Here is a 72,089-nt window from a genome sequence, read left to right as displayed (position 1 = left end):
ATGTGAAATAAACTTTGGCTATTACTGGCTTCTGCAAAATTACACCGCTGGCCTTTTCTGACCACCCTCTGAGGTGTGGTTGTGATCATATGGGCTTTCACATGGACAAAACCACAGAGCATGAATTTAATATCTGTTGTACAAGATTACACCTCAAATTGTAGGGGTTCACTCCAACGCCAGAAAATGTTATATAATCTGTGAAAACTCTTGGTTCTCTTCACAAACTGTTCATGCTGATAATTGTATCTTACCAAAAATTAAAAAATAATAAAATACTAGAAACAAGGGTAATTAAAGAAGAGCAAGGGAACAGAAATTAGAATATGAAAGTAAAGAAGATAGAGAAAAAGAAATATTTACACTAAAGTAATAATAATAGGTACATAAAGAAAGAAAAAGAAAAGTGAATTAAACAAAAATAGAACAGGAATGTGGAAAAAAATTAAACAAGAGAAAATACAGTGAAAATAGGCAAGAGGTATTCAGACATAGTAAAGCAAAATAGACAAGAAAGGAACAACAAATGAGGTAGAAAAGAGAATATAAAGACAGTGTAAGAAATGAAAAAGATATATTTGTCTTCAGCAGTTTGGTCCAGTGGGTGAGATCAGTCTCTGAGTGCACTGAATGTGGAGCTTCTCCCACCTCGCTTGCAACCCTTTACCAGACGCTGGCCATATTCTGTCCATCCCTCTTTTAGCGTGTTCTGTTGCAGGCCAAAATGAGACACTATCCCCACTTTGCCCTGGCAAAGTTGTCAGGGAGGAGCATCCAGCGCACCAGCAGATGGGGCATTGAATGTCTCCACTCTGAGCTCCTGTTCCTTGTGTCACTTTCCCCATGAAAAATTGCCAAACGGGTAGCTGGAACCTGGCATGGTTGATTCAGACAGTCAGAGGGCTGGTGCTCTCACATTGTAAGGGTCGGGGCAAGAACGTCTTGTCCTTCCCATGGCTACTGAACAGGATAAATTTGCTTGGGATCTAATCACTGTTTCCACATATAGAGAATGGAACTGCTGCTACCCCACACATCTGAATTGAAAATGCAAGCCAGCCTGGGAAATGCTGTCCACCAAATCTATACTGTGGACCACTGCCATCTTTGTGCCACCAACTCAAGTAGCAGGGAATCAAACTATTTTTAAGATATCTTTGTATGTTTTTATTGCTACATGGTCAGCAATAATAGCAGGGCGTGTTCTGAAATTTTATTTTATTATATTAAATTAAGGATTTGAATTGAAAAAAAAAAGGATTTTACTTATTTATTTTTAGGGAGGGGTAAGGAAGGAGAAAAACGTTAATATTGGGTTGCTCCTTGCATACTCCACATCGGGGACCTGGCCTGCAAACCAGGCATGTGTCCTGACTTGGAATCAAACGACCAAGCAGGCTGTCACTCAATCCACTGAGACACACCAGCCAGGGCTGAGCTTTTGCTAGTTCTGTTTTCTTCCAGGATTTTATGGTGGAAGTGTAACTTTAAAATCTTGCATTTATTTGGAGTTTATTCTTGTGAATGATGAAAAAAGGTGGTCTCATTTTTTTTTGGGGGGGGGGTGGCTACATCTATCTTATACTCCAAAAACCATATATTGAGTACATTGCCTTTACTACATTGTATGTTCTTGTCTCTTTTGGTGCATAACAATTGACTATAAAGGTGTGAGTTTGTTACTGGGCCCTATAGTTCTTTTTCCATTTTTAAGAAAAGATTTTATTTATTTATTATTAGAGAGATGGGAAGAGAGAAAGAAAAAAAGGGTGAGAGAAATTGATGTGTGAGAGACCAGTCAGGGACCTGGCCCACAAGCCAGACTTGTGCTGTGGCTGGAATTCAAAGCCATGACCTTTTGATTAGTAGTCCTGCACTCAAGCTATGGAGCCATGCTCACCAAGGCCAGGTTCTACACTCTTCATTGGCCCATATATCTGGATTCATGCCAGTAGCATGGTGTTAGCATGACACCTTCAACTTTATTCTTCTTGTTCAAGATTGCTGGTCTACTCAGAGTGTTTTGTGTTTCCCTCTAAAGTCTTGGAATAGTTGTTCTCAATCTGTGCAGTATTTCACTGGTATTTTAACAGAAATTGTGTTGTATTTATAGATATTTTTAGGTAGTATGGACATTTTCATGATACCTTTTGCAAGTCCATCAAAACAATTTTTCTTCCCACTTGTTTCTGTCTTCTTCTGTTGCTTTCTATAATGCTCTACTTTTTTCTGAGTACTGGTATTTTACTTTGTTGCTGAAATCTATTCCTAGGTACTTAATTATTTTGCTGAAATAGTAAATAATGTTGATTTCTTAAGTTTCATCTCTGACAATTCACTATTGGTATACAAAGTGCAACCAATTTCTGAATACTAAGTATTACATTATGCTACTTTACCGAATTCACTCACCAGTACTGGTTCTTTCTTTGTTGGATTCTTAAGTGTTTTCTATACAATGTACCACATCTTCTGCAAATGATGTTAATTCTACTTCTTAGTTTTTGGTTTGGATGCACTACGGTTGTTCTTGTCTGATGGCCATGTCTAGGATTTTCAATAGTATGTTGAATAAAAGAGGTGAAGGCAGACTTCATTGTCTTATTCCAGATCATATGGGAATCACATTTAATTCCTTCCCACTTCACATGTTGCCTGAGGGTTTGTAATTTATGGACTTAATTATGTTGAGGTATGTTCCTTCCATTTTCATTTTGGTGAGAGTTCTTACCAAAAATACATTTTATCAGATGTTTCCTCTGAATCTATTTGTGTGGTCACGTGACTTCTACCTCTATTACATTTTTGTGATCTAGCAGAATTTTTTATGTGTGAATATTGTGACACTTTTCTATCCCCAAGTTAAATTCCACCTGATCACAGTGTATGATCTTTTTCACATTGTCGGATACATTCTGCTAATATTTGTTTGAGAATTTTGGTATCTATATTCATCAGGAATACTGGCCTATAGTGTACTACCTTTGCTGTGCTTTTATCTTGCTTTGGAATTAAGATAATGTGGCCTTGTAAACTGATCTCTGAAGTTTCCTTTTCTTTTGAATTTTTTGAGTGATTGGAAAAAATAGGTGTTAGTTCTTTAAGTTTGGTAAATTTGCCCGTGAAGGCAGTCCAGGAATTTGGTTTACTAAAAGTTTTGTTGTCCTTGTTGTGGTTGTTTACTGCTTCAACTTCATTAGTTGCAAGTATTCTAATCCAATTTTTTTGGTTCAGAGACCTGTGAAAAGGTTCTCACTATCACTAGCAACCAGAGAGATGCAAATGAGACCACAATGAGATACACTTTGCACTGTTGAGAATGGCCATCATAAACAACTCAACAAACAACAAGTGTTGGAGTGTATGTGGAGAAAAAAAAAAACCCTAGTGCACTGTTCATGGGAAGGCAGACTGGTTCAGCCACCGTGAAAAACAATATGGAATTTTCTCAGATACGTATCTGCCTTTTGAACCAGCATTTCCACTATGTGATTGTATACTAAGATCCAATCTCATCCCTAATCCAGGACAATTAATCCAGAAACACCAACCCAGAAAACCCTATGCACCACAGCGTGCATAGCAGCGCCATTCACAATAGCCAAATGCTAGAAGCAACCTGAAGTGCCCACAAGTAAATGAATAGTTCAAAAAGCTATGGTATATTTACACGATGAAACACTGCACAGCAGAGAGAAGTAAGGAGCTCCTTCTCTTTGTGACAGCATGGATGGAACTGGAGAGCATTATGCTAAATGAAATAATCCAGGTGGTGAGGGACAAACACCATAGGATCTCAATTTTACCTGGAACATAATCAAAAAAAGAGACAAGCATGGAAAATACAACCAGAGATACTGAAATAGAGAAACCGGTGACAGTAACCAGAGGGAGGTGGGAAGGAATAGTGGGGGGAAAGTGTGAAAGGTTTACCTAAACAACTATAAGGACACATGGACAAAACCAAGGGAGTGTGTAATCAGGAGAGGGAGATGGGTATGGCTATATTTCGTGTTAAGTGTGTGTGTGGGGGCCAGGGATGTAGACAACTGTACTTGAAAAACAACAAAAGAGAGTGAAAAAAGATTTTCTGATTCATTTTGATTCAGTCTCTCTTTCTTTTGTTTTTTAGGATTCTGTTAAAGGTGAGATTGTATGGTATTTGTCTTTCCACCCCTGGCTAATTTCACTTAGCATAATAATTTTCAGTTCCATCCAGGCTATCACAAAGGGTAAGAGCTCCTTCTTTCTTTGTGCTGCATAGAATTCCATTGTGTACATATACCATTGTTTTTTGAACCATTCATTTACTGATGGGCCCTACGGTTGCTTCCAGCACTTAGCTCTTGTAAATAATGCTGCCATGAATATTGGGTGCATACGTGCTTTCAGACTGTGTTTTTTCAATGTTCTTCCAATATAATCCAAGCCATGGAATTGCTGGGCCTAAAGGCAGATGTATGTGTAATTATCTGAGAAAATTTCACGCTATTTACAATAGTGTTTATATGGGTCTACAATACCATCAACTGTGCTCTAGGGTTCCCTTTTCTCTACAACCTATCCAAAACTTGTCGTTTGTCTCTTTATTTTTGATGCCCATCCTGAATTGTGTGAAATGATTAAAACAACAACATCTTCATTGTTGTTTTAATTAGCTTTTCTGATAGCTAGGCATACTGAGCATCTTTTCATGTGTCTGCATCCTCTGTAGGTCCTCTTCACAGAAATGTCTGTTCAAGTGCTGTGCCAATTTGACAAATAGGTTGTTTGTCTTCTTAGAGTAGAGTCATGCGTCTTCTTCATATGACTTGCAGATTAAACAGTTGGCTGAGGCATTATCAGTAAGTATGTTTTTTCTCCATATGGGTGGGGATTTTTTACTTTTATACTGTTTTCTTTAGCCACAAAAAAGGTTTTTATTTAGATGAGACCTCATTTGTTTTATTTCTTTTTTGTCCATTTCTTTAGGGGATATATCACTGAAAATATTTCTGCATAACTTATCCTGATATTTTCCATGCTATGTTCTCCTCTAGGGTGTTCATGGTGTCACAAATTATATTTAAATCAACTTATATTTATGTTTTCAAACCAAAAACTATTGAATTAATTTTTCTCTATGGTGTAAGGTGGTGCAGAAATTTCATTTTTTTGCACATAGCTGTCCAGTTCTTCCAACACCATTTTGGAGGAGGAAATTTTTATTCCATTTTATGTTGGTGCCTCATTTGACGAATATTAATTGACAATAAATTTGAGTATATTTCTGGGTCTCTGTTCTCTCTCTCTCTCTCTCTATTTTGGTTTATGTGTTTTGTTTTTTATACCAGTATCAGGATGTTCTGATTACAGTGGTCTTGTAACCCAGTTTGATATCAGGCATCGTGATCCCTCCTACTTTGTTCTTCTTTCTCAATATTGCTGCAGCTCTTTGGGGTCATTTATACTTCCATATGAAAGCATAAACATTTCTGAAATGCTCCTTCTATATCTGTGAAATATGTCATTGGTAATTTAGCAGGGATTGCATTGAGTCTATAAATGGCTTTCGGATGTAAGGACATTTTGCTGATGTTAATTCTTCCAATCCGTGTGCATGGGCCATGGTTCCATTTGTTCGGGTCTTCCTTTATTTCTTACCTCAGTGTTGCATACTTTTTTGAGTACAGGACTTTTACATCTATGCTTAGGTTTATTCCTAGGTACTTTAGTTCCCTTACTGCTGTATGTAATGGGATTTCTTCCCCTGTTTTCCATGCCTGAGATTTCGCATATGTGTACAACAATGCCCTTGATTTCTCAATATTGATTTGGCTCAATATGGCTTCCACTGACTACGTCACACTATTTTCTTATGATTTCTTGCTGGTTCTCTTGTTTGTGGATTCTCACTTCCAGCAGTTATTCTGGTGTTCCAAATCTCAATGAATCTTTTATGTGATCATTAGCAATGTGGAGGCAAATTGGATTAAGACAAAAAGCTTTGTTCTCTTGGATTGAACTTAAACATGTAAAGAAGGGATCTCAGATTCTGTGTGTAAGTATAATGTTAAAGGTGCTCTGTGCCCCAATCACTAATTTTGCTGTTGTTGTTCTACTATTCTTGTGTATTTGCACCTATTTTTATTAGGGTTTCATTTTTTAAATCACATTTTCTTCTTCATTAACACTTGTCTGCATTTCATCAGTATCAGCATGCTGGCTCAAGTTGAAACCACCTCTCTTTCTCATTTCCACCTGGAGGTTGGTTTTGTCCGTGTGTTCCTGGTAGTCATTCCTGAAAGTTCTACTTCCATTTGGGTTCCAAACTCCCCTATGGAAAATGTCAGATTGATATCAGTTTCAGTGTTTCTTCTTATATTTTCCCTATCAAGTTGGTGTGTTGATTGGATTCCATTAAAGGTGAGATGTTATGTTATGTATTACTCACCGTATGCTCTATTCTCTCAATACTTTGCACTTCTCTTCTCAAAGCAAACCCTTTAGCATCTTTGGCAGAGCTGCTTAGAGAAGGTGTTTGCTTTGAGTCTTCTTTTATCTGGCAGATCTTTATTTGGCCTTTCTTTTTACTTAAGAACCCTGCTGCATGCAGGGGTCTCCGTTGCCATCCTTTGGTTTCCATTGCTTGGAATATTTCTTGCCTTTCACATTTGGCTGAAAGCGTTTCCATTGAGAACTCAGTTGCTGTTCTTATCAGGGCTCCCTTGTATGTTAATTTCTGTTTTTCACTTGAAGCCTTGAAGATTATCTCTTTCACTTGGGTATTTGCCACTGTAATTATCATGTTTTCTAAACGGGGATCCTTATGGTTTGCCTTGATCAGTACCCTCTGTGTTTCCAGCCATGTGTGATTTTTCTCTCTCATCAAATTTGGAAATTTTCCATCATTACTGTTGAGTACAGGTTTACTATCTCTTGCTCTTCTCCTCCTGGTATCCCTAGTGTCTATATAGCCTAATGTTTCGTGTTGTTCTGTAATTCCTTAAACCCCTCTTCATTTTTCTGAGCTTCTTTTTCTTATCTTGGTCTTTCTGTGTGTTTTCTTCTATCTCGTCCACCATCTCTTTAGTTCGAGCCACTAATTTATGAAGCTTGCTTTGGAATACGTCTACTGTGTTCTTCATTCAGAAGGTGTACCCTTTATTATGCATTGGCCCTTGTTAATAGTTACTATTTCCTTTTTCATGATGATAAAATTTTTGGTTAGTTCTAAGTAATTTCCCTGTAGGTTTTGGCAGTTCTTAGGAAGCTCAGTGACCTTCCTTCTAACCATTGACTTGAACTTAATGACCGAGGGTCGACTGTTCTGTATTTCATTTTGCACTTACTCTGTGCCTTACACTTTCCCTTTTATTTGGGGATATTTTCTTTAACTTCCCTTTGTTTTTTACACTCCTTTCCTTAGCCTTGGATTCTTATATGCATCAGTTTTGACTTTCTGTGTTCGACGTATGAACCACTGTGGCCAGAGACCTGTGAGATTAAGTTGTGCAGACTCCTTGACCTCCGGAACTTTCTGTTCTTGCATTTTGGATTATGTTGGATCTTTGGACGTCCCTGCATTTTGATTTACATTGGGTCTTTCTTTTGTGTGTCTTTTCATCTACCTGGTAGCCTAATGTTCACTCCATCAATCACATCTTTTATGCAGTTGTGCAGGCTCAACAGGTTGTGTCAAAGCTGTTTCTTCAGTTTGCCTGAGGTTCTCTGAGATGTCTCTAGCTTTTTTCAGTTGTATGATCTGGGTCATGTGTCCCCCATAGGTCATACATCCAGGTTTCTTTTGTGTGCAGGTGAATAAGGCTTCCACTCACTTCTTCACCCTGTTCTTATAATTTCTTTCTGCTCCTTTGATTGGTAGGTTTTCACTTCCGACAATCATCCTGGTGTTCCCAGCTCCCACCTACCCTTCCATGTGATCAGTAGCAAGGGGGATGCAAAATGGATTAAGACAGAGAGCCTGTGTTCTCTTGGATTGAACCTAAGAAATATGCAAAGAAAAGGTAGGAGATTCTTCATGTTGGTATGGTGTTAAATGTACTATCTAACCCAAATTGCCAATTGTTGTTGTAGTTGTGGTCTTATATGTAAACTATTGTTATTTTAGTTTTTTATAATTTTTTTGTTCTTTTACACTTGTCTGCATTTCTCCCGATCATCACACTGGCACAGCTGAAACCACCTCTGTTCCTTTATTCCATCCACTAGTTGATTTTGTGTATGTCTTCCTTGTAGACATTCTTGAAAGCCCTCCTTCCTTTCACTTCCAAATTTTTCTGACATCTGTGAGATTCTTCTTTCTTTCATTATTTTTAGTGATATTTTGCCTACTTTCCTGGTGTGTTGATAGGATTCCAGTTACAGGTGAGATCCTATGGTATGTGTTGTTCACCTCCTGGCCTATTTCACTTAGAATAATGCTGTGTCTTTCCAAGTATGCTCTCTCTGAGGGTAGGAGCTGATATTTTTTCTCTCTGCTGCCTAGTATTTCACTGTGTATGTGTGCCACAATAATTGTACTCATTCATTTCCAGACAAGCTGTTGGGTGGCTTCCAGTACTCTGGTTATTGTAATGGTGCCACTATGAACATTTGGGTGCATGGTTTGTTGAGATTTGGTTATTAGGGTTCTTAGGATATAATCTGGTGTGCAGAATTGTGGAGTCTAGGGGCAGTTCCATTTGTAGTTATCTGAGAAAATTTTATTGTGTTTTTCACCACGTCTATACCAGTCAATGTCCCCACCAATAGTACACTAAGATTCCTTTTTCTCCACCTACTCCAATACTAGTTGGCTGCTTTGTTAATGATGGCTCCTCTCACCTGTGTGAAGTGGTCTCTCACTGTGGTTTTAGTGGGCATCAGTCTCTCTGATAGCTAGTGATATTGAGGATGTCTTCGTAATCTTGTGAGCCCTCTGTATGTTCTCATGAAAAAAGTGTCTGTTCCATACTTGAGCCCCTTTAATCATGGAGTCGCTTGCCTTCCTGCAGTGCAATCCTGTGGATTCTTTACACATCTTAGAGATCAAGCCTCTGTGGGAGGTGTCATTGGCACAGATATTTTCTTCATTAATTGGCACACTTGTATTTTAATACTGCTTTCTTTAGCCAAATATCAGCTTTTTAAATATTCTTTTGTCTTGTCCTTGTATAAGTGAGGTTATTGATGCATGGAATGTTGCAGATTTCTCTGCCGGTGTTTCTCTCCAGCACTTTTATGTTATCACACCTTATATTTCAGGCCTTTCTCCACCTTCACTATAGTGTTTTGCACTGGCGTAAGTTGATGATCGAGTTTCAAGTTTGCGCATTTACCTGTCCTCGTTTCAAAGCAACTCTTACTGAGGAACTGATTTTGACCCCACTTTATGCTTCTACCTTCTTGGTTGAACCCTAATTTCCCATAAAGACTTAATTGTATCCCTGGGCTCTGTGCTCTGTTCCATGTGATTTTTTTTTCTTTTATGTCAGTTCCAGGCTTGCAGTGGCCTCATAATCCAGTTGGTATCAGACATTATGATCCCTCCTCCTTTGTTCTTTTTTCTCAACATTGCTGCAGCACTTTGGGGTCGTTTATGCTACCATATACATTTCTGAAATGTTCGTTCTCTATCTGTGAAATATGTTACCAGTGCTTTAGCAGGGATTGCATTGAATCTATAAATGCCTTTGGAAAATAAGGGCATTTGGTTGATGTGAATTTTTCCAACGCTTGTGGATTGGACAGCTTGCATATGTTTGGTTTTCCTTCATTTCTTTTCTCATTGTTGTGTACTGTTTTGAATAAAGGAGTTCTAAATTTTTGGTTAGGTCTATTCTTAGGTACTTTAGTTCCTTTGACTTTTAATCAAAAGGGATTTCTTCCCCTTTTCACTATCTGAGATTTTATTATATGTGTACAAAAATGCCCTTGATATGTGGATATTAATTTTGTGTCCTGCTGTTTGGTGAAATTTGTTTCTTTGGTCCAGTATGTTTCTCATTTAGTCTATAGAATATTCCATGTACACTCTCACGTCATGTGCAAATAATGACAGCTTTGCATTCTCCTTTCCAAGTGAATGTATTTTATGCCTTTTTAAATGATTGCTGTGGATATGACTTACCATACTAGGTACAATGGAAGTGGTGAAAGATGCCATCCTTGCAATGTTCCTCATCTTAGTGGGAAAGCTGCAAGTTTTTGCTTTTTGGGTTTCATGTTCCCTGTAGGTTTCTCAAATGAGGCCTTTAGTATGTTGAGGAATTCACTCTCTATTGCCAACCTCTGAACAGGTTTCACCAGGAATATGTACTGTGCCTTCACAAATGCTCTTTCTGAATTCATTGCCATGATCTTGTAATTTTTCTCTCTCATATTGTTTATGTGATTTGTTAAGTGTACTGATTAATAAGTATTGTACTGCATATTCCCAGCATGAATCTCTCTTGATCATGGTGTATGACCATTCTAACATATTGCTGGATGCACTTTTCAAATATGTTGTTGTGTAAGAAGTATCTATGTTCACTGATGACACTAGCATTCAGGTTGCTTTCCTTGTTTTGTCTTTATGTATTTTAGGGATTTCGATGATGCAAGCAGCATAAACAGAGTTTAGGAGTTTTCCTCCTTCTTGGATTTTTGAGGATAATCTGTGAACGACATGGGTTAGCTCTTTCTTAAATTCTTTTGTGAAACTGTCTTGTCCAGGGCTTTGGTGTGTTGGGTTATTTCTGATCACTGCTTCACTTCCATCAGCTGTTATTGCTCTGTTCAGGTTTTTGCTGCCTCCTCACTCACTGTTGGAAGGTTACATTTTTCTAGAAATATGTCTGTTTCCCCTAGGTTTCAAATTTCTTGGCATATACTACCTCATAGTAGTTTCTGACATTTTTGTATTTCTGTGATATCAGCTTTAGTCTGTCCTATTTCATTTCTAATCATGTTTATATGTGTTTTCTCTCTCTTTTAATGGGTCTCCTTAAAGGCTTGTCAATGTTGTTCAAGTGGGCAAACTACTAGCTTCTCAATTTGTTGATCCTTCCAATTGTGCTTTTCATCTCTGTGTCATTTTAGTCTGCTATGATCTTCATTATTGCCTCACTTCTATGTGGTCTGAACTGTATTTAGCGTTGTTCCTCAAGTTTTCATAGGTGTAGGGAAGGGCCCTTTATTTCAAATGTTTTTGTCTTGTTTCAGGAGCCCAGTATATGAATGAATTTCCTTCTCTGAAATGCCTCTACTGTGTGACATAAGCTTTGGTGTTTTGTGAGTTCATTTGCATTGTTTTCAGAAACTTTTTGATTTCTTGCTGATTCTCATTGTTAACCCACTCACTACTGTAGGACCTTTGTGAGTTTGAGTGTTTCTGAGTGTTTTTCTTGAAATTTTATACATTCACTTTTATATGCTCAAAGAAAATGCTTCATATAATTTCCATTGCTTTGAATTGTGGGGGGCTTGTTTTGTGTCCTATCATGATTTCTGTCTTTGGAAATCTCTGTGCATTTGAAACCAATCTATATATAGCAGATATGGGAAGAAATTTATGCCATATATCAGTTAAGTCCTTTTGACCCAGAATAGTGTTGAGTGCCACAATATCATTGTTGATATTTTGTTTGGAAGATCTATACATTTCTTTAATATGGAACGCTTCACGAATTTGCATGTCATCCTTGCGCCAGGGCCATGATAATCTTCTCTGTATCATTCCAATTTTAGTATATGTGCTGCCGAAGCAAGCACTAGAAGATCTATACATTTGGACAGTGGAGTATTTAAATCCTCCACTATAACTGTCATGCCATCAATATTGTTCTGTAAGTCTTTCAAAATTTCCAGAACAATGGAAAATTATAAAACAATTTCCTTTTCATATTTGGGTGTTTCCACATTGGTTGTGTGTATATTTACACTATTTATGGATTTATGGTAGAGCGTTCACTTCAATATTGTGAAATGACTTCCTGGGTCTCTTCTTCTGCCCCTTCTTTGGAAGTCTAAGTCATCTGATGGGGTTACTGTTACCCCAGCCTTCCTTTCCTGTCTGTTTTCTTGAAATATTTGACCCAGATCTTCCCTTTAAGTCTGCATAGGCCTTTGATTCTGAGGCAGGTTGGTGGTTGGCAGCAGACATGTGGGTCATGATTTCTTACCCATTCAGTTCTTCTTTGTCTTTTGGTTGCAGCGTTGAATCCATTTACTTTGAAGGTAATCATTGATGGGTGTTTATCCATTGCCAGCCTTTCACAACTGTGTTCCTCTCTCTCTCACTCCCTTTTCTCTTTCTCTTCTGAAAGCAAACCCTTTAGCAACTCTTGCGTACCTGGTTTTATGAGGAGTATGCTTTGAGCTCTCTTTTGTCTGGCAGATCTTTATTTGGCCTTCCTTTTTATTTTAGAACCCTGCTGAATGAAGGAGTCTCATTTGCCATCCTTTGGTTTTCATTACTTGTAATATTTCTTGCCTATCACTTCTGGCTGATATTGTTTCCATTGAGCACTCAGTCGCTGTTCTTATATGGCTCCTTTATATGTTAATTACTGTTTTTCCCTTGCAGCCACAAAGATGCTCTCTTTCTCTGGAGTGTTAGCCACTGTAATTATCATGTATTCTAAATGGGGCTCCTTATAGTTCATCTTGATCGAGACCCTCTGTGTTTCCAGCCATGTGTGATTTTTCTCTCTCATCAAATTATGAAACTTTCCCATCTACCTTCTCCACAAGCTCTTTGGTTCAATCCTCTACTTCATGCAGTTTGCTTTGGATTACTGCTACTGAGTTATTCTTTCAGAAGGTGCACCATTCGTTGTGCATTGGCCCTTGTTAATAGTTGCTATTTCCTTTTTCATGATGATATAATTTTCAGTTAGTTCTATGTAGTTTCCCTGAAGGTTTTGGTAGTTCTCAGAAAGCTTGTTGAGCTTCCTTCTAACCATTGACTTGAACTTAATGACTGAGGGTTGACTGTTCTGTATTTCATTTTGTACTTAGTCTGTGACTGCCACCTGTCCTTTCATTTGTGGATAATTTCTTTAACTTCTTATTGTTTTTTACCTTCAAAGTAAATGGATTCAGTGTTGCAACCAAAAGACAAAGAAGAACTTAATGGGTAAAAAATCTTGACTCACAGGTATGCTGCCGACCAAACACCCATCTCAAAACCAAAAAGTTACAAAAAGTGAAAGGGAAGAGCTAGAAACAAATATTTTAAGCAACCAGGCGGAAAAGAATGGTCACGGTAACAATAATTCTGTCAGATGACCTAGGCTTTGAAAGAAAAGGCAGAAAAAAATAAAGACAGAAATAGAGACCCAGGAGGTCACTTCAAAATACCGAAGTTAGCAATCCACCAAGAAGTCATAGAGAATGTAAATATACACACATCCAATGAGGGTGCAACCAGGTACAAAATGGAAAATTTGGAAGGCTTCCAGAATGATATTGTTCACAACAAAACCATAGTGGGGGATTTGAACACCACACTGTGAAAAAAAAAAACAACAACACAGCTTCCACACAAAATATCAACAATGATATTGAGGTACTGAACGGTGTCCTGGATCAAATGGATGTATCTGATATGTAGAGAACCTTTCATCACAGAGACGCTAAACACACATTTGTTACACATGCACAAAGATTTTCAAAGATAGAACACATGATAGGACACAAAACAACCCTCAACAATTTCAAGAAAAATAAAATCATATCCAGCATATTCTTCGAGCATGGGCTACCTAAGGTACAAAGAAATTTCAAGGAAAACAATTAGAAATACTGAAACTTATGATGCTTTTATAGCAGAGAGTGGGTCAACGATTAGAGTAAGGAAGAAATTTAAAAGTTTTTGGAAACAAATACAAATAACCTCACAAAAAAGCGAAGCTTATGGCACACACCTGAGGCAGTCCTCAGTTGGAAGTTCACTGGGGTAAAAGGCTGCTGACGCAAGATAGAAACACTTGAAACAGATAATCTCATCCTACACCTATGAGAACTGGGGAAACAACAAATAATGACAGCCCGGACAACGTAGAAGTGTGGAAATAAAAGATTAGAGCAGACTGAAAAGGAGACAGAGATGAAAAGCCCAGATCAAAAGGTCAACAACACCAAGAAGTCTTTAAGCAAACCCACTAAACGAAAGAGAGAGAGAGAGAGAGAGAAATCATATAAACACTATCAGAAACGAAACCGGACAGACTAGAGATGATTCCACAGAAGTACAAAACATTGTAAGAAACTACTATGAAGTATATACCGAGAAATGTGAAAATATAGGTGAAATGCACATCTTTCTAGTAAAATGTAATCTTCCAACAGTGACTGAAGAAGCAGTAGAAGCCTGAAGAGAGTAATAAAAGCTGAAGAAATTGAAAAAGTTAGTAGAAAATGCCGACACACCTAAGGCCTGGACGGGGGGGGGGGCGGGGTTCGCAGAAGGATTTTACACAGCATTTAAAGAAGAGCTAACCCGTGCCTTTCACAAATTATCCCAAACATCCAAGAAGAAGGAAGTCTCCCAAACTCTTTTGATGATCCTGCCATCATCTGAATCCCTAAAATACATAAAGACAGAGTGAAGAAAGAAACCTCCAGGTCAATATTGTCAGTGAACATAGACACACACGCTCAGAAATACATCGGGAAACTGCATGACGCAATACATACAAAGCGTTGTACACCACAATGAAGAGAAATTCACTCTGGGGGGTGCAAGGATGCTATAATATTCGCCAATTGGTAAACGAAATACATCACGTAAACAATACAAGAGACAAAAATTACATGATCATGGCAATCGACTGAGAAACAACATTTGATAAGGCACAGCAAATATTCATTGGGAAAATCTCTAAAGACAGTGGCAATAAAGGTTGAATTCCTCAACATATTAAATGTCACATTCAAGAAACCTATAGGCAACATGAAGCTCATAGGGCAAAACTTTCACTAATACCAGGAATATCGCATGGATGCCAGCTTTCACGACCGCTAGAAATATAGTATTGAAGGTCCTAGTCCCAGTAATATGCATCCAATTGGAAAGGAGGAAGCGAAACGGTCATTGACTGCAAATTATGTGAGAGTGTACATGAAAAATTCTATAGACTCCATGAAAAATCTCCTGAACCAGAGATGTGAATTTTGCAAAACAGCAGAACACAAAATCAATATTGAGAAGTGAAGGGCATTGTTGTACACATATAGTGAAATCTCAGATAGTGAAAACAGGGTAAGAAATGCCATTTAATGAAGCTGGAGAGGAACTAAAGTACCTAGAAGTAGACCTAAGCAAGGATGTAGAAGTCCTGTACACAGGAAAATATCCAACACTGAGGAACAAAATGAAGGAAGACCCAAACATGCAAGCATGTCCCATGCATACGCTTTAGAAGAACTCACATCAACAAAAGTCCTTATATCCCAAAGCCATTTATACATTCAATAAACTACCAGCTAAAGTGCAAATGACATACTTCAAAGATACAGAAGAAACATTTCAGAAATGCATATGGTAGCATAAACACCCTCAAAGAGCTGCAGCAACATTGAGAAAATAGAACAAAGTAGGAGGGATTACAATGCGTGATATCAAACTGGATTACGAGGCCACTGCAATCAAAACAGCCTGAAACTGACATATAAGAAAAAAAAAAAAAAACAACCATTGACTCATGGACTAGAACACAGAGCCCAGATATAGAATCAAGTCTTTATGGGCAATTAGGATTTGACCAAGGGGGTAAAAGCACAAAATTGGGGTCAAAATTAATTTCTCAGTAAGAGTTTTTTGATAAATGAGGACAGGTACATGCACAAACATGAAACTCAATCAACAACTTATGCCAGTGCAAAACACTATTTTGAAGGTGGAGAAAGGACTGAAATATAAGTTGTGACAACATAAAAGTCCTGGAGGAAAATATCATTAGGTAAATATGAGACGTTCCATGTATGAATATTCACACTGATAAGGTCCCCTAAAGGAAGGGACAGAAAGAAAAGAATACAGACATGGGATTTCATCAAGTTGAAAAGCTTGTGCATGGCTAAGAAAAAAGACACATTAAAATGCAATGAGAACCAAGTAATGGAGAATATATTTCCGCTAATTTTACATCACACAAGGGCTTGATTTCCAAGATGTATAAATAACTGAAATGATTGCACTGCAGGAAGGCAAACAAGTCAACGAAGAAAGCGGCTAATGCATTCAACAGACATTTCCCAGGAGAACATAGAAAAGTCCACAGACACATGAAAAGATGCTCAACATCACTAGCCATCAGAGAGACTGATTCAAATTAAACTCAGACTGAGAGACCACCTCAGGCAGTTGAGAAGGGCCATCATAAATAAAGCAGTAAACAAGTATTGGAAAGACAGTGGAGAAGAGGAAATCCTAGTGTACTGTTGGTGGAAATGCAGACTTCTGCAGACATGGTGAAAAAGAAGATGAAATTTTCACAGGTAACAACAGAATGGAATTGCCCATTGACCTAGCAATTCTGCTCACCAGATTACATCCTAAAACCCCAAAAACCCCATCCCAACAAGCCATGCACCCCAATGTCCATAGCAGAACCATTACCATAGCTGAGTCCTGGAGGCAACCCAACAGCTTGTCAGAAAATTAGTGGATCCAAACAGCATGTCACACATGCACAAAGTAATACAAGGCAGCATAGACAAAGAACCAGCTCCTGCCCTTGGCGAGAGCATGCTTGGAACAACATAGCATTATCCTAAGTGAAAAAGGCTGGATGGTTGGGTACACATACCATAGCATCTCACCTTTAACTGGAATCCAAACAACATACAAAGAAAGCAGCGAAATATAAACAGAAACACTGAAACTGAGAACAATCTGAATGTCTCCAGAGGGGAGTTGGAAGCCAAAAGGTAGAACAACTTTCAGGAATGACTACAAGGAACACCTGAAGAAAAACAACTTGCAGGTGGAAACAAGAAAGAGACATGGTTTTAGCTTGCAATTTGCTTAGACATGGTTTTACCTTTTCTCAATATTGCAGCAGTGTGATGATGGGGAGAAATGAAGGCAAGTGCAAATGAACAAGAAAACGTGATTTGAGAAAATGAAACTCAAAATAAAAATAGGTGGAAATATAAAACAGCAGGAACAACAACAACAGCAACAACAAGAGGCAATTTTGGTTAAATGGCATGTTTAACACCATACTTACATAAAGGATATCCTATCTCTTCTTTACATGTTTCTTAGGTTCATTCCAAGAGAACACAGGCTCTCTGTCTTAATCTACTTTGCTTCTTCTTTGCTATTGATCGCAAAGAAGAGTTGGTGGGAGCTGAGAACACTAGAATTACATCTGGAAATGAAAGCACACCAATCAAGGAAGCAACAAGAAAGTATAAGAAAACAGGGTGAACTAGTGAGTGGAAGCCATAATCAAATCCACACACACCCCATCTGAAAGTATGATCCACAGTGAACACATCACCCAGAACAACCAACTGAAAAATAGCTACAAACCCCTCAGCTCAAAACCTGGTCACAAAGAAGCAGCTTTGATACAACCTGTTTCACCTCCACAACTGCATACAAGGTACACTGGATGGAATGACTTTTAGTTTGCCAGCTAGAGGAAAGGAAAAACCAAACAAACACCCAAAATAAATCAAAACCCAGAGACATCCAGAGATCCAACATAGTCAAAAACTCAAGAACAGGAAGTTCCGGAAGTCGAGGAGTCTGCACCAACGAATTTCACAGTTCTCTGGCCATAGTCATTCATACATCAAACATAAAGAGTCCCAACAGCTGGATTTCAGAAGCCAAGGCTAACAAGAAGAGTGTAGAAAAGAATGGGAAGTGGGAACCAGCCAGGGTGGAGGTGGAGGTGGAAATACTGTAACTACTTGCACAAACAAATGTAAGGGAAAAAATTGATATAGAAAAAAATACACCTAAAACACACAGAAAATTAATCTGTACTGAAGTCCTACAACAATGAACCATTTATCTTGACCAGTAAAAGGTGAGGAGGCAGTGGCCACTGGAGAGGGGTCACTGCAGAAAAAAAGCAGTGACTGACTGCCGGACTGACCCAGGTGCGCAGGTAGTGGTTGGCAGATCCAAAACGTGGGGTGGAAATGTGCAGACCCAGTGAGGGAGCAAGACAGCTGGCTGACCACAGTCACACAAACAAGCAGAGATAAACCAGTCACAGACACAAAAAAAGGACAATGGGGCAGACCATGCACACCAGAGACCCAGTGACTTGAATTAGAGCCTAAACGCACTGATTGGAAGAACTTTGGGTGGTTTAGATGGCAAAATAGGCTCTCAGCCTCACAGGAGAGTTTCTTGGAGAATCCCAAAGGGTCCTAGAACATACACAAGCCTATCCACCCAGGAAACAGCACCAGAAGGTTACAATTTGCTTGTGGGAAGTGGCAGAGGGAATGTAAATCCAAGAGAGAGCCCAACAAATGCCATTGCTCGCTCTTTGACCCTGCCCCCTCATGCAGCTTCACAACCCAGTGAAGTGGGTTTCCCTGCCCTGGTGAACACCTAAGCCTCTGACTCTCATGCCTGACAGGCATGAACAGACAAAAACATTATGGCTTAAGCAGAAGAACAGCTCAAAGCCCCCAAGCCAATACTTCTATGGGACAAAGAGTTAGCCAACTGTCACATGCACAGTTCAAAACACTGGTTATCAGGATGCTCATAGAACTGGTTGATTTTAGAAACAAACTAGATGAAAAATGAATGCTACACTAAGTGAAATAAAGAAAAATGTACAGGGAACCAAAAATAGTAGAAAGAAAACTGGAACACAAATCAATGGAGTGGACCAGAAGAATGAAAGAAACAACCAAACAGAAAAGAATGAAGAAATAAGAATTCAAAAACTGAGGAGAGCCTTAGGAACCTCCAGGGCATCTTTAAATGCCCCAACATCTGAATTATAGGGGTACCAGAAGGAAAAGAGGAAAAGTAACATGTGAAAAACTGATTTGAACAAATAAATAATGAAGGAGAACTTCCACAATCCAGCAAAGAAAATAGACTTCCAGGAAGTCCAGGAAGCTCAGAGAGCCCCAAAGAAGGTGGGCCCAAGCAGGAACACACCAATATATAATTACATTACCCAAGATTAAAATGAAGGACAGAGTTTTAGAAGCAGCAAGAGATAAGGGGACAGTCACTAACAGAGGAGTTCCCATCAGACTCTTAGCTGCTTTCTCAAAAGAGACCTTTCAGGTAAGAAGGGGCTGGAAAGAAGTATTCAAAGTCATGAAAGGCAAAGACCTACATCCATGATATCCAGCAAAGCTTTTTTTTGGAATGGAAGAGCAGATACAGTGCTTCTCAGATAAGTTAAAGGAGTTCATCATCACCAACCCCTCATTATATGAAATGTTAAAGGTATTTATCTAAGAATAAGAAGATAAAAAATAGGAGCAGTGAAAGGACAGAAAACTCACAGTTATTAACAATCACACCTGAAACGAAAGAAAACTAAGCAGACAGCTAGATCAGAAGCAGAATCATACAAATGGAGATCACATGGCAGGTTAGCAACAGGAAAGTGGGAAGAGGAGATGGTACAGAGAATAAGTAGGATAGATGGTAGGTAGAAAATAGACATGGGGGGCAAGAATAGTATGGGAAATGTAGAAGCTAAAAAACTTCTGACACATGAAGATGAACTAAAAGGGAGTAATGAGGGGGAGAAAGTGTTCAGGATGGAGGGGAATGAAGGGGAGAAAATAGGACAACTGGAACAGCATAATCAATAAAACATATTTTAATAAACAATGGGATGTGAAAGAAACAATCCCTAAATGGAAGGACAGGTGGAAGTCACAAAGACAGAGCAATATGAAATCCAGGACAGTCAACCCTCAGATATGAAGTTCAAGGCAATGGTTACAAGGAAGCTCAATGAGCTTACTAGAACTTCCAAAACCTACAGGGAATCAACAAGGAACTCACTGAAAATTATATCATCATGAAAGAGGAATTAGTAACCATTAATAAGAGCCAAACCCAATGAACAATTCATCTTCTGAATGAAAAACACAGTAGAAGTAATCCAATAAAAACTGTATGAACTAGACAATCAAACTAGTTGGGGAACAAACATGGAGAAAGAGCATGAGAAAAAAAAAACAGGCTCAGATAGACGAAGAAGCATTTAGGGAATTACAGGACAACATAAAACATAATGGTATCTATACACCAGGAGGAGGAGGAGGAGAACACACGGGATGGTAAACCTGTTTTCGAAAGCAATGATGGAATACTTTCATAATTTGAAGAGAGAGAACAGTCACACATGGCTGGAATCACAGGAGGTCCTGATCAAGGCAAACCATAAGGAACCCAGTTCAGGATAAATTATAATTACAATGACCAACACCTATGGGAAACAGAGTTCTTCAAGGCAGCAAGGGAGAAACAGAAAGTAACATCAAGGGAGCACTGATAAGACCGGCACCTGACTTTTCAAAAGAAAAGCTACAAGCCCGTAGAGAGAGGCAAGAAATATTACAAGTAATGAAAAACCAAAGAATAGCAAGTGTAAACCTTCCATCCAGCAGGGCTCTCAAATAAAAAGGAAGGCCAAATAAAGATCTGCCAGATAGAAGAAGGCTCAAAGCATACTACTCCTCAAGACAGCTCTGCCAGACATGCTGAAGGGTTTGCTTTCCCAAGAGAAAGAAAAAGGAGTGAGAGAGAGAGAAATACAGGTACAAAAAGCTGGCGAAGAAGCTGAGAAGAAAATACAGGTACAAAAAGCTGAAGAAGCACCATTAATGATTACCTTCAAAGTAAATTGATTCAATTCTGCAACCAAAAGGCAAATAAGAGCTGGATCAGTAAGAAATCATGACTCACATGTATGCTGCTAAACAGAGACTTGCCTTGGAACCAAAGACCTGAACCGAATGAAATGGAAGAGCTGGAAAAAATATACCTAGCAAATGAACAGGAAAGAAAGGCCGGGGTAAAAATAATTTTGTCAGATGATGCAGACTTCCAAAGAAGGGACAGAAAAAGAGACCCAGGAGGTCACTTCATAATACTGAATGAAGCAATACACCAAGAAGCTATAAACAGTGTAAATGTACACAACCCAACTTTGGAGCATCCAAAGATAAAACAAATTGTAGGGGACCTCTAGAATGATATTGACAGCCACACAGTTATAGTGGGAATTATGAACTCCCCACTGTCAAAAGTGGATAGATCTTTCAAACAAAATATCAATAGTGGTATTGTGGCATTGAATTCTGTAGTGGATCAGATGGACTTAACTGAAATGTACAAAATCTTTCATGCCAGACATGCTAATTACACATTTATTTCACATGTATAGTGAAGATTTTCAAAAAAATTAGAACACATGATAGGGTACAAAACAAGCCTGAGCAATTTAAAACATATAGATTTTTATGTCAAGCAATTGTTTTGAGCCCAGGGAACTGAAGGTAGAAAGATATGTCAAGGAAAACACGGAAAAACACTCAAACTCATAAAGGTTCTATAGCAGTGTTCAACAATGAGAGTCAGGAAGAAATCAAAATATTTCTAGTAAAAAATGCAATTGAACTCACACCAAAAAATGAAGCTTATAACACACAGCCAAGGCAGTCCTGAGAAAGAAGTCTTTTGGGTTTCAGGGCTACTAAGACCAGACAGAAACTTTTAAATAAACAGCCTAGTCCTACACCTACAAGAACTGGAGGAAAAAGAAGAAAGACAGTGAAGACCATGTAGGAGGAAGGAAATAACCGACATCACAGCAGACTGAAATGACAGGGACAAAAAGCACAATTTGAAGGATAAGTAAATCCAGAATCTGTTTTTATGCACACTCAAACCGCATCAACAAGCCTTTAAGAAGACCCATTAAACAAAAGAGAGGACCAATATAAACACGATCTGGAATGAAAGTGGAGACGCTAAGGCTAATGCCAGAGAAATATAAAAAATTGTAAGAAACTACTTTGAAGATTATATGCCAAGAAGTTTCAAAACCTAGGTGAAATGGATATGTTTCCATATAAACGTCATCTTCCAACAGTGAGTGAAGAAGCAGCAGAATGCCTGCACATCAGCATTAGCATTTGATGAAAGTGAGACAGTGATCAGAAATACCCTAACACGCCAAAGACCTGGAACAGATGGTTTCACAGAATTTTACACAGAATTAAAGGAAGACCTAACCTGTGTCCTCCACAGATTATTCTAAAATATTAAAGGAGGGGGAAGACACCCACACTCTTTTAATGTTCCAGCCATCATCCAAATTCCTAAAATACATAAAGACAAAATGAAGAAAGAAACCTTCAGGCCAATACTGTCAGTCAACAGAGATGGCACATGCTAAACAATACATTGGGAAACTGCATCCAGAAATACATTGAAAGGGTCATACACCATGATCAAGAGGGATTCACCCTGGGAATGCAAGGATGGTGCCATATTCTCCAATTGGTAAATGTAGTGCATCACATAAACAATACAGGAGATGAAAATTACATGATCATGACAACCAATTCACAAACAGCATTTGATAAGGCACAGCACAGTATTCATGGAGAAAACTCGTAAGATGGTGGCTATAGAGTACACATTTCTCAGTATAATAAAGGTCACATTCTAGAAACTTATAGGCAACCTGAATCTCAATGAGCAAAAACTTGCAGCTTTCCCACTAAGATCAGGAAAATTGCAAAAATGCCAGCTTTTACCACTGCTAATGAACATAGTATTGGAAGTCCTAGACACAGTAATCACAGAAGAAAAAAGATGTAGAAGGCATCCAATTGGAAAGGAGGAGGCAAAACTGTTATTTTTTGCACATGACATGAGAGTGTACATGGAAAATCCTATAGACTCCATGAAAAATCTCAGGAATCAGAGATGTGAACTTTGCAAAACAGCAGGATTTCCCTGCTGTTATTAACAAAACCAATACTGAGAGGTGAAGGGCATTGTTGTACACATATAATGAAACCTCAGATACAGAATACAGGGTAAGAAAAGAAGCTAAGGTACCTAGGAATAGACCTAAACAAAGATGTAGAAGTCCTGTACACAGAAAAGTATGCAACACTGAGGAAGGAATCGGAGGAAGATCAAAACAAATGGAAGCATGTCCTATGCACACGAATTGGAAGAATCCACATCAACAAAATGTCCTTACATCTCAAAGTCATTCATAGATTCCATGCAATCCCTGTTATAGTACCAATGACATATTTCACAGATAGAGAACAAGCATTTCAGAAATGTATATGGAATCTTAAACAACCTGAACAGCTGCAGAAATATTGAGAAAGAAGAACAAAGTAGGAGGGATCACAATGCCTGATATCAAACTGGATTATGAGGCCACTGCAATCAAGACACCCTGGAACTGGCATAAAAGCAGGCGCATAAACCAAAGAAACAGAAAAATGGCCCAGAAATACATCCAAATCTATTGTCTATTAATATTCTACAAATGAGGCACCAACATAAAATGAGTGAAAATTTCCTCTACAAAAGATGGTGTTGAGAGAACTGGACAGCTACCCACAAAAGAAAAAAAAATGCAATTTGAGCACCTACTTACATTATACACAAAACATTAATTCATGGTGGATAAAAATTGTTAATATAAGTCATGACACCATTATCATCCTAGAGGAGAGAACATAGGTAGAAAATAATCAAGATAAGTTATGCAGCAGTATTTTTAGTGATATGTCTCCTTGTGCAAGGGATGTGAAGGAATGAATAAAGAAAGGAGATCCCACCCAAATAAAAACCTTCTGCATGGCTAAAGAAAACAGTTTGAAAATAAAAAGAAGAACCAACCATACGGAAAAACATATTAGTCAGTGATACCTCAGGCAATGTTTGATCTCCAAATCACATAAAGAACTCACATGGCTCTACTCTAAGAAGACAAAACACGTAATTAAAAATTGGGCCCAGTAATTGAACAGACACTTAGGCAAAAAGAATCTACAAAGGATGCAGAGGCACATGAAAAGATGCTCAGCATCCCTACCTATGAGGGAGATGCAAATTAATACCACAATGAGATATTACTTCCCACCATTCAGAATAGGCATCATAAGCAAGCAACAAACAAGCTTTGAGTGGGTTGTGAAGAGAAGGAAACCCTAGTGAACTGTTAATAGGATTGCAGACACATATAAACACTACGGGAAATAGCATGGAAATTCCTCAGGTAACTACAAATACATCTACTTTTAGACCCAGCAATTCCACGGCTTTGATTATATCCTAAGAACCTTAAAAACACAGTCCCAAAGAACCTATGCACCCCAATATTCAAAGCAGCAAAATTTACAAGAGCCAAGTGCTGGAAGCAACCCAGGTGCCCATCAGTGAATGAATGGTTCAAAAAAAGAGTGATGCATATATGCAATGTAATTCTATGCAGCAGAAAGAAAGAAGGAGCTCCTACACTTTGTGGATAGCATGGATGGAACTGGAAATGATTATGCTAAGTGAAATAAGCCAGGAGGTGAAAAACAAATACCATATGATCTCACCTTTAACACAAACCTAAACAAACAAAAGCAAACAAAGAAGCAAAATATAACCAAAGGCACTGAAACTGGGAACAGGCTGACAATAAAAAGAGGAGAGAGAGGAGGGAATTTCAGGAGAAAGGGGGGAAGCCTTTTCAGGAACAAGTATGAAAAACACATGAACAAATACAAGGGGTGTTGGAAATTGGAGAGAGTTGGGAATGGTCAGTGGGTGAGCTGGGATGCCCAAAAAACTGTAAAGAGCTGAAAACTGCACTTGAACAACATTTAAAATAAAAAAAAAGAAATGTATACTGAAAACTAACCAACACTGCAGAAATAGAAAGGACAATAACAAATGATTTTCAGCAAATACATGCAAGCAAATTGGCTAATATGAACAAAATGAATAATTTCCTAGAAATACACAATCTTCCAAAACTGAATCAAAATGAATCAAATTCTTTCTTTTACTCTTCTTTTGTTGTCATTGGTTTTCAAGTAAAGTTGTCTTGATTTTCCCCCACCACTCCCCACATACCATAGCCATACCCATCTCCCTCTCCTGATTACACACTCTCTTGCTTTTGTCCATGCGTTCTTCTAGTTGTTTGTGTAAACCCTGCACACTTCCCCCTATTATTCCCTCCACCTTCCTCTGGTTACTGTCAGCCAGTTCTGAATTTCAGTATCTCCGGTTATATTTCCCTTGCTTCTCTGTTTTCTTGATTGTGTTCCAGTAAAAGTTGAGATCCTACAGTATTTGTCTTTCACCACCTGTCTTATTTCACTTAGCATAATGCTTTCCAGTTCCATTCATGCTGTCACTAAAGGAAGGAGCCCATTTTTTCTCTCTGCTGTGTAGTGTTGCATTGTCTAAATATACCAGAATTTTTTGATCCATTCATTTGCTTATGGGCACTCAGGTTGCTTCCAGGATTTGGCTATTGTGAATTGTGCCACAGTGAACATTGTGGTGCATAGGTTTTTCTGGATTGTTGTTTCATCAGTGGAAATGCTGTGTCAAAAGCTAGTTCACTGGTACTTGTCTGAGGAAATTCCATAGTGTTTTTTACAGTGGCTGCACAAGTCTGCCTTCCCACATACAGTGCACTAGGACTCGTTTTTTTCCACATACTCTCCAACACTTGTTTGTCTTGTTATTTATGATGACCATTCTCAACAGTGTGAAGCATATCTCATTGTGGTTTCAGCTCTCTGATTTTTGCATCTCTCTGATTGCTAGTGATGCTGAGCACCTTTTCATATGCCTCTGGACCAGAAAATTGAATTAGAATAATTACAACTCATTAAGTTGAAGCAGTTAACAACAACAACAAAAATTTGTTCCAAACAAAATTTCTGAATCAACTTCAGAGGCAAATTTACCAACCTTAAAGAACTAATACCTAACTTTTTACAACCATTAAAAAAAATCCAAAAAGTAAGAAAACTTCAGAGCTCAGTTTACAAGGCCAGCATTATCTTAATTTTAAAACCAGATAAAGATGCAACAAAGGAAGTAAATTGTGTGCCCATATGGCTGATGAATAAACATTCTAAAACCCTCAAACAAATATTAGCAGAAGGCTTAGGACAATACATGAAAAAGATTATGCAACGTGATGAGGTGAAATTTATCCTGGGCATAGAAAAATGCTACAATATTCACATATAACCAATTGTGATAGATCACAAAAATGCAAAAGAGGTAGAAGGCACATGATCACATCAATTGATTCAGAAAAAAAAAACATTGGATAAAATGTATTTTGATAAGAACTCTCACCAAAATGAAAATAGAAGGAACACACCTCAACAAAATGAAACGCATAAATAACTAACCCTCAGGCAACATATGAAGTGGGAAGGAATTAAATGTGATTCCCATATGATCTGGAATAAGACAGTGAAGTCTACCTTCACCTCTCTTACTCAACACAGTATTGAAAACCATAGACATGGCAATCATACGAGAACAAATGAAATGCATCAAAACTGAAACTAAGGAGTAAAATGGACTTTATTTGAAGAAGACATGATACATCGTATAGAAAACACTTAAGACCCCACCAAAAACTATTATGACTGATGCATGAATTCAATAAAGTAGCATAATGTAATATTTAGTATCCAGAAATTGGTTGCACTTTATTAGTTCCACCTCAGTAATGAATTATCAGAGATGGAACCTAGGAAATCAATCCCATTTACAATTTCAACAAAAAAATAAGGTACCTAGAAATAAATTTCAGCAATGAGGTAAAATACCAGTACTCAGAGACTAACAGGACATTATAGAAAGAAACAGAAGAACATACAAAGCAGTGGAAGAAAAAGTTGTGTTGATCGACTGCAAAAAGTATCATGAAAATGTCCATACTACCTAAAATAATCTATTGATACAATAAAATTTCTGTTAAAATACCAGTGAAATATTGCACAGATTGAGAGCAACTATTCCAAAACTTTAGAGGGAAACACAAAACAATTTGATTATTTCAGCAATCTTGAAAAAGAAGAATAAATTTTAAGATATCATGCTAACACAATGGTAATGGCATGGACCCAGACATATGGGTCAATGAAAGAGTGTAGAACCCAGCCCTGGTGGGCATGACTCCATGGCTTGAGTGAAGGCCAACAAGCCAAAAGGTTATGTGTTTGATTTTCAGCCACATTACAAGTCTGGCTGGAAGAGGAAACTAGTCCATGTGTCTCTCACACATCAATGTCTGTCACCCTTTTTTTTTCTTTCTCTCTTCCCATCTCTCAAAGAATAAATAAATATTTTTTTCCTAAAAATGGAAAAAGAACTATAGAGCCCAGTAACAAACTCATGCCTTTATAGTCAATTGTTATTCACCAAAGAGGCAAGAACATACAATGAAGTAAAGACAATGTCCTCAATATATGGTTTCTGGAAAATAAAAGAGATGTAAGCCAAAAAAATGAGACCACCTTTTTCCATCATGCACAAGAATAAACTCCAAATAAATGCAAGATTTTAATGTTACAATTCCACTGTAAAATCTTGGGGGGAAAATAGGTAGCAAAAAGCTCAGCTCTGGCTGGTTTGTCTCAGTGGATTGAATGACAGCCTGCTTGGTGGTTTGATTCCAAGTCAGGACACATGCCTGGGTTACAAACCAGGTACCTCATGCAGGGGTGTGCAAGGGGCAACCCCACATTAACACTTCTCTCCTTCCTTCCTCCTCTCTAAAGATAAATCAATAAAATATTTAATTTAATAAAATAAAATAGAATCTCAGAACATGCCCTCCTGTTGCTGACCATGTAGCAATAAAAACATAAAAACATGCCTTTAAAACATTGAGTCCCTGCTATTTGAGTGGGTGGCACAAAGATTGCAGTGAAGCCATCGTCTGGATTTGGGGGACAGCATTTCCTAGGCAGGCTTGCATCTGGAATTCAGATGGGTGGGGCAGCTGCAGTTCCAATGTCTATATGACGAAACAGAGCCAAGACCTCTAGGGAGTTCCTCCTGTGCAGGAGCAGCCAAGGGAAGGGCAGGGAATTCTTGCCCCAACCCTCATAATGTGAGAGCACCAGCCCCCTGTCTGTTTGAACCAACCATGCCAGGTTCCTTCCAATTTTCCATGGATAAAGATACACAAAGGGACAGAAACTGTCCCTTTGAGAAGAAAGTGAGCAAGGGATAGAACTCCTTATTAAGAAATAATGACAGTGTCTGGCCAAGATGGAGTCACAGGTAGAAACCCTGCACTTCCTCACACAACCAGAAGGAGGATAAGAAGCCATTTAAAATAAAAAACCAACCTGATGCCAGAAATTCAAACTGCATGGAGTTTGAAATTCAAACCAGCAAGGAATTGAAGGAGCTGTGAAACAGAAAAACCGGATATAATTTACAATTTATATTTTAAAATATAATTTATATTATAATTTATAATAATATAAATCCTGAGTCTCCAGGGCCCATCTGTCTGCTTACAAGGGGCGGGGGGGAGGGGAACCAAAATAACTCGCCCAGGAAAACTCTGGATCCCCCAGGACGGTAGACTCCCAAACACCCTAAAACAGCCCAATCCCCTCATCCCAGGCCACCCTCCCCTCTGATATCACAGAAACGCCTAAGCTCCCTATTCTCAGACACCCTGAGTGCCTTTGTCCTGGGGATGCAGTTTCAGTTGACCCAAAGCCCATACTGAGAGGCCCCAAATCTGCTCAGCCTCAGAGGTTGCAAAGCCTGTCCCCATAAGCACTGTACTTGCCCTCAGGCTGAATGGCCCCAGATCTTTTCTTAAAGGACCTCGAGTCCTGGGTGGCTCAGAGATTTCCATCTCCTAGAGACTGCTTCAGCCTCTCACATGTTTTCCTTTAGAGACCCTGTTGAAGTCCAGAAAGCCTTCCCTGCTAAGGGCGCATATTCTATCACCATCACAGAGCCCCGGAAAGGTCAGGGCAGCCTCTGCTGTAGAGAGCCAAGCTTCTCTTGATGTGGCCATGATGGGGTTAGGGTGGGAATAATGCACACCATGGAGGGCTGCTTTGTGTTTCCTGCTAGCCTATGCCCCGCCCATCCCCTAGTCCCTTTAGGCCCCTACATTTCCTTTTCTGGAATGTCTGTCAAAAAGCGAGAAAAGTGTATAGTTCTCCCCGTCATTTCTCCTTCCTCAGTAGCCTCATCCTCAGGGCCTGGGGAACAGGAATACTGATACCATGTCACAGTAGCACACTGAGGAAGAAGCAGGGAGAACGCTGCAGAAGAAGACAGTGAGAGGTTATGTCTGTGAAAATCTTGGGGCCAGTGCTGGGGCAGAGCTGCTTCAGATCTCCACTGTCACTAGGCCCCTAGCTCCCTGCCCCCTCGCCAAGTGCTGATGCCACATGAACCATGTGGAAGGAGGATCGGGCCTCCTATGTTACTGTGAGTTCCCTGGGAGAAGTCCCAGGGTGGTCTCAGGGACCAGGGACTCTACCTGGAGAAACAGAGCTCTTTACAGTGATGCACCAGTGATCAGTAGGCACCTGGCATGACAGGTGGAGACTCTGCCCTTGTTTGGATTTTAAGAGGTGTAGGTTTGAACAGTGTTCCATGTGGCAGGACCTACTTAGTGTAGCTGGGAGAAGGCAGAATGTGCCTCAAGGGATCAGGAAGCTAACCAGGAGGTACAAAGCTGGTAAGCAAGCTAGCTGCCTTGGAATTGCACCAAAACCTGGCAGCAGCATTGGTCCTCTCTGAGCATGTGCAGATGTGTGATGTGGGGGCAGGGTGGCAGGAAATATAAAGGGACTAGAAATGTCAAGATCAGTGTGAGGCCACCTGGAAGAAGACACAGATCAATCTCATGCAAATTGGGCAGTACCAGGAGGGACAGAGCTGGGGAGAGACCTACTTCAGCGTTATGCAGATGTCTGGGCAGGGGATCAGCACTCTCGGTCCTTATGCAGAGTCCACTGGTTGTGTGAGAGAACAAGGTTTGGGGTCACAGAACACTGCACTGCAAACCTAATAGAGAGCACTGAGTGCCCTGTCTTAGGAACCAGGAAGACTACTTGGAGGGACTGCAGTGGTGAAAGAGCTGCCCCAAAGCTGTGCCCACACCCATATGATGGGATAGACTTCTCTGGGCATGGGGTGGAATAATCATGGGAATGATGGGACTCAAGGTTGCGCAGCAATGCTGGCGAAACTGGAGCAGGCCTGGGGTCCTGAGGGAACCTGCACAGAAGTAGAGGGACAGAGAGCTTCCCCTTCACTGAGCAGAGACCACCAGTGGCCTCAGCCTACTCCTTGCACTGAGGAGGAAGACAAGGCCCTCTCCTCATTCTCACTCACACTACTGAATTACTGATGAAATCTGCTATGTTCTCCATGGCAAAGGCATTTGGAAGGACACTGCTGATCATAGAGAATGTATTCTGTGGGAAAAGTGGGGAGCGGTGGGAAACTGGGAAAAAGCCCATAGAAGAACATGAAAAATAGTTACCATTGGCCCTGTAGCCTTTGCAATAGGGAGGATGTGAGGGAAGAGGGTGGAGCAAGGGTGCTAGAACAGTGATGCCTGGTAAACGTGATGGGCTACTAGGCTGGCTCTGGCTTAAGTAGCTCTATCTGCTTCCAGCTCTCTTATGTGTGAACAGAAACCTGGATAAATTTTTCACCTTTGTGTCAGGGCACAGCTGGCATGGTTAACACAGAGCTCACAGCACTGTGTGCACTGGATCTTCGCTAACCCATTGGCATCAATCCCAATGGCTTTGTGGTGGATGATCCTCCCTTAAGCTCTGCATTTTCAGGAGAAAAGCTTTTGTTTGTTATCCAGGTATCCAGGCCCCATCCATTTATGTGTCAATGCTGGCTTTACAGGATTGTTCCAGGGAAGGACATTGAGGCTTCTGATGAAGAATGTATTCTGAGGAAGCAAGGTGAGAGCCAAGAGGGACCAGGCCTGTCCCCCCATGTGGACCTGCATTATTCAGGTCAGGCTGTATATCAGGATATGGCAAGGGAAGTCTCTGCTATTCAACAATCAAACAAAATGCAAATCAGAGTGCTGTTAAATAAGGGGTTATTCATGTAAATTTTGTAAATGTGTACAGTAATTATGCATACTTATACATATATTAATAAGCAGTCAATGCATCAAACATAAAAACTTATAATCCACACACCTTTAGCATATCTGTCACCAGGAGGGAATGTTGTATTTCTGACCGGCAAACACTGCTGTAAGAATTTACTGCCAGATGACAACCTCGGAGTCATGTGGGTAAAATTATTAATCAAGGCAATTAGGGCAGTGAGGTTGTGGGCACAGGTGGTGCTAGTTGATTTTTTTATCACTTGCTTGTATCATGTCATCATGCTCTGTGGTTTTGTGAGTGAGTGCTAGGTAGGGGTGTTCTGCTCTCATGGGTCTGGGCTTGAAACACAGCTGAATTCAAGGTGGTATCTTTAACTTGATGGGAATTTTGATGCTGTGGTAAAGACACTAGAGACTATTCCTAGGAGTTTCTGAAGCTGAGCAGAATCTGTTGGTTCAGGTAGGTGGTGAAAAGGTAAGAAATAACAGAGATGAGCGTCTCATGCAGCCTTGAGCTTTGCCTAGAACAGTTGGAAGGAGAAAGTGAGGTTGGAGAAAGGGTCTTGTTACACAAATGGAGTATGTGCAAGGATACATGTCATTTATTATATTTTTGTCCTGAAAGCCCAATTTATTTTCAGAGACAAAGGGAAAAGCCTAGATAATGCTTTGTTGAAATTCAGTATTGGAATAGTGCTAGGGGATGCCCACAAGACAAGCATCGGCCTTAGTGATAGCTCAGAAAACAATTTTTGTCATCCTTGCACTGGCGGCAAACTAGTCTCTGGTTCAGAATTTTGTGCATCTAATTAGCATCTCCAGATTTTGGAAACACATACCTATTGAAACCCTGATTTTTTATTATCTTGCAGTTAAAGGTTCTGGGGTGGCCTTCAGAAGGGGACAGAGGGTGAGTATTTCCCAAAGTCTGTTCACAAGAAAGTCTTCCCCATTGGTACAAACACAGGTAAGAATGGGAAAATGCTGAGTTTCCAACATACAGAAATGTTTGGTTTTATATATGAGATCATTGTATCTGTAATAATGCATTCCAATCCATACCTCCTTGAAAGTGCTTCAAAACTTGTTAAGACAGTCACAGTTTTATAACATTTACACCGTTGTATCCATGTACCACTATATATTTCAGCAGATTGACAATTTCAGCCACAGTTCTTTTCTTCTCTGTCTGAGAGCAGAATATCAGTGTACAGGCTAGTTATACAGTGAATGGTCCTACGTGGTTGAGGATATATGCTCCCCAGCATCACAGGGCTCCAGTAAAAAAAAAAAAGTAGCTGCCATCCCTGCAGAGCATCATGTTTCATGATTGAAAAACAAGTAATTCAATGCAGTAAGGACTTCATAGAGGTTACACACTACTCAGTGGAAACTCATCCATCTGCCACTGACTTCTGATGTGCATCGATGTAAGAAGAAGTAATAGCTTCTTTCTCTGAGAACTAATTAGGCCCATGTCATCTTTCTGTTTGGAGTTCTTTGTTAAGCCTGCCTGGTCTCTGCATTGTGAGCTCTTTGAGTAGCTGGTCCATACCTGGTTCATCTCGAAAGTCTCATGGTTCTGAGGGTCTCCTGAAAATTAGCTGTGTGAACGATCTCACAAATATAACTTATACTAAATTTGGGCAATGAACACTGAAGATAATTTATCCTGAGGTGTCAAATGTGAAGACATCTGAAGAGTAAATTGATAGCATGACCATAATCCCACACCCACTCTCTGATCTTAAGTGTTCAAAAAGCCTGTCAGTGAACATCCTTGTGTGTCATAGCCACCACAACACTATGATATAGCATGTTACAGATCATGAAACCAAAGACAACTCATTGCCAGTGATACAGCTTTATTTCAATAAAACTTTTGGGTTCAACTAATCCAATTACAAGTGTCCTTGCCAAGTTATAAAGATCTGTAAATTAGTATCATTTCCTTCATTGTCTACATATGTTTCTTCCAGAAGTCCCATATCTCCTCATCCCATATCCCTCACTCTCACTATTATAGAGAACTTTGGAAGAAAACTTCTCTAAGGCATGGGTTCTAGTTGAATTCAGTATACATGTAAGTCCTCTTTTCCCCCTGAGGGAAAAAGTCATCCTCCTGAGGTATATTCAAGACTTGCTGAAGTAGTGATAAAAGCCATATATAGGAAAATATGTAATAAGAATTAGAATAAGTGCATGTGATATTTTTGGTATGTGACTCTTACATTAAAGGCAATGCCCAGGACACCATTTAGTGATGAACCTAAGTTGAAGAAATCATCTGGAAGAATCATTTTGCTGACCAGAATTGGCTCAGAGCAGGGCCAGAAACCAGTGTCCCCTCCTGGAGAAGCAAATATCTCTGCAGAGCACTCCAGAAAAGAATTGGGTAAGTGCAAGTAATTTGAACACTACAGTTCCTCTAAGTCCTCTAGAACAGTTGATGTGTGGAGTGCATTACAGGTCGGCCTGTATTTATGCTGAATGGACCTGAGACTGAAGTTCACACTGGAGCTTTGGGCAAACCTTTTAAATTCTCTGTGCTCCTAAACACTAATGTGGAAAGTGAAACTAAGAATACATAGCTCATATATGGTTTGAAAGCATTAAATTAAATTTAAAACAATGGACACATTCAATTGCCCAATTAGTGCATCTTGGGGGATGATGTCACATATGCTGTCTAGGTATTGTATCCACAGGCCTTGGCTTAATGCCTTACTTACACCATAGGTCTGCAATGAGTATTTTGTGAAGAGTAAATGTTGGGAAGTAAAACCAGTGAATGGGGAGATCTAGAAATTAAAATGGAATCAGCCGTCTACAGGCAGAGTGATGTCTTAATCTCTCTCAACCAAAATTTGACAGAAGAGAATACCAAACAATGAGGAAGGAAGGAGGAAATGTTGATAAAAGGACACTGTGTATTTTTGGACCAAAGGGACAAAACACTCCAGATGCCATCCACCTTGTTCACCTGCACTTCTCCAAATTAGAATGCAGGAGAAATGATACTGTCAGTAAGAGGTATATCATACGAGAAGGAATAGACCATGTGTACAAAGAGGTCAGCAAGCCCCAGGATAATGACTACCTCTGTAAGTGAACTCTGCATACAATGGCTTGGTGTGTCTAGGTATAGTGATTTCACATAGTCGTTTGGTCTGTAAATCACCCCTTCCCCCAGTGGAGAATCCCCTTCCACACAGAGAATGAAGTAGAGAATGGAGGTTCTGCGATGTGAGTTTCTGGGCTGTCTCTGAAGCACTTCACTTGCAGGGACATGCCCTATACCTTTCCTGTTGCCTGCTCCTCTCACCTGCAGATTGTGAGACCTGTCAGGACTTCTGCATTGACAGCAGTCCTGTGCATGGGCTTCCTGCATTTATAGAAGACACTGCACTGAAAAAGGGGCATCCAAATCTCTCAGCTCTCAGTTTACCCCCTGAGCTGGGAATCAGACCATCTGGCATCCCTGATGCTAAGCTTGAAGTGTGGAGAGAGGTGCCTGATCTGCCAATGGGTGTCTGCTTTGGTCCTTTTGAGGGCCAGGGCACACAAGATGAAGAGGCACCCAGTAGCGGATATGCCGGGATGGTGAGAAGTGGTTTTCTTTTACCCTGTTCTCAGGCTTCCCATGTCACTTCTGTAGCTTGGTGGGTCCTCACCTCTCATGCTACATGTGGGTAGCGACAATATGGCTAGCCCTGTGTACTGAGTGGACTTTGCATGAGCACAGGGATCCTGTTCAATGGTCAGAGCAGAAGTAGGACCAAAGATGTGCAGACACAAAGAGTGGCTCATTTCTTTGGGGGCTCCTGCTCACCTGGGACAGACACACTTGGATGTGTAGATGAGAAGCAAGAAAAATATCTTGTGGTCACAGGAGGCAAGTGAATCTCCAGGCAGTCTGAAAGGGCTTTGATGTCAGTAGAGTAAAACTATTCTTTGAAAAACTATGTGCCTGCCTAAGAATAACAACAAAAAAACCGTTTAACTTCTTTTCTACCATACAGATCACCAAAGGGAGTCATTGCTATGAATACATGGTGGAGAGGACAAATCCTGTACCAACTGGATGAGGTAAGGTCTTTAGGTATCCAGGTGCCAGAGAGGCCTCTCATTCCCAGCTTGCCCGTGTTTCTTTCTCTGTCATCATGCCTCCCTCAGTAATCTTCCTCAATCCTCTCTTCATCTTTGTTCTCCACACAGCATTCTTTCAAATCAAGAGACCTTTAGAGAGGAGATACAAAAGAGTGTATGTCCTGAAAATTTATATCCCCATGCCAGATGAAGTTTCAGCCCTAGGAAAAACCCAAAGGAACCGAGAATCCCGAGGGACAGTGGACTGCACTCCTATTGTCACTGACTGAGTTCCAGTTACAGGAATGAGTTCATTGTTTGAACATATCACACAACCTGTATCCTTATAGAAGACTCATCGCAGACAGACAGGAACCAATTGCTTTTAGAAACACTTAACTGTAGTGTTCCCAGTTTCTGAGAAGTGCACAGTGCCAATACATCCCAGCATTAGTTCTAACTACAACTGTGTTCTGAGGCCTGCGTAGGAATTCTCATGGGCCCCTTTCCTCAAAACCTCCCCTTTTACTGTGGGAAGAGAGTGTAAATCATAATTGTTCTGTGTTCTTTTGCTAAGACGCAGAAAGATCCAAGTTCCTATGGGCACCTGGTGGAGGCAAGGGAAAGTACTCAAGGTATGGTGAGGGGAGATTGGAGAAAGACATTGGAGTCTAAATCAAGCTCCAGGTTCTATGGTGTGGAAGAAAATTGGATTAGGTTTTAGACAAGGTAGTGCTCACTGGGTTTCATGGCCACTCAGAGTGGAGCGTAAGTCTGCAATTGGGCTTTGGGAAATGTTATCAAGGAGGATAAGCACAATAAGTATGTCTTGGAGGCAGGCATTTGCCTGACATTCTGACAGGGGCTCAGACACTGAACAGAAGGTTCCCCCAGGTGTGTTCTGGGAAGTGGGTGACATCAAAGCCTGAGGACCTTGAGTGTCAGTGAGGAGCTGCACGTGGTTGTGACAGGTAATGGGGCCTCATTGTTGTGGTCTCTTTCCCTTCATCTGCCTCAATTGCAGGTATGTCAACTGTGCCTGGCGTGATGAAGAGCAGAACCTGATGGCCTTTCAATATCACAGGCAGATTTTCTACAGAAACTGCCAGGTTAGCAGATCAGGCTGTGAGCTGCTGGTCCAGTGCAGGGATGAGTATGACTGGCAGCTGGGAATCAAGGGAATCAGAAAGTTGAAGAGAAAGCTTCTGCCTGGGACAAGTGGGGCACCACTGTCCTTCTTAAATGTGGAAAAACTAATCAAGGCCTGTCCTTAGAAATTGTTATGGACCAATGCTGAAGTAGAGTGAAATCCGATGTAAAGTAAGTTTTCCAGTCAGACCCTTCATAAATCCAGGTTTCAGCCCATATACCTTTCATCCTGAGGAGCAATATTTATTTTTTTAGTTTTGTTCTAATTTTTTGAACATTGCATGTGCAAATATGGGGCTTATTTGCCCTGTACAAAAAGGTTAGAACTGATAACCAGCTTTGTGAACAAAGCACTCTTTCCTGAACACTTTTTGGTGATTTCTTTTTTAATATCTTTATCTATCTAACTGAAATCTTTATGTCCATATGCACTGAATCATCATTTTGCTTAGTTGTGCATTGAATTGCCAATAGGCAAACAGGTGCTGGAGTACACTTGAGCTGTAGTCAGATGAAGCATGGATAACCAGGCACGTGTGCCTGCGTGTGCCTAATATTGCACATAGATTAGTGCTTGGGGAATACAAGTCCAGGGCAAAGTGCCTAGATATCACTGTGAGTTCGGGCTGGAGCTGAGGTGGGGTGGCGTTATGTGGCAGATGGTCAGCATACAGCTCCCTCAGGAGATAAACATGACCATGTTCCCTGTGGGTAAAGGATTGTGACAGAGGGGTCAGTTAGTGCAGCAATGGTATGAGATGGGCAACAGGCTGGCTGAGGCCAATCAGGTCTCAGTCTGAATTCACAGAGTAGGAACAGGGGTCAGATAGATGCCTAACAGCTGGAAAATGCAGTGCCTATGCTATCACCTGAGGCACCAGAGACTTTTCTCAATGAGATAAGACATTTGTGCAGTCTTCAGGTGCAGACTACAGTGGGGTGTGTCTGTTTTAAGATTCTGTGTTGCTAATATTTGGGAATTAAATATCAGTGGTAGACTCCCTCAGAAATTAGTTCGTCTCCAAGGGGAAGAGCCTGGCTGTTTGATTGGAGTTGTCTGTGAGCCAGCAGGGTAAGAAGCATGTTTGTAGAAATATTTAGAAACCGGTAAGAATGTGGATTTTTTCTGTTGTTTTTTTTTTCGTGCAATGACCTCACAGGGGATCACTCATTCATGGGAATAAAATCAGGTGCAGACACTGCAGTCAGGTTTGCAGAAGGACATAATTTGATTTTCCGATTTTGGAAAGGAGAGTATCCAGACTCCTCTTTCTCTTGGGGCCTCTAGTTAGTCTCTTTGACACTACTTAGAAAATACACATGAATGGGAAAGGTCACTGCAGTTCCATTTATACTGGTTGTCAAGTGGACTCTCATGGTCCTAGAAAGTTCCTAGCCTGGGAACTTTGTAGAAAATACAATTGGTGTGGGCTTTGTGCATACCTTAAGATGAAGGAATACCTTTGTGATGAAGGTATACCTTCATACCTTTGTGCATACCTTCACATGATGAAGTGCATGTGAATGAAAAGAAAACTAGCCTGTGAAGGAATCATTTGTGGGATGCAGAGACTGCATTGTCACCACAAGGAGAGTGACTTGTAGGGCTGTTCTTTCATTCAGGAGACAAAGCCTGTGGAGCTCTCAGGCTTGTCAGCATGTGCGCTGACCACAAATTTCTCTTTCAGAGCAACCAAAACCAGAGATGCACTCCTGTTCAGCCTGCCCTTGGGCTATCTCCAGTAAGAAATTGCTCCACCCACGTGTGAAACACAGTCACCCCTCCCAGATTGCTTCCTGGACATCTGCAACAAAACACTTCCAGTCAGTGGAACCCTACTCAGAGGATCACAGTCAGCAGCAGCAAGATGCTGATACTCAGAGCTGGAATCACAAGGATGAAGGTCAAGAAGTGGAGACAGGGGCCTGATCATTGCCTAAAAGGATCAGACAGAGGGGACGTTCAGAGGCCTGGTTGACAACACCCAGTGCACCCAAAGAGAGCTCTAGTGAGGGTGGGAGGATTCTGCACAAAAAGCCAAACACACTGCACAAAGTGCATCAAGAAGATTCAGGAATGATTTTCATGGAAGGTGGAGGTCATAGAAGTGTAACGCTCAAACACAGAGGATGTGGGCAAAGTTTCAATGGTGGGTCACAGTTGAAGAGACACCAGAACACACACTCAGGAGACAGGACCTATGCTTGCAGTGAGGGTGGACCAAGCTTCACAGGGGTGTCAGATGTCATCATCCTCCAGAGGATTCATTCAAGGGAGGAAACCCTGTTTGCAAAGACTGTGGGATGGGCTACACAGAGAAATCACTTGTAGTGTGACACAACTGGACACACTCAGGGAAGAAACCCTATGTTTGCCCAGAGTGTGGAAAACACTTTCCAGTGAAGGCCAATTTCAACACACACAAGGGGACCCACAAAGGGGCAAATGCTATGTTTTTACACAGTGTAGGCACTGTTTCTCTTCAAAGTCAGGTCTCACTCTACACCAAAAGCACACAGTGGGCAGAGTCCTGTGCTTGCAGGGACTGTGGGCGAGGCTTTTCACAGAAGTCTTCTCTCATTAGACCCTAGAAGGAACACTCAGTGAATTAGACCTAGTTTTTCATGGAGGTTGATAAGTGTTTTGCATTCAGTAGCCCCTCACGTACCTCAGATACCAATGTAGCCCACACACTTCATACCACAGGTCTCAGCAGTGTTCAGACAAAATGATTTGGCCCTTGGCTGACTCCAAGGGTGTCATCAGTAGACAAGTCACCTATTAAACTGACCCCCCTCGCCAATGAAAAGAGATTTGATTAAAAAAAAAAGAAAAAACAGATCTGTGATTGCTCTGGAAATGTCAAAACCAATGTACTACAGATTTTTTCCACCTTGTGTTCTAATACATTCTGTTGCAACACTAACTGGAAGCCCAGATACCTCATTCTCCCCATCACCAAAGAAACAGGGTTGCAGGAAAACTTCATACAACCCATATGCTCAGCCACCACTACTGAACTCCTGCAAAGGCTCCCATGTGCAGTCAATCTAGTTAGGTTGCTTTCCATAGAAAGGGAATGGAGACAGACTCACCAGGAAAGGGAGTTCCCTGGAATTCTGGAAACTTGGGGATTTTGCTCCCTATTGAGGGAGCAAAAATAGGTGTACTCCCTATTGAGTACACCTCACACTTTCCTTGGCTTCCCATGCATTCTGTCCAGGTATCTTCAGAACTCTGAGCCTCAGAGGTGAAGGCAAGGAAGGGGCATGTCTCTTGGCATGGACGGTAGCCAGCCTCCATCTGGGCACCCAATCTCCCTCATTCCTCGCTTGCCTTCAGTGTCCATATCTCATGATTCACAGAATCTGCACTCTGGTTCATTCCTTACCATGTCTGAGTCTCAGAAATGCTCCCTCCAACTGTGCAACCCAAAGTTAAGTTTCTCAACTTTTATGGGCTGTTTCTCCATTAGGTACTGTGGGAATGGTAACAGCAGCCTCCTGCTTTGACATTTAAAATTGTGGCAGAGCGTAGGACAGGTGTTTGAGGTCTGAGGTTTGAGATTTGGGGTCTGAGGTCTAGCTATAATGCTTTCAGTGTTCAAGACTCCCTGGTCTTTCATGCTGGAGAAGGGAAGATATGGATGGGAGAGTGGCCTGGGTCCAAATTCAGCCATTGAGCAGATACCACTGCTTTCTCCACATAGATTAGGCTGCCCTGATCAGACTGCATGAGTTTTGATACTTTTCTTTTGCAGGCCACCACACTGTGCCACTGAGCCTGGGCAACCTCCTATTGTTCACAAGATACAGGCACACTGTAAAAGATAAACCTGTGGGAAAGCCCCTTGCACATCCTTGGCTTTGAAATTAGCTTGGGGACAGCCTCTGCCAAAATTCTGTACACCACATGGGCACAATGTGTTTGTGAGCCTTCATATAGCAACTTCTGGAGAGAGTTATTTTACTAGGTGGGCTTTATGGATTTTAAAACACCAAAAGCCATCTTGGGACTCTAATGTGTTGCATGATTAAATCCCAGATGATAAATTGAAGTTTTATAGGAACATACACATACTATGAGCAGAGAAGATATGCATATCCTTGGTCTGTGTGGGCAAAGTGTGGTCATTCCTGGCCACATATTTTCAGTTAATGTCCACAATGGCCCAGGGGCACAGGATAGCAACTGACTCACTGGAGACCAGTGAGACTCAAGATGAAGACATAGAAAACATCTACCTCTTCGTGTGGGAGGGTGCCTACAGCTCACTGAAGCCAGCTTATTCTTAGAAATAGACATGACTTCAGAACAGACCAAATGGAAACGCAATCAGTGAGTATCCATATCATGCCCTGATCTGATGAGGGTATCAGACCTACCCGTCGTCCTACCTGAGCATGTCCCACACTGGTTCTGCTGCAGCGGAATCACAAAATGGGGATACCCAAATTCCGTGAGAGGGAAGGATGACTTCTGTATTCCTCTTCAGGGTCCAAGCTTGTCAAGGCTATCTATATTAACAAGGTAGAGTTCCATAATAGGTATCAACTGTCACTTTCTCTTTTAGCTCTTCTATTTATAAAGAATGTTGTGTTTATTGAGTTCATTTTCTTCCTTGGCCAGCCCCCATGAGAGAACCCTAAAACTTTCATAGAACTGTGCCTTCAGCATGGGCCATGGCAGAAGGGCAGAGTCCTGGTATAATGCTGGCAGTGGGGCCAGAGCTGAATACAATAGGCTCCCTAACCCACCCCTTCCAGTGCTACTGGCCCTGAAACTCTCCTAACCAACTGAGTAATTCAAGATATATAAAAATTTATTCCCTCTCCCTAATTCTACAAAACACATTGTTAGCTTGGCTACCATCCACCAAGATTTTCCCTGAAGCCTCTTCCTGCCACCCCTGCCTTTGAGCAATCCTGCCTTCACACTACACAGATGACCTGTATTGTGAAATTTGTGTTAAGGCCCCAAAGCTGAATCATAAACAGGTTCTTATGTTTCAGCCTTGCTTGCATAATTCACGTTGTTGAAACAACCTTGTACAAGGAGCTGGGTGTTTACATTGCCCTGACACACACCTATCAGCAACTGGCAACCCATATTTCTCAGGTGGAAGAAGGATGCTCCAAGGAATGAGTGAACACAATATATGTGGGATTTCAAGTCGCACATTTCATGACAGGCACCTGAGGACACTCTCCTGTTCCTGTAACACCATCTGGTTAGAGTCTTGGTTTGAGGCGCCAGGAAGCACTGCCCTGCCCAGCTCTTTTCCCTGGTTTATGTGCTCCTCCCCAACTTTTGACACCAGGACTGTACCAGGTAGGATGCCCAGAATTGTTTTGGAAAGAAAGATAGAGAGCCTGGGAGCACACAAAGAGGGGGAGTTTTCAGACCTCTGATTGCCACATCCCCTTACCTCATGCCACTGATAGTTTCATGTGAATGAGGGACAGTATCTCAGAATCTACAGCCGTGTCAAAAGAAGCCCTGTTTCTAGGTGAGTAAACAAATAACTTTGATGTTGTTACAATTATTGAATTAATTTGACTGCTCATGTCACTTCTTATGCAATGTTAATGTCGGTATTAAAAGCAAAAAATAAAACAGTTCAGATTTTCCTGATAATTTGCATTGCTATCTGCTTTTTAATAGTAAAAATGTCAATTCCCATGCCTTCCACATCTTTAGATACCATCAGAATGCAAGTCACAGCAACAGACACAGCCATTGATGAGAACAACTGCAATGTGACCACAACTCCCATCACTGGTGCCTCAGAACAACATGATATTCCTCAATACATGGTCGTCCTCAGTGTACTCCTTTGTTAGCCCAAAACACATAGCAAGAGAGAAGTCAGCATGTGGTGAACTCAGTGTACATTTGTCCTAGCTCGTGGGTGTAGACACCAGCCCATGGGAGCAGACTCCAGGAAATCAGGACACACACCAGCCAATGAGAGCATTAACTTGGCATATTTCTTATGAAACCACTGTGCCTTACACTCACTGGGGTCATGGTCTTTTTCATAACATTACTCTTCCCCCACAGTGTCTAGTTAAACACATCTGGCCACGCTTTCCAAAGGCACCAAGGAGATTAAAAACAGCATGAGTCACTGCACAAGACATATGATACCACTCAGACCTGCCAGGTCTCACAGCCTGATCGTCACAAGTGCAAAAAATACAGTTCATATGCACAAATATCTATTGAGAAGTCTTCAGAAGAGGAATACACAAGTTCTCAAAATTCGGTGTATGTCACTGTGGGTGTTCAGAAAGGACAGGGAGCTTACCAGGCATACTGGTGGGAAGACTCAGCTGACAAATCGGTGGGGCATGGCTCCTATGTAGCCATGGGATGCACAGCCAAATCACCTGACAGTCCTCAAAGTGGTATTTGGCTTTGTGAGAAATGGAGATATGCTGTACAGCGAGGTCAGGCCAGCAATGTATCAGGCATCCTACTCTTTCTCATGAGTCACTGAATGTAGCAACACAGGTCCTTCCAGGCTCAAGCATTTAGAATTATCTTGGGGCCCCTTGGGGAAGAGAAGTTTCAAGTTAACCAGAGCCCATTAGTCCTCTGGCTAATAATGAACTTGGCCCCTAGGTAGTGCCCTTGTCTTCATGCCCTATGCTTTAGTACAGCACATGAGGTGAAAAGAAATCTGGGGGGTTGTCAACTGACTTTCACAGACAACTTGTGACCACAGTCCAGAACCCCCAATAAATTTCCAGCATCTTCTCGGTTTTCACACACCTGGATTATTATAACATCAGCAGAGTTCTGATTTGCCTGCTCTATTCCAGCATCTGGATACTTTTCAAACTTCTGCAGTGCACTGGCATCCATGAAGTGCTCAACGTGGTCACCTTCTCTCTTTGACTTCTCTGTTTTCTTACACCAGCATGTCATAGCACTTTCAATGATCTCAAACAAATGCTTGGATAGTCAGAAGCATCTTCAAGGTGTCTGAACACCAGGCACACCCAAGTGTTTGCCATCTTCCCAAGCTACTGGTGAGTAGGCATCTTTTTGTTGTAAATCATTGTTACTGTTCCAGTGTCTGCAATATTCTGCCCCACCTGCAATAATCCAGCCTTTTCCATTTTGTCAAATACCTGAGGCCTATGAAGTTCTCTATGTTTCAATTAATCCACTATCAGAAAGTTTTCAGACTCCTAGATTCTTCCACACAGGTTTAGATTTTAATACCCTAAAGTCTGCTGGTATTTGCACTGCTTTGAAACGGATGCAGTATTCCAGCATCTTCTTGTCCTTAGAACATCGGGTCTCCCTCAATATATGCAGTGTTCTCAACCACCTGGATTCCAGCATCTGAGCTCTTCTCAGACACCTGGATTGCCATAGAATCTTTAGTGTTGTCAAGCCAAGAACTATCCTAGCTTCTGCAGTGAACTCTAACACATGGACTCTTCCAGAGCCAGCAATGTTTTTAAACATCTTGACTATTCCAGGATTTGCACTGTTCTCCATACCTGGGCTATTCCATCATCGTCAGGGATCTCAATCACCTGAATAAATCCAGACCTCTCTGGTGCCCACACACCTAAGCCATTACTGAGACTGTGATATTATCAAACACAGGTGTATCACAGCATCTTCAATGTTTGAAACACAGCACTATCCCAGCATCTATCTCAAATTCTGTTAATTTCAAATCTCCTGCAATGTTATAAAAAACTGAACAATCCATCCTAGGCAATATTCTACAACTACAGGACCAGGCTAGGACTTCAGCATCAAAAACACCAAGACTATCCCAGTGTCTGCATGTTCACAGCCTAGTTAACCACTACAAACACAATATCCCCTCCCAAAACTGCACAGCATCAAATAGTACAGCATTTGCAGCTTTTTCCCCAGCAAATGGATTATTCTAGTGGTCCTTCTTTAAGATCTCAAGTACTGCCCCATGTCAGCACTGTTCTCAAATCTCTGGAAGATACAGCATCTTCATTGTTGGCAAACAGCTGGGCAATCTCTGTGACTGCAATATTTCAAACACCTGGACTGTCCCAGCTTGGACGAAGCTTTAAAACACAGGGGCTACTGGCTGGTGTAGCTCAGTGGATTGAGCACAGGCCTCCGAACAAGATGATCACGGTTCAATTCCCAGTCAGGGCACATGCCTGGGGTGCAGGCCAATTCCCAGCAGGGTACTCACCAGAGGCAACTATACATTTATATTTATCTTCCTCTCTCCTTCCCTTCCCCTCTAAAACATAAATAAGTAAAATCTTTTTTTTAATTAAAAAAAAGAAAAACAGGGGCTATTTCAGCATGTACTATGTTCTTCAGTACCTGTGCTATACCAGCATCTGCGGTGGTCTCCGCTGCAGAGTATCACAGCACCTTCAGTGTTCCCAAAACAGAATTGTGACTCAGCATGTACTAGATCTAAAACATTTAATTATAGTAATGTTAGCAGTGTCTCTGCAAACTCAGAGTGTGCCATATTCTCAAACACCTTGCCTTCCATATTCTGTTCTGTGTTGTCAAACACACAGGCAACAGTGGGTCTGCAGTGTTCTTCAACTCTTCGAAAATTACCAGTGCCTGCAAAGTCTCAAAATCATGGAAGCTCAAAGTTGTCAAATACCCTCCCTGGCAATCGAGCATCTTAAAGGAATTCAAACACATAACATATACCTAGCATTTTTGGTGTTCTCAAACACCTGGTGTATTGTGGCCTCTGCAGTGTTCTCAATCACCTAGAATACCTCTGCAACTTTTGGTTCTGCTACTTTGAAGTCATACAGTATCAATTTGCTAAAGAATCCAGGGAAAAGGAGACCTTTGTGGACAATGATCTCTTGAGCAGAATTAGAGGTGGTTTTCTGTTTAGAAATTCTGCCAATAAAGTATACTGTTGGACATTTGAAAAGTTACACTATAGCTTTTGGAGGTAGAATTCCCAACTGCATTTATATAATACTTACATAGTGCTTTTTATACTCAGAATTTTCGAATGTACAGATTTTGTTTTGATTTCCAAAACGTACTACTTGAGAGGAAAGTGGACTCTAAGTAGGGGGAGCAGTTTAAGTTTCTCTCTAGGTAGATAATCTACAAATCTATTAATGATAATCTGGTGGTATATATATTAAGCCATTAGATTATGTCAGTATTGAGTCCTCATTTATTGTGATGTGTTGGTTTTACAGGTCTCATTAGGTTTTCTGCATCTGTTACAAGGGTTTGTAAAAACTGATTGGAAGAGTGTTAGGAAAATCTGTTGGAAAAATATTTCTATCCAGCACTTGTCATTGCATACAAAAAAGAAAACAAGTTGTAGTATACTTCTTTTCTATTTTCAAAGTAGGCAATATTTAATATATTCACATGATTTAAAAATCAATACATATCAAAGGGTATACAGTAAAAAGTTTCTGCTTTACCTGTACCCCCAGCCACCCAATGCCCCTCCCTGCAGACAACTTCTGTTTTTAGTTTCTTGTGTATTTTCCCATAGATATTTTATAATATGTACTTATAAGAGAATAAAATATGTATTTAGATTATTATTTTATATAAATGGTAAAATCTGTTCTGGATCTTGCTCCTTTTTTTCTATAACAGAACAGTATATATTGAATACCCAGGAATTCTTGATCTTTTCATGTACGATAATAGTGATGTAAGTCAAATGTCTGTAGAGATACACACTTCAGTATGTTGGGGGGAATTTACATAATGTACCAGATTTAATTTAGAATACGTAAGCAAACAAAGAAAACAAAACAAAACAAAAAGAAAGAAAAATAAAAGAATAAGATTGATGAACACAAAGAGGAAAGAGGGGTAAAATTGTTGAATCAGGGTGGTATGAACAGTATATTATTTGAGTGTATACCAGTGGAGTCTTTTTGTGTTTTGTACTTTCGAGTATGATTAACATTTTCATGTAAACTATCTGCTTTAAAAAAATGTGTCTTGGAGATATTTCCTTATCAGTACAGGGAACACAGGACCACTACATTGTATCCCAGTGTATGACTATGACATAAAAATTTAACCTACACCTTAGTGATGAACATTGAGGTTATGTCCAGTCTTTTATGGTAACAAACAAATAAAAAATACTGCAATGAATTGCAGTATTTATGTATCCACATCACATTGTGTATGTGTAAGTATGTCTTTAGGAACTGTTCCTAGAGGGAGAAGTAGTAGAAATATTTCTAAAAGTAGAAAGTGTTATATAAACATGCATGTGATAGATACATTGCCAAATTATATTCTATAGACAATTTGTAATATTTTCCTACAATTTTATCATTAGAAAATATTATTTAAACTTGGGACTTTTCTTTGCCAGTCTGATTGGTGTACAGTGTTACTGTGCTATAATTTTAAAGTTAACTTGTTGTGTTGTAGGTGAGGTTGAGCATCTTTTCATATGTTTGGCAATGTTTCTTCATTATGATCTTTTGAGTGTCTTTACAGGTTAATATTTCTTAAGCCAGGAATGGCTGGGCTTAACTAATTTACTGTCATAGGGTAACCTATGTCAATGATAGACATTTCTACTTGATCATAACAATTTCCTCAACCCCCAAACTAGAGCCTTCCTAGTTATCAGCACAGGACTCCAGTAACAACCCACTGTCCACTAGAGTTGGCTTGAAGGCTGAAATCTATATGATGTCTTTGTACTACCCATTGCTTCCTCTATGAAACACGGTGCTAAGTTAAACCCCTTAGTTTGGGGGACACCCACAGAGGCTCTTATCAGTCTCATCTGTTTTGCCATGTATTCCTTATAAATATCAAGTTTTTCTCTTTGTGTACCAAAGTGGAAAAGGTTGGGAACTCCACCTTCCATAGTTGACCCTCTGAGGGTAGCAAATTGTAGCAAATTAAGTCAGTGGCCAAAGCTACTCCAGCACTCCTTAATTCCAAAATTGGGAGAGAAGTATACATGCATTAATTAGTGGAGATGTGTACATTAATTTTCACCTTCTGAGACAGAGAGAACAGGTGCCAACAAAATAAATTTAGTTGTCCAACCAAAAATATTTCTTGGCAGTATAGTACTTATTTGTTTTACTGAGGATTCAAACTAAAATTAGACCTTCTTACCAGTAGATGGGCTTTCGTCAAAGCAGCTGTGAATTAAATGTAAACAATATCCTTGAAATATACTAAAATTTCTGTCTTTATGGATTGTTTGCTTACTACTGTTACTAACTTGCACTTCTATAGTGCATTTTTACTGTATAATGATCCCTCCTGTATATTATCTCATTTAGTGTTAATCACAGCCCTGCTAGGCAGTGGACAGCTATCATTACGCACATTTTAGTGATTAGGAGATTCATACCAGAAAAGGGTATGTCTGGGTTCAGGTGACAAAGTTAACTGTTTTCTAATGGAAGCAGCTGTCAGCAGTGGCGACCAATGTCAGTGAGATTGAATTGAAAGCAGTGGTCAAAGGACTATGTATTATCAGCAGTTAAAATATATTTGTCATATTTATGCCATTTGTTTTTCTAAAGAGTTATTAACATGGAAATAGATAAAGAGTAAATTCTACAACCAAAAAAGTGACTTTAGAATTGACCATAGTGTGCTGGAAGAATTGGAAAGTAAGTTAACAGCAGAAAAAAAGAAGGAAGTTGAGTTCATGATGAACAAAAACTGTTAGTGATAGAAAGTTGAAGGTTTTCCCTGTGCTTGATATTTTTTGCTTTGACGATTACATTTTCTGTCAAGATACTTTTTAGTTAGTGATGAGTTTGTCTTTTGGGGATGTGTTTGTTTTTTCAGGTTACTATTTAGTGGCTATAGCTGGATTCTTTTCTATGTGAATTTCTTTCAATTTTGCAGGAAAAAAAGAGGGTTTTCCTTTGCGGGGTAGACAGAGTAGTTAATGTTATTAAAATTCCTTCAAATAAATACAAATTTATGCCTGGGCTATCTAGTCTTAGATCATCATCCTGGTATTGATGACTGACAGCTGGACTAAGAGAATAGGTACAGACTCAGAGCACATACTTAATAATAGCACAACGGGATCAGATCACATAATCTCATAAACCTGAGTTTACTCTCTGTGATATAACACCTACCATGTCTATCTCAGGGGAAGTGTCCTGTGCATCCTCTGAGATAATACCTGAGAAAATACCTTGTAGATTGCACAGAAAATGATTTGTTGTTTCCTGTGAATATCAATCATTGTTAATAGTACACTAAATGTTGGCCTTGAAAAAAGAATTCTACAAGTATACCTTGTTTCCTTATAGAGTACATTTTATATACTGAAATATTCTTATATTATAATAAAACTGCGTAATATTGCTTAAAAGAAAAATAATGGTAATGAAGAAACTAGGCTTTATAAAATATTAATTTATGTAGAGATTATACAACATATGGAAGTGTCTTCTAGACAGTAAAAAGCAATTCTTGATAAGTACTTCCAGAATGTAACATTGCACTATTTTAAAAAGTTTGTTTTTTTTCAGGTGGTAGCAAGAATCAGTCTCACTCTTCTGTTTGAAGCACAACAGGATCTAATAGAAAAACCAAATTTTTGGTTCTCCTATTTGATTCATAGAGAAATCTAAACATCCCTAGTTTCATATTTCTTAATTTCCCTCTGTTTCTTTGTAGCCCACTGAGAGGCTGATCTATCTCTAAAACATGCCACCAAGTAGAATATCTTCCTTCTCTCCCTTTTAATTCACTTCATTTTCTGTCTAGGAATCACTTTATTTTTATCTTTTTTTCTGCTATGTTTTATCCTCTTATTTTTTCACATTTGTGTTCATCTTATTTTCAAGAGGAAGGAATGCAGTTACTGTAAAAATATACAGGTTTGCCCTCTCCATATTACAGCCCCAAAGCAGAAAATGTCTTTTTTCTTACCTCACATATTATGCCACAATGTTAGCCTGCACTTGTATACTATTTGTTTATGTGGTTTGCCTATACACTGGCAGTTCCAAATGAATAAACAAAAGATCCCTTGCCGTATAGTGGTGTCGCTGCAGCTGATCAAATTGTGGCAAGAACAAAACAAAAACACTTTCCTAATTACTCAAGATAGAAGTTTCTTGTGATGAAGTTCTAACAGTAAATAAGACCTTATAAAAGTATGTTGGACAAATATCCTGCTTTTCTGGGACACATGAATTTTCATTCAAAAACTAAACTGACATCATATTTTTTGTTTTGGATATTAGCACTGGCTCAAGGCCTACATGTAGTTAATATTTTTCACATTGCTTTTAAGGACTTTTGGACAGAGCTATGTGGTGCTTTATGGTAATTTGTGGGAACATTGGGGAAAAATGAAGGGGTATAAGTAAAGTACTAAAAGATGATAAAATTACAATACTATTAAATGTATTATACAGATATAGATTACTGAATGCAAATATATAATTTTAGCCTCATAATTTAAGTGAAGTACTAAAGTAGGATTATTACTTCAGGCAGAATAGGTGAATGGTTCACGCAGTCTTTCTGTTACAGATACAGAACATCTGCAAATGTATTTGAGACTATCTTCTACTTTTCAGGCTTTTATTGTAGGCCTAACCTTTTCAGGCCGATTCCTTGGTGAACTTGGCACCCTGTGGAGCAGATACCACTAAGTGGCAGCTGAGGCACTTCTCAAGCCTATAACAGTGACATTAGTGGGTGTCATTAACACCTACTACTCAGAGGATGTGGTTAGATGAGTTAATTCTTTTTTTATTTCATAATTTTTAAAAATTATTTATTCATTTTAAAGAGAGGAGGAGAGAAGGAGAGAAATATCAATATATGGTTTCCTCTCCTGTGCCCCCTGCTGGGAACCAGCCTGCAATCCAAGCACTGCTTTGACTGGAAATCGAACTGTGGTTGTTTGGTTCACAGACCCATGCTCAATCCACTGAGCTACACCAGCCATGGCAAGATGAAGTTAATTCTTGTTGGGAAGTTTGTCAATGTTCACAGAATACATACTGTTTAGGCAGTTTTAATATTTCCAAACAGACTTGAGATCTATTTCAAATTCTGACTCCATAAATTATAACATATTAAACAAAGAAAAATCTCTTGAAGAAAGAAAGAAGACTAAGCCTACGCTTCTAGTCCATGTATTTAAAGCAGTGTGTAGAAAAATATAATCAAAGTCGCTGAAATAGAGAACAGACTGACAGTGACCAGATAAGGGTAGCATGAATTTGAAGGGAAAAGGGGGGAAGTTTACAGGAACAAGTATAAAGTACACATGGACAAAAAGTATGGGTAGTGGTAACAGGAGGGAAATAGGGAGCACTGCAGGGTGGGCTGGGATAGGAGTAAAAGACAGAAAACTGTACTTGAAGAACAGTTAAAGTAAATAAATTTAAAAGAAAAAAACAGTGTCCAGTAACTTGATCTCTGAAGCAGTTAAAAAAAGAAAAAAACACATATTTTTGGCATATGTTGTAGAAGATTTAACCCACTGTACTTTTAAATATTGGAGGAAAATGAGAAATGCTTTACTTAGAGCAAGGGTATTTATTAAAATCTTCATACTGTTTTGATACCTAAGGAATCATCTTCTGTTCATCATTTAATCTTTCTGGGCTATCTTTTACCAAGTGAGGATGGTGTGTCTCAGATACAGAATTCTGAATTGTAACCATATTTGCCATATAATTATTCTTAGCTACATATTTCTTTATTATAGGAGCAACAATTGGCCAAAGTACATTACAATTTAAAGAAGCTTCAGCATCAGGTAAGAGATATGAAGCCTACACCCAATTGTAAGCACATCTAGATTTTATGTGCTCCCTCATGCATTAGTATTTTTTGTTGTTCATTGGAAAATTATCTACTTTTTATTTATTTTTATTTAATTCTTGTTCAAGTACAGTTTTCTGTTTTGTATTCCCAGCCCTGCCCCTCTCAGTGCTCCCCACCTCGCTCCCATTTCTGCCCCCCACTTTAGTTATTGTCCATGTGTCCTTTATACTTGTTCATGTGAGTCCATCTCCTTTTCCCCTGTGATTATCTCCCCTCTGGGCCCTGTCAGCCTGTTCTGTATTTGAGTGTCTTTGGTCGTATTTTGCTTGCTTGTTTGTTTTGTCATTTAGATTCTTGTTAACGGTGATATCACATGGTATTTGTCTTTCACTGCCTGGCTTATTTCACTCAGTATAATGCTTTCCAGTTCCATCCATGATGTGGCAAAGGGTAAGAGCGCCTTCTTCCTTTCGCAGCATAGAATTCCATTGTGTAAATATACCATAGCTTTTTGATATACCTGCACAGTCTCAAGAGAAAAGCAGGCAGTTTCCTACACAGGTATGACATTTAGACTACCATCAGATTACTCAACAAATATATTTCAGGGCAGAAGAGAGTAGGTTGAAACACTCAAGGTGATGAAAAGCAAGGACGTACAACCAGAGCTATTGTACAGAGCAAAGCTGGCATTTAGAATCAAGAAGCTTCCCAGATTAAAAAAAAAAAAGCTAAAGGGGTTATTAATACCAAAACAATAGTACAACAAATGCTAAAGGACTTGCTTTAAGAAGGAGAGAGAGAGAAAGAAACAAGAAAAAAAAGGAAAACAGCCTAAGAAAATGGCACTGAGTACATATCTATTAATATTCACCTTAAATGTAAATGGCTTAAATGCTCCAACTAAAAGTCATAACATAGCCTAACAGATGAGAAGGAAAGCCCCAAATATATGCTCCCTTCAAGAGACCACCTCAGAACAAAAGATACACACAGTTTGACAATGGAGAGATGGAACCAGAGGTTTCATGCAAATGGAAAAGGGAAAATAGCTGGGGTAACAGAACTTACATCCAAGAAAATAGGCTTTAAAACCAAGGCTATAGTAGAGACAAAAGAAGGACACTATATCATGATACAGAGAACTATCCAACAAGAGGATGTAACAGTAGTAAACAATTGCACACCGGACATACAATCACCTATATAAAGCATGTAATTATGCAAAGCTATGTTAATTATAGTAGCATATATATGTAAATCAAATCTTGATGGACATGAAAGGAGAGATAGATGGAAATACAATTGTAGTCAGAGACTTTAACACCCCATTGACTTCAGGGGATACATCTACCAGGTGGAAAATCAACAAGGAGACAGTGGCCTTATCTAGATCAAGTGTGTTTAATTGATATCTTCAGAGAAGTTCACCTCAAATGAGCAAAATATACATACTCTTCAAGTGTATGTGGAAAGTTTCCTAGAAAACTCTCAATAATTATACCACATGCTAGGACACAAAACAGATCTCCATAAATTTAAAAAGATTGAAATCACAGCAAGCATCTTCTCTGACCAAAGTGCTATGAAACTGAAAAGGAATCACATGAACAACACTGAAAAACACACAAACACAAGGAAGCTAAATAACACTTTATTAAAAAATGAATGGGTCAACATTGAGGCCAAGAAAGAAATCAAAAGAGACCTTGAAGAAAATGAGGACACAACAATTCAAAATCTCTTGGACACTGGGAAAACAATTCTAACACGACATTTCATAGCATCATAGCCCTGTCTCTAAAAAATGAATAAAGTTCAAATAAACGGCCTAACTTCACACTTAAAGGAGCTTGAAAAAAGAAAAACAAAGCCCGCAGAATGTACAAGGAAGGAAATAATAAAGATTGGATGATAAACAAATAAAATAGAGTCTACATAAACAATACAGAAGATCAATGAATCCAAGAGTTGATTCTTTGAAAAGATACAAATTATAGGCAAACTTTTAGCCAACCTCATCAAGAAAAAATGAGAGGACCCAAGTAAAATCACAGGTGAAAGAGGAGAAACAACAACTGACACCAAAGAAATACAAAGGATTGTAAGCAAATATTGTGGACAACTATATACCAACGAACTGGACAACCTAGATGAAATGCACAAATTCCTAAAACATACCATTATCTAAAACTAAATAGGGAGAATCATAGAATCAAAATAGAGATTGCACCAAGTGAGATCGAAGCAGTAACCAAAAAATTCCTCATAAACAAAAGTCCTGGGTCATATGCCTTCCACTCATGGGTTTTACCCAACATCCTGAGAAGAACTAACATGTCTCCTTCTCAAATTATTTCATAGAATTTAAAAGGAGGGAAGACTTCCAAACTTACTTCCCAAGCCCAGCATTACCATAATTCCAAAACCAGATGAAGACACTACAAAGAAAGAAAATACAGGACATTATCTCTGATACACATAGATACTAAAATTTTCAATAAAATACTAGCAAACCCAGTATAGCAGTGCATCAGAAAGATCATATGCCATAATCAAGTGGGATTTATTCTGGGAATGCAAAGTTGATACAACATTTGCAACCAATAAATGTGATTCACCACATAGACAAAAAGAAGGCTAAAAACTACATGATCAGATTAATACATGCTAGAAAAACCACTTGACAAATTCCAGTGCCGATTTATAGTAAAAACTCTCAACAAAGTGGGATTAGAGGGAGGATACCTATACACAACAAAGACCATGTGTAACAAACTCATGGCCAGCATCATACTCAGTGGAAAAAAAAAAAAAAACAAGCATTCCCCGGAAGATCAGGAAGAAGACAGGGATGCCAACTTTCACCTCTCTTATTCAACACAGAACTGGAAGTCGAAGTCACAGCAATCAGTCAAGAAGAAGAAATAGGACTTCCACCAAGATGGAGGCATAGGTGGAAACACTGTGCCTTCTCCCACAACCAAGTTTGGATACAACAAAAGTTTTGGAGAACTAAGACACACCCAGAGACCAGAAAAGTGAATTATACGGAAGTCCAACACCTACGAACCTTTCAATGGGGACGGTAAGAGAGGCAGAGCCAGCAGCGGATCAGGGTTGTGAAGGACAGACCTAGGAGCGCAGGTAGCCCGGACCTAGTAGGGGTGCGGGGCAGACTGACCAAGGTCGCACATTTGCACACAGTGAGACGGACCACGCAGGCCCCAGGGGGCGAACCCAGTGGTGGAGGGCTGACAGCGGTGGCACACTTGCGTGCAGTGGAGCGGGGCACGTGGCCCTGGTGACAGTGGTGGCTGTGGTGCTGGTGGGGGTTGCGGAGGCGGGCGCCAGAGGGAAGCCATTCTCCCTCTTTGACCCCACCCCCACATACAATGTCACAACCCAGCAACTCAGAGACTGAGTTGCCCTGCTCTGGTGAAAACCTAGGGCTCCGTTCCTGCTACTTAACAGGCATGAACAGCCCAAAAGATGGTGCAAGAACTCAAAGTCCCAGAGTTAATAACTCTGAGCGACCAACAGATTGCCAGCCTCTCAGAAGCCCAATTTAAAACACTATTTATCAGGATGATCACAGAATTGGTAGAGTACAGTCACAAATTAGAGGAACTTAGTCACAAATTAGAGGAACATATGAAGGCTAAACTAACTGAAATGAAGGGAGAGGCCCAGGAAACCGATAGTGATGGAAAGGAAACTGGGACTCAAATCAAGGGAGTGGACCAGAAGGAAGAATGAAACATCCAACCAGAAAATAGTAAAGAAACAAGAATTTAAAAAAATGAGGAGAGGCTTAGGAACCTCCAGGACATCTTTAAACGCTCCCACATCTGAATTATAGGGGTACCAGAAGGGGAAAAGAAAGAGCCATGAGTGGAAAATGTATTTGAACAAATAATAAAGGAGAACTTCCCCAGTCTGGCAAAGGAAATAGACTTCCAGGAAATCCAGGAAGCTCAGAGAGTGCCAAAGAAGTCGGACCCAAGAAGGAACACACCAAGGCACATCATAATTACATTAGCCAAGACTAAAATGAAGGAGAGAATCCTAGAAGCAGCAAGGGATAAGGGGACAGTCACCTACAAAGGAGTACCCATCAGACTGTCAGCGGATTTCTCAAAAGAGACCTTACAGGCAAGAAGGGGCTGGAAAGAAGTATTCCAAGTCATGAAATCCAAAGACCTACAGCCAAGATTGCTTTATCCAGCAAAACTTTCATTTAGAATGGAAGGACAGATAAAGTGCTTCTCAGATAAGGTCAAGTTCAAGGAGTTCATCATCACCAAGCCCTTATTATATGAAATGCTAAAGGGACTTATATAAGAAAAAGAAGATGAAAAATATGAACAGTGAAAGGACAGCAAACACACAGTTATTAACAACCACACCTAAAACAAAAGCAAACCAAGAGGACAGCTAGATCAGGAGTGGAACCATAGAAATGAAGAACACATGGAGGGTTAGCAATGGGGGGGGTGGGAGGAGGAGAAGGGGGGAGAAGGCACAGAAAGTAGCATAGATGGTAGGTAGAAAATAGATAGGGGTTAGGGCGAGAATAGTGGGGGAAATATAGAATCCAAAGAACTTGAGACACATGGTTATAAACTAAGGGGGGGGAGAATGGTGGGAGAGGGAGGGTATGGGTGGAGGGGAATGGAGGGGTGGAATAGAACAACTGTAATGGTATAATCAATAAAATATATTGAAAAAAAGAAACAGAAACAGTATTAGGGGAATTTGTTTTAGTCTCTATGAGAAAACATCTCCCTAGATAACAAAATACCTCTTTCCTCCAAAACAGCAAGAAGGCCACATAATAAAAAACATAGAAAATGAAAATCTGTGACACAAAAAATACAAGAGATCTAAAACAAGACATACCTGTACTGATAAGTAAAAGTGCACTTAATTCTCCCATTAAAAGAAAAGCTGATCCAATTGAATGGTAAAATAAAAGACACTGAAAAGAGGGTGACTCTGAAAAGATGTGCATGTAATATATTCAAACAAAGTAAAGCCTTTGCAACTGTTGGAAAAAGCCAATAATGAAGGAATATTTAAAGTGATTTTATTTTACTATGAAGCAACAAAACTTTGAAAAGAATTCTGTTACTTTACTTTCTCCTTTTTAAGGTTTTATTTATTCATTTTTAGAGAGAGGAGAAGGGAAGGAGAAAGAGAAGGAGGGGAACACTGATCTTTTGCCTCTTGCTGGCTCCTAACCAGGCCTGCAACCCAGGCTTGTGCCCTAGTCAGGACTCAAAACTGTAAGCTCCAAGTTTGCAGGACAACATGCACCCTACCAAGCCACACCATTCAGGGTTGTTACCTTCATAATGTAAAAGTTTTTTGTTGTATATGTTTTTTAAGATTTACATAAACTTTAATTGAAAATTCTTGATAGACAGACAAAGGGTGATGAAAAGGCAGAAAAACCAAGAAGACTGGTAAAATTAAAGGAAAAAGTATCCTGTACTGAGATTAATTTATTTTAATTGTTATTATCCTAATTCGTTGATTTATAAGGATACAAACATAAACTTTCTGTATATACAGCTTTATTTCTGTAGCATCTTCTTTAAAATTTACTTATTTATACAAGTATGGTGTAGCTTAGTACAATTTAAGCAATAATTAGTTGAATTCTGACATTTCGCATTATAAGCACCTTGTTTTCTTTTATCCTAAATTAATTCCTTCTTTCTACTCTTCTTTTCTTCATTTTTTTCTGTATGAGCCCCTCTTTTACACCAATGGCATTGCTGAATCTCAGTGGTGATACTCACAGGTAAAGATGTTGGTAAGTCTCATGGATAGAGAAAGAACTTATGAATGGTTAGTTATCCCAAATTTATTGTCTGGTTATTCCACTGTCACACTTTGCTGTGTCATATTTCCTTCAAAATAGAAATAGAATAAAGTAATTGATCTAGAAAAAATAAAGTAACAGTTTATTAACAGATTGAAGTAGTGCAAATTTGTATTTTAGTGGCATAAACACAGTGAAAAGTTTGATGAAGACATTATTAACTATTTTATTATTTAGTTAATATCAGATAACTTTCTTAAACTGCTGTCTAAGATCCTGACTACAGATCTTCCTCAAAAGTACAAACAACATTTTAGGTAAATTCACTGGCACTCATATTACTTCTCATTACTGGTTGAAAGCAACGTTAGCGGTGACCCCTCCATGCTTTACAAACCTAGCAAAGGTGGGGAAGAATGGACTAAGAAGATAGAACTAACAGGCTCTAGGCTGCTTCTACATATCCCACATCTGTAAAAAGGAGTTAGAATGGGTGTTCACTTTATAATAATTTAATAACTACATGTTTATATTTTATGCACCTTCTGTATGTATGTTATATTTTATAGAAAAAAGTTGATAAAACAAATCTACATACGTTTTTAAAAGTTAACATTTAATGGGCACAACTCACTTGGGAGGTGGCCCACACTGAATCAGATGTGTGCTTTTCACTTCTTTTACATCCATGCCTGCACCCTGGCCTCTTTTATCTGCTTGAATAAAACTTTTTTTATAAAAAAATAAAAGTTAATATTTAACTCATTAGGATATCTTAAAATTTCCCAGATATTTATAATTGCTCTTCTCTTCTTCTCCTTGGGGCTATTCCAACCTAGAGTCAATAAGGAAATTGGTATTCAGTTGATGAGAATGTTAGCAATTCTCATCAACTACAGCAAGACAGAGTGACTAACCAGGTTTTTTAAATACCACTAGCCCTGATAGATATATGATTGTGTTATACGTGATTGACAGATATTAATTTCCAAGTGGTATTTTCGTTAATATTTCCTGTTTACATTAAGAGGGTGTTTTAGAGCATTCTGCCCGGTTCTAGGAATTGTATCTCAACCCCTTGTGGCTAAGGGTGAGGGAGGACCTTTGGAATAAGAGTCACAGGAGACAAAGCTTGTCTCTGGTAGCAAATGTTACCTCAGTTTGCTCTCCCTGAACCCAAAGTTTGGTCAGAAGTCAATGACGGGAAAATGGCGGCGGAGTAGGATGGAGCGACTGCAGTTCTCCTACACTTGGGGGAAAATCCTGGCAGATTTACAGAAGAACAGCGCAATCAATTCCCCAATCAACAATTCCCCAGCATTTATGAAAATAAGAGACCAGAGATAGTGACGAACCAGGCCACTGGAGGTTGTTGGGGTCTCAGGGACGCGAGTAAGGACGGAGGCGGCCAGACTGGTGGCAGCCATTAGCCAGCACGTAAAGATTTCTGAGCCGCGGCTGCCCCAGCGGTTGGAGCCCAGAGGCTTCCTTCCTTCTGTGACCAGCGACAAGGGCATCTGCCACAGAGAACTCATCGGGAGCCTGGCAACCCTGAAAAAGTCAAGGGCAGCGGCAGCGGTGGCGGCAGCGGCAGGACAGCAGCCATTGGCCAGCACATAAAGACCTTGGAGCCTTGGCTGCCTCAGCAGTCAGGGCCCAGAGGCTTCCCCCTACACCCAGCTACAGGGGTGTCTGACACAGAGGACTCATCAGGACCCCAGCACCTGTGAGTAAAGACAAAAGCGGCAGCGGCAGGGACGGCTGCCCTCGGGAGCCAGGCACCCCAGAGTAAAGTCAAAAGCAGCAGCGGCGGGACCAGCAGCCTTTGGCCGGCGCATAAAGACCTCGGAGCTGCTGCTGCCACAGCTTCCAGGGCCCAGAGGCTTCTGTCTACGGCCATCGTCCGGGCGTCTGCCACAGAAGTCAGCCAGAGCCGAGCAACTCTTATAACACACACACAAAGAAAGGAGTAGGTGGAAGCAGAGAACATCAAGATACCTGCAGGAGACTGTACCACTGAATTTCACAGGAATTCTATCACAGAAGTACACCATAAACCTAGGGAGTCAGAACAGATCAATTTAAGAAGCTGAAGCTAACAAGAAGAGTCTCATAAGCAATGGGAAGACAAAGAAACAATGCCCAAATGAAAGAAAAGGTGGAAGTCTCAGAAATAATGTTAGATGAAAGAGAGGAAAGTCAGCTATCAGATATTGAATTCAAAGCGCTAGTTATCAGGAAATTCAAAGAGCTCACAATGAGCTACCAGAAACTGGAGGAGAGCTACCATGAGCTCTCTGGAGCTCATGGTAGCTCCATGAGCTCTCTGCAAACTATATCAACATGAAAAAGGAAATAGAAACTGTCACCAAAGGACAAGAGGAAATGAAGAATACAATTTCGGAACTGAAGAACAGTAGAAGGAATGAAAACCAGGATCAATGAGGCAGAAGATTGGATCAGTGAGTTGGAGGACACAGTAGAAAGAATCTCCCAGAAAGAGCAAGAAAGGGAAAAGAGGCTCAAAAAGGATGATGATGGACTAAGAGAAATGCAAGATAATATGAAACGTAATAATATCAGAATAATAGGAATACCAGAAGGAGAAGAAGAAGAACAAGGGATAGAAAACCTATTTGAAAGAGTAATGATGGAAAATTTTCCTAATTTGATGAGAGAAAAAGTTACACAAATCCAGGAATCACAGAGAGACCCATTCAAGAGGAACCCAAAGAGGCCCATTCAAGACACATCATCATTAAAATGGCAAAATTTCAAGACAAAGAGAGAATCCTAAAGGCAGCAAGGGAGAAAAAGGAAGTAACATACAAGGGAGCCCCAATAAGGTTAGCTACTGACTTCTCAATGGAAACACTGCAAGCAAGAAGAGAATCGCAAGAAATATTTCAAGCAATGAGAACCAGGGGCATACAACCAAGGCCACTTTACCCAGCAAGGCTCTCAATCAAGATAGAAGGCCAAATAAAGAGCTTCCAAGACAAAAGAAGTCTAAAAGAATATGCCTCCACCAAACCACCTCTAAAAGAAATACTAAAAAGATTGCTTTAAGGAAAGAAAGGAAAAGAGAGAGACAGAGAGGAACTGTGGTACAAAAATGGCAATGAATAAGTCCCTATCAATAATAACCATAAATGTAAATGGATTAAATGCTCCAATCAAAATACATAGAATAGATGAATGGATAAGAAAGCATGACCCACACATATGCTGCCTACAGGAGACCCACCTTAGAACAAAAGACCATCACAGACTAAAAGTGAAAGGCTGGAAACAAATTTTCCAAGCAAATGGACAAGAAAAAAAAGCCGGGGTAGCAATTCTAATATCAGACAAAATAGACTTCAAAAAAAGGGCCATAAAGAGAGACCCAGAAGGTCACTTCATATTGCTCAAGGGAAGAATCCAGCACGAAGACATTAACATCATAAATATATATGCACCCAACATAGGAGCACCCAAATATATAAGAAAAATCCTAGAAGACTTCAAGAAAGATATTGACAGCAACACAATTATAGTAGGGGATTTTAACACCCCACTGTCAAAAATGGACAGATCTTCCAAACAAAATATCAACAAAGATATAGCAGCATTAAACGACACTCTAGAAGAAATGGACTTGACTGATATATATAGAGCGCTTCATCCCAAAGAAGCTAAATACACATTCTTTTCAAATGCACATGGAACATTTTCAAAGATAGACCACATGATAGGACACAAAATGAGCCTCAACAAATTCAAGAAAATTGAAATCATACCAAGCATTTTCTCTGACCACAAGGGACTGAAATTAGAAACCAACCCCAAAGGAAAAAACCCAAAACACCCAAAATCATGGAGACTGAATGGTATGCTATTAAACAACGAATGGGTCAAGATTGAAATTAGGGAAGAAATCAAAAAGTTTCTGGAAACAAATGAAAATGAACTCACAACAACCCAAAACTTATGGGACACGGCCAAGGCAGTCCTGAGAGGGAAGTTCATAGCAATACAGGCTTACCTAAAGAAAATAGAAACATTTCAAACAAACAACCTAACCCGACGCCTGCAAGAACTCGAAGAACAACAACAAAGACAGCCCAGAGCAAGTACAAGGAAGGAAATAACCAAGATCAGAGCAGAATTAAATGACATAGAGACCAAAAGCACAATTATAAGGATCAATGAATCCAAGAGTTGGTTTTTTGAAAAGATAAACAAAATAGACAAGCCTTTAAGTAGGCTCATTAAGAAAAGAAGAGAGAGGACACAAATAAACACAATCAGAAATGAAAGAGGAGAGATTACAACTGATACCACAGAAATAGAAGGGATTGTAAGGAATTACTATGAAGAACTGTATGCCAAGAAATTTGAAAACCTAGGTGAAATGGACAAATTTCTAGAAAAATATAATCTTCCAAAACTCAATGAAGAAGAAGTAGAAAGCCTGAACAGACCAATAACAGCAAATGAAATTGAAGCAGTAATCAAAAAACTCCCATCACACAAAAGCCCCGGACCAGATGGTTTCACAGGAGAATTCTACAAAGCGTTTAAGGAAGAGCTAACCCCTATTCTTCACAGACTATTCCAAAAAATCCAAAATGATGGGAAACTCCCAAACTCTTTTTATGAAGCGAGCATTATCCTAATTCCAAAACCAGATAGAGACACAACAAAGAAAGAAAACTTTAGGCCAATATCACTGATGAACATAGATGCTAAAATCCTCAACAAAATATTGGCAAATCGCATCCAACAATACATCAAAAAGATCATACACCATGACCAAGTGGGATTCATCCCAGGGATGCAAGGATGGTTCAATATCCGCAAATCAGTAAATGTAATACACCACATAAACAAAAGCAAGGACAAAAACCACATGGTCATATCAATAGACGCGGAAAAAGCTTTTGATAAGGTACAACACCCATTTATGATAAAGGTACTCAGCAAAGTGGGAATAGAGGGAGCATTCCTCAATATAATAAAGGCCATATATGAAAGACCTACAGCCAACATCATACTGAATGGGCAAAAACTGAAAGCTTTTCCACTAAGATCAGGAACAAGACAAGGTTGTCCACTTTCACCACTTCTATTTAATATAGTATTGGAAGTTCTAGCCACAGCAATCAGACAAGAAAAGGAAATAAAAGGCATCCAAATCGGAAAGGAGGAAACAAAACTGTCACTGTTTGCAGATGACATGATAGTGTACATGGAAAATCCTATAGACTCTACCAAAAAACTGCTGGAACTAATAAATGAATTTGGCAAAACAGCGGGATACAAAGTCAATATCCAGAAATCAAAGGCATTTCTGTATACTAACAATGAATCAGCAGAAGCAGAAATCAAGAAAAAAATCCCATTCGATATAGCAAAAAGAAAAATAAAATATCTGGGAATAAATCTAACCAAGGAGGTTAAAGACCTGTATGCAGAAAATTACACAACACTGAAGACAGAAATCAAGGAAGACACAAACAAATGGAGACGTATACCGTGTTCATGGATTGGAAGAATTAACATCATCAAAATGTCCATACTACCCAAAGCAATTTACAGATTCAATGCAATACCTATTAAAGTACCAATGGCATATTTCACAGACATAGAACAAACACTTCAAAAATTTATATGGAACCATAAAAGACCCCGAATAGCAGCTGCAATGTTAAGAAAGAAGAACAAAGTAGGAGGGATCACAATACCTGATATCAAACTGTATTACAAGGCCACTGTAATCAAAACAGCCTGGTACTGGCATAAAAACAGGCACATAGACCAATGGAACAGAATAGAGAACCCAGAAATAAACCCAAATCTCTACAGTCAATTAATATTCGACAAAGGGGGCAGTATCATAAAATGGGGTAAAGATAGCCTCTTCAACAAATGGTGTTGGGAGAACTGGACAGCTACATGCAAAAAAATGAAACTCGAGCACCAACTTACATCATACACCAAAATAAATTCAAGGTGGATAAAAGACTTAAATATAAGCCATGACACCATTAAAGTCCTAGAGGAGAACATTGGCAGGAAAATCTCAGATATTTCACGCAGCAACATTTTTACTGATATGTCCCCTAGAGCAAGGACTATAAAGGAAAGAATAAACAAATGGGATCTCATCAAAATAAAAAGCTTCTGCGCAGCTAAAGAAAACAGCATTAAAATAAAAAGACAACCAACTGTATGGGAAAACATATTTGCCAATGATACCTCAGACAAAGGTTTAATCTCCAAAATATACAAAGAACTCACACGACTTCACTCTAAGAAGACAACTAACCCAATTAAAAAATGGGGAAAGGACTTGAACAGACACTTCTGCAAGGAGGACATACAGAGGATCCAGAGACACATGAAAAGATGCTCAATATCACTAGCTATCAGAGAGATGCAAATTAAAACTACAATGAGATACCACTTTACACCGGTGAGAATGGCTATCATAAACAAAGCAATAAACAACAAATGTTGGAGAGGGTGTGGGGAAAAGGGGACTCTGGTCCACTGTTGGTGGGATTGCAGACTGGTACAACCATTATGGAAAACAGTATGGAATTTTCTCAGAAAACTAAAATTGGACTTGCCTTTTGACCCAGCAATTCCACTGCTGGGATTGTATCCTAAGAACCCTAAAACACCAATCCCAAAGAACCTATGCACCCCAATGTTCATAGCAGCACAATTTACAATAGCCAAGAGTTGGAAGCAACCTAGGTGCCCGTCAGTAAATGAATGGATCAAAAAACTATGGTACATATACACAATGGAATTTTATGCTGCAGAAAGAAAGAAGGAGCTCCTACCTTTTGCAACAACATGGATGGAACTGGAAAGCATTATGCTGAGTGAAATAAGCCAGGTGTTGAAAGACGAATACCATATGATCTCACCTCTAACAGGAAGCTAAACAACAAAGCAAACAAGCAAGCAAAATATAACCAAAGACACTGAAATAGAGAACAGGCTGACGGTGACCAGAGGGGAGAGGGGAGGGAATTTCAGGGGAAATAAGGGAGGGATTTAGAGGAACCTATATAAAGGATACATGGACAACAACTGAGAAATGTGGAAATGGGAGAGAGGGGGGAGGATGGGGGGTGGGATGGGATGGGAGTAATAGACAGAAAACTGTACTTGAAAAATAATTAAATAAAAAAATTGGGGGAAAAAAAAGAAGTCGATGACGGGTAAGACCCCTCACAGCAGAGGGGCAACCTAAGCCAGACTCGATCCCTTGGGAGGCCTTCATGGAAGGACTTGGGGGGCTGCAACAAAGATCAGTGGACTCTTGCCCCTGGCTTTGACAAAGCCCTAGTTTCCATGTTCTCTGGGAGAAGTGCTTCCTGGCTCTGATCCCCTTAAGCCTGAATACCTGATGGGGAGAGGTGCAGTTCCTTGCCTTGCTAGAGCATGTCCTTGGGAAAAATCTGGCATCACAAAGACTTCCTGATAAACCTGTGAAATCTGCTTTGCTAAGAGTGTTTTCATTCATATGTTAAGGGTTCAAGCAGGAAACCCTAGAACTCTGTTCCTGACAGACTGACTCATAGTAAGCCCTCAGATTTCTTTGAAATGTTATCTATTGTTTGATCCTTGCCACCCTGTATTCCTGTGTATTAGAACCCAATAAAAAGCCCTGGAGGAGGGGACTTGAGGTCTTTTTCTCCTGGCAACTGCTCATGGCATTTTTCCTCTGGTAAAAAAGGTCACTTCTCCTCCCTAAGCAGATCACATCATGTCTCAGTCATATTTACTCTCATCCATGGCACACAGGAGGACTTCCAAGGAAAGTCACCCCCACGAGAGGGTATTTGATGTGTATGTTGGCCTATTATTTGATGTAAAAGTTTCTTGAATGAATTTTTTTTACAAACAGTATTTTGTTTAAAGTACTGAGAACACTCCAGAAATCTTTTGTTGTTGTCATGCCACTAAACAAATTTGGACAATCACACAGTGACATTTTTTTTAACCAAAATTTTGTAACATTTATATTTGGGAGGTAAGTTAGCTTGAGTAACAAAATGTATGGTTTTCTTTTTTGTTTCAGGCATGACATAAGTTAATACTTTTTCTAAGCTTACAAATTGGTATTTTGTCAGTTACTACATTTTAGTAGAGTAAATACTTTGTATTTACTCTACTGCCTTTACTCCTCCTGCCTTTCCCATTTTTTTATACCTTATACCTTTCCCATTTTTTTATAAAGGATCTTTATACCCATTTACTTTACTGCCTTTACTCCTCCTGCCTTTCCCATTTTTTCAAACACCTGAGTCCTGTCAATGTCTGCATGTTTCAAAAACACCATGAATTAATCCAACATCAGAAATGTTTTCAGACTCTTGGATCCTTCCACCGAGGTTTAGATTCTAGTACCCTAAAATCTGCTAGTATTTGCATTTATTTGAAATGGATGCAGTATTCCAGCATCTTCTTTTCCTTAGAATATCGGGTCTCTCTCAGTTTATGCAATGTTCTCAACCACCTGGCTTTCAGCATCTGCACTGTTCTCAAACACCTGGATTACCATAGAATCTTTAGTGTTGCCAAGCCAAGAACTATCCTAGCCTCTGCAGTGAACTCTAACACATGGACTCTCCCAGCACCAGCAATGTTTTTGAACATCTTTACTATTCCAGCGCTTGCACTGTTCTCCATACCTGGGCTATTCTCTCATTGTCAGGAACCTCACTTACCTGAACAAATACAGCCCTCTCTTTGGCCCACACACGTAAACCATCACTGAGACAGTGATATTATCAACACGGGTGTATCACAACATCTTCAATGTTTGAAACACAGCACTATCCCAGCATCTATCTCAAATTCTGTTAGTTTCAAATCTCCTGCAATGTTATCAAAAACTGAACAATTTAGCCTCAGCAACATTCTACAACTACATGGCCAGGACTTCAGCATCCAAAACACAAAGACTATCCCAATGTCTGCATGTTCACAGCCTGGTTAACCACTACAAACCCAAAGTCCCCTTCCGCCACTGCACAGCATCAAATAATACAGCATTTGCAGCTTTTTTCCCCAGCAACTGGGTTATTCTGGTGGTCCTTCTCTCAGATGTCAAGTACCATCCCCTTGTCAGCACTGCTCTCAAACCCCTGGATGACAGAGCATCTTCAGTGTTGACAAACAGCCGGGCAATCACTGTGACTGCAATATTTCAAACAACTGGACTATCCCAGCTTGTACAAAGCTTTAAAATACAGGGGCTATTTCATCATGTGCTATGTTCTTCAGTACCTGTGCTATACCAGCATCGGCGGTGGTCTCAGGTGCAGAGTATCACAGCACCTTCAGTATTCCCAAAACAGAATTGTGATTTAGCATGTACAAGATCTAAAACATCTAATAGTAATGTTGGCAGTGTCTCTGCCACCTCGGAGTGCACCATATTCTCAAACACCTTGCTTTCCACATTCTGTTCTATGTTGTCAAACACAGACTACACTGGGTCTGCAGTGTTCTTCAACTCTTGGAAAATTCCCGGTGCCTGCAAAGTATCAAAATCACAGAAGCTCAAAGTTGTCAAATACCCTGGCAATCCAGCAACTTAAAGGAATCAAACACAGAACATATTCCTAGCATCTTTGGTGTTATTCAAACACCTGGTGTATTGCAGCCTCTGCAGTGTTCTCAATCACCTGGAATACCTCTGCAACTTTTGGTTCTGCTACTTTGAAGTCATACAGTAACAATTTGTTAAAGAATCCAGGGAAAAGGAGACTCATGGAAAATGATCTCTTGAACAGAATTAGAGGTGGTTTTCTGTTTTGAAATTCTGCCAATAAAGTTGGATCTGCCAATAATGTCTCTTGGACATTTGAAAAGTTACACTATAGATTTTGGAGGTAGAATTCCCAACTGCATTTATATAACACTTAAATAATGCTTTTAATACTCAGAATTTGAAAACATACAGGTTTTTGCTTTGATTTCCAAAATGTACTTTTAGAGAGAAGTGGACTTTAAGTTAGGGGGAGCGGTTTAAATTTCTCTCTAGGTAAATGATCTACAAATCTATTAATGATAATCTGATGGTATATATATATATATATATATATATATATATATATATATATATATATAAAATGATTACATTATGCCAGTATTGAGTCCTCGTTTATCGTGATGTGTTGGCTTTACAGGTCTCATTAGGTTTTCTCCATCTGTTACACAGTTTTGGATAAACTTATTGGAAGAGTGTTAGAAAAATCTGTTGGGAGAATATTTATATCCAGCACTTGTCATTGTATACAAAGAAGAAAACAATTTGTAGTATACTTCTTTTCTATTTTCACAGTAGGTAATATTCAATATATTCACATGATTTAAAAATCAATACATGTCAAGTGGTATACAGTAAAACGTCTCTGCTTTACCTGTAACTCCAGCCACCCAATGCCCCTCCCTGCAGACAACTGGTGTTTTAGTTTCTTGTGTATTTTCCTGTAGATATTTTATGATCTGTACTTATAAGAGAACAAAAACATGTATTTATATTATCATTTTTATATAAATGGCAAAATCTGTTCTGGATCTTGCTCCTTTTTTTCTATAACAGAACAGTATATCTTGAATACCCAGGAATTCTTTATCTTGTCATGTATGATAATAGCGATGTAGGTCAAATATCTATAGAGATACACATTTCAGTATGTTGCTGTGAACTTACATAATGTGCCGGATGTACTTTAGAATAAGCTAAATTAAAGCTTTTAAGTTTGCATAAGCAAACCAAGAAAACAAAACAAAACAAAATGAAAATAAGGGAAAAGAAAAGAAAAGAAAGAAAAAGATCTATGAACCCAGAGAGGAAAGAGGGGTAAAATTGTGGAATCAGGGTGATATGAGGAGTATAATATAATTTGAGTGTATACCACTGGAGCCTTTTTTGTGTTTTGTACTTTCGGGTATGATTAACATTTTCCTGTAAACTGCTTAAAAATGTGACTTGGAGATATTTCCTTATCAATACAGGGAACACAGGACTACTACATTATATCCCAGTGTATGACTATGACATAAAAATTTAACCTACACCTTAGTGATGAACAATGAGGTTATTTCCAGTCTTTTATGGTAACAAACAAACAAAAAAAAACACTGCAATGAATTTGCAGTATTCACATATCCACATCACTTTGGGTATGTGTACATATATCTTTAGGAACTGCTCCTAGAAGGAGAAGTAGTAGACATATTCCTAAAAGTAGAAAGGGGTATATGAACACGCATGTGGTATATAGCCAAGTTATGTGCTATAGACAATTTGTAATGTTTTCCTTCAATTTTATAATTATAAAATATTATTTAAACTTGGGATTTTTTTTGCCAGTCTGATGGTGTACAGTGTCACTGGGCTATAATTTTAAAGTTAATTTGTTGTGTTGTAGGTGAGGTTGAGCATCTTTTCATGTTTGGCAATGTTTCTCCATTATATTCTTTTGAGTGTCTTTACAGGTTAATATTTTCTAAGCCAGAAATGGCTGGGTTTAACTAACTTACTGTCATAGGATAAACTATGCCAGTGCTAGAAATTTCTACTTGATCATAACAATTTCCCCCACCCCCAAACCAGAGCCTTCCTAGTTCTCAGCATGGGACTCCAGTAACCATCCTCAGGGCCCTAGAGTTGGATTGCAGGCTCAAATCTATATGTTGTCTCTGTACTACCCATTGCTTCCTCTCTGAAACACAGTGCTAAGTTAAACCCCTTAGTCTTTTGGAAACCCACAGAGGCCCTTATCAGTCTCATTTGTTTTGCTATGTATGCCTTATAAATAGCAAGTTTTTCTCTTTGTGTGCCAAAGTGGAAAAGGTTGGGAACTCCACCTTCCATAGTTGACCCTCAGATTGTAGCAAATTAAATCAGTGGTCAAAACTACTCCAGAACTCCTTAAATCCAGGATTGGGAGAGAAGTATACATACATCAATTAGTAAAGACATGTACATCAATTGTCACCTTCTGAGACAGAGAAAATAGGTGCCCACAAAGTAAATTTAGTTTGTCCAAACAAAAGTGTTTCTTGACAGTACAATGCTTGTTTGTTTTACCTGAGGATTCAAAGTAACATTAGACCTTCTTACTGGTAGATGGACTCCTATCAAAGCTGCTGTGAATTAAATGTAGACAATACACTAAAATTGAAATACACTAAAATTTCTGTTTTCACAGATTGTTTGCCTACTACTGTTACTAACTTGCACTTCCATAGTGCATTTTTACTGTACAGTGATCCCTCCTGTATATTATCTCATTTAGTGTTAATCAAAGCCCTGCTGGGTAGTGGACAGCTATCATTACACACATTTAAGTGATTAGGAGATTCACACCAGAAAAGGATAAATGTCTGAGTTCAGGTCATAAAGTTAACAGTGTTTTCTAATGGAAGCAGCTATCAGCATTGGTGAACAATTTCAGGCCACAGTGAGATTTAATTGGAAGCAGTAGTAAAAGTATAATGCGTGTTCCAAGCAAGTCTAAGGCTGCATTTTCTTAAATCAACATGTTTACAACTTAAATAATTCAAAGTACCTGTTAGTTTAGTTGAACTCAACTCTTTCTAACTATTTCTGACTCCTTGGATGTGTGGATCAAAACATAAAGTGCTGATTATTATGAGTCTGTTCATATTATCAGCAATTAAAATATATTTGTCATATTTATGCCACTTTTTTCCTAAAGATTTATTAACATGGAAAAAGATAAACACTCATTTCTACAAACAAAAAAAAGTGACTTTAGAATTGACCATAGTGTGCTGGAAGTATTGGAAAATAAGGTAACAGCAGGAAAACAAAAAGGAAGTTGAGTTCATGATGAGCAAAACTGTTAAGTGACAGAAAGATGAAGGTTTTCCCTGTGCTTGATAGTTTTACTTTCACAGTTATGCTTTCTATCAAGATACTTTTTAGTTAGTGATGAGTTGTTCTGTTTGGGATGTGTTTATTTTTTCAGATTACTATTTAGTGGCTGTAGCTGGTTTATTTTCTATGTGAATTGCTTCCAATTTTGCAGGAAAAAGAGGGTTTCCATTTTGGGGGTAGACAGAGTAGTTAATGTTATTAAAATTCCTTCAAATAAACACAAATTTATACCTGGGTTATCTGGTCCTAGCTCATTTCCCTGTATTGATGACTGAAACCTAGATGAAGACAATGGCTACAGAGCCAGAGCTTGTACCTAATAATGCCGTGAAGTGATCAGGACACACAATCTCATAACCCTGAGTTTGCTCTCTGTGATATAGCACCTACCATATCTACCTCAGGGGAAGTATGCAGTGCATCCCATGAGATAATACCTGAAAAACTACCTTGTAGATTACAGTGAAAATGTTTTGTTGTTTCCTATTAATATCAATCATTGTTAGTAGTGCACTAAAATTTGGCATTGGAAAAGAATTCTACAAGTATACTTTATTTCTTATAGAGTGCATTTTATATATTGAAATACTCTTATAATAAAACTGCGTAGCACTGCTTAAAAGAAAAATAATGGGGATGGAGAAACAAGGCTTTATAAAATACTAATTTATGTAGAGGTTATACAGCTTATGGCAGTGCCTTCTTGCCAGTTAAAAGCAATTCTTAATAAGTACTTTCAGAATGTAACATTGAACTATCTTAAAAAGTTTGTTTTTTTTCAGGTAGTGGCAAGAATCAGTCTCAGTCTTCTGTTTGAAGCACAACAGGATCTGATAGGAAAGCAGATTTTTGGTTCTCCTGTGTGATTCATAGAGCAATCTAAACATCCCCCGTTTCATATTTCTTAACTTCCCTCTGTTCCTTTGTAGCCCACTGAGAGGCTGATCTCTCTCTCAGACATGCCACCAAGTAGAATACCTTCCTTTTCTCCCTTTTAATTCACTCCATTTTCTGTCTAGGGATCAGTTTTTTTTTATCTTTTTATTTCTTTTTCTGCTATGCTTTATTCTCTTATTTTTTCACATTTTTGTTCGTCTTATTTTCTAGAGGAAGGAATACAGTTACTGTAAAAATATGCAGGTTTTCCCTCTCCATATTACATCCCGGAAGCAGAAAATGCCTTTTCTCTTACTTCAGATATCACACCACAATGTTAGCCTGCACGTATGTACTATTTGTTTACGTGGTTTACCTATACACTGGCAGTTCCAAATGAATAAACAAAAGATCACTTGCTGTATAGTGGTTTCACTGCAGCTGATCAAACTGCGGCAAAAACAAAACAAAACACTTCCCTAATCACTCAAGAGAGAAGTTTCTTGTGGTGAAGTGCAACACTAAATAAGACCTTATAAAAATACGTTGGACAAAGATCCTGCTTTTTTGGGGATATCTGAATTTTAATTCAAAAACTAGGCCAACATCGTATTTTTGTTTTGAATATTAGCACTGGTTCCAGGCCTTTATGTAGTTAATATTTTTCACATTGCTTTTAAGGATTTTTGGACAGAACTATGTGGTGCTTCATGGTGATTTGTGAGAACAGTGGGAAAAAATAAAGGGGTATAAGAAAAGTACCAAAAGATGATAAAATTACAATACTATTAAGTGTATTATACAAATATAGATTACTGAATGCAAATATATAATTTTGGTCTCATAATTTAAGTAAAGTACTAAAGCAAGATTATTATTTCAGGCAGAATAGGTGAATGATTTGTCCAGTCTTTCTGTTGCAGATACAAAATATCTGCAAATGTATTGTGGGCTATATTCTTCTTTTCAGGCATTTATTGTAGGTGTAACATTTTCAGGCTGATTCCTTAGATGAGCTAGGCACCCTGTAGAACAGACATCACTAACTGGCAGCCGAGGCACTTCTCAAGCCTATAATAGTGACATTATTTGGGTGTCATTAACACCTAACACTAGACGATGTGGTTAGATGAAGTTAATTCTTTTTTATTTATTAAACTTTTTAAAAATTTATTTATTCATTTTAGAGAGAGGGGAAGTGAAGTAGAGAAATATCAATACATGGTTGCCTCTCATGTGCCCTCTGCTGGGAACCAGCCTGCAATCCAATCACGTGCTTTGACTGGGAATCGAACTGTGGTTGTTTGGTTCACAGACCCATGCTCAATCCACTGA

General features: G+C 39.4%; 1 non-coding gene and 1 pseudogene across 1 annotated transcript; one reads left to right on the top strand and one right to left on the bottom strand.

Moving 5' to 3' along the window:
- Positions 1-11,629: 11,629 nt before the first annotated feature.
- Positions 11,630-11,736, bottom strand: LOC118984689 (U6 spliceosomal RNA). Its single transcript, XR_005065971.1, has one exon. It is a non-coding gene; the product is annotated as a U6 spliceosomal RNA (small nuclear RNA).
- Positions 11,737-33,356: 21,620 nt separating this feature from the next.
- LOC118984686 (histone-lysine N-methyltransferase PRDM9-like) lies at positions 33,357-38,283 on the top strand (annotated as a pseudogene).
- The last annotated feature ends 33,806 nt before the right edge of the window (positions 38,284-72,089 follow it).

The sequence above is a fragment of the Sturnira hondurensis genome, unplaced genomic scaffold (genome assembly GCF_014824575.4).
Source record: "Sturnira hondurensis isolate 20B ecotype Veracruz unplaced genomic scaffold, ASM1482457v3 Scaffold0003787, whole genome shotgun sequence".
NCBI lineage: Eukaryota > Metazoa > Chordata > Mammalia > Chiroptera > Phyllostomidae > Sturnira > Sturnira hondurensis.
Note: the sequence above shows the minus strand (reverse complement) of the source record. Positions and strands in the feature narration are given on the sequence as shown.